The 53,339-nt window shown below is 45.9% G+C and overlaps 1 protein-coding gene across 2 annotated transcripts; it reads left to right on the forward strand.

Moving 5' to 3' along the window:
* Positions 1–8,276: 8,276 nt before the first annotated feature.
* Positions 8,277–42,840, forward strand: LOC146181841 (serine protease 33-like). Of its 2 annotated transcripts, none has more exons than XM_084575556.1 (9): positions 8,277–8,466; positions 9,943–10,124; positions 19,181–19,412; positions 31,016–31,172; positions 34,086–34,262; positions 36,012–36,144; positions 38,770–38,941; positions 39,134–39,276; positions 41,648–42,840. In XM_084575556.1, exons 1-9 carry the CDS (start codon positions 8,370–8,372, stop codon positions 41,804–41,806), a joined length of 1,452 nt encoding a protein of 483 aa, XP_084431682.1. In that variant the 5' UTR covers positions 8,277–8,369; the 3' UTR covers positions 41,807–42,840. The 2 variants fall into 2 exon arrangements, with proteins under 2 accessions (XP_084431682.1, XP_084431683.1); XM_084575557.1 differs by having other exon boundaries at positions 34,095–34,262.
* Positions 42,841–53,339: the final 10,499 nt, after the last annotated feature.

Genomic DNA, 53,339 nt, shown 5'->3' on the forward strand with positions numbered 1-53,339 from the left:
TTAGCAAAGTAATGTTAGGTACAACATTGAAAGCAGGCCCATTGAGAGCGGTATTCGCTAAAAATCGGTTTGGTTTGTGAGGTTTAACTTTCCAAAACGACTCAGGCTCTGAGAGACGCCGCCGAGAAATCGGCCATTATATTGAAAGCAATGCCGCAATGTAACAGTTTGTGGGGCGAATTGGTGCATATAATAGCCAGAATGTCGGCGCAACGTAGACAAATACGAAGAGAAAAACACAGCACAGGCGCACATTTGTTGTTGTAGTTCTCCTCTAATTTGATGGCACATACCCACACAGGGGGATCGGCCAAGAATTGGGGTGCAGAGATATTAGATTTTGAGATGTATAACTACATCGCAAAAAAATAAATAGAAATAATTGCTAGGGAATAGAGAAGGAAACGTAAATATGAAAAACCAAAATAAAAAAGAGTAAATACTAACGCACGCAGTAGGTGAATACTAAGATTTATATGCAGATTAAAAATTCAAAGCATATTAGCAAGGAAGAAGTTTTGTTTTTATTAAGAAGTTTTGAATGGCGTTAAAAACAGACCTGTGGCTGTACCCAAGCATGGTGGCACCGAACGATAATAAAATCTGGCTGCTCAAATTAAGACCCAGCTGTTGTAACGGCTTCTCTAAATACCGTTTTCTCATCATGGTAAAACGGCGGCAAAATATCAAGAAATGATCTATTGTTTCCGGTTCCCCGCAGAATGCGCAGGCGGGAGAAAGCGCCAAACCAGACCTGTGCATAGAGAAATTTAGGGGCGGAATACGACAGCGTAGCCTGGTTAGAGAGACCTCAGCCTGCCTTGATTGACATTATTTCCTATTCCAGGAATACTTGAGATGCAGGTAGTCGTCCGATGATAAAACCGATCCAGACTGCGTGCTTATTAAGGAACGCCTCCGAAATCGTGCTGCTGTTATGTACGCTGTTGCCGGGAGGATGGGCAACACAGGGCCATTCAGAGATTCTTTAGCTAGTCTGTCAGCAACCTCATTGGCTGTTACATTACTGTGGCCTGGTACGTACACTATATGTATGAGGCTAAAATGTGAGGGGAGCAATGAAAGAAAGGTGTTTAATATTGGCGAATCCATATTCGAAGAAAGCGACAAGTACTAGGAATAAGAGTCTGTAATTACAGCCACTGTTGAGTATGGTGGGTTTCGTTTGCGCAGAGCAAGCACCACCGCCAGCAACTCCACCTGGAAAATTGGGGTAAAATCCAGAAGACGGACTGAAAAAGCCCAGTCTAAAAGCGGACAGTATATTCCAACGCCGGCCTTTTCATGAAATTGAGAAGCATCAGTTGCTATCATTATGCTAACGGGAAGACTTTGTAAAGGATCTTCTAATAATCCATTTAAAATGTGAGGTGATAAGTGCTTTGCATTATTTGGGAAAATGTCATTATAGACAATTTGAACCGGAGATGCACACTACCCTGCAATACTAAACGGAACCTGAACTTCCTCTTTCACACACAGGCACAACTTCCTTGGGGTTGCTCAAAATCCGCAGTCGCAAGGAATGGCTTCCTCCTTCACTTGGGAGTAGAGGTGGAAGTTGTGCCTGGGTGTGAAAGGGGAAGTTCGGGTTCCGTTTTTTAGTACAAGTTATCCACCGGCGGCCTGATACTATAATCTCATTCGATGACACCCTCCCAGGGAATGCTAAGCATTTGCCTGCCAATGTATTAAATGCCCGTATAGAGGATTACCTAGGCAGTTTTCCGAGCCATATTGCCATTTTTACAGATGCGTCTCAGCAGGATGTGCAAGCAGCCACTGGCATATACTCCCAGGCTCTTGACTGGAGTTACATCATTTCGGGTCCCAGACTATAAGCCAATTTTCGCTGCTGAGTTTCTGGTCATTGAGTTGGCCTTAACAAATATTCCTAGTAATATCTATTATGTTATTATTCTTTCTGACAGTCTATCTGTGCTGACAGCGCTTGAAAATTCGAGGGATGCTCTGCTTTGCCATTTCCTTTATATTTTTTTTCCTCACATTACAGAAGTGTGTTTTCACTGGGCCCCTGGCAACTGCGGCATTACATTTAATGAAGGGACAGAAAGTCTGCCCTTGGTGAGCCTCTTGTTCCGCACATACTAATACCGGCTACTTAACTTTGGCACTATTTCAAAATTTCGAACGTCTCCGTTACCTGAGTCATGAGCCTCTCCTTTCTGCACCGGATTATCAACACCTGAAATGGCCTCGTGGGCGCATTTGTAGTTCAAGGCAATGTGATGTGTCTATATGACTCTCTTGCGCTGCAGATAACGGACACTAAATCTGTATTTATGTCGTTCGGGTCTATCTGTTATTGACATCTGTGAGACTTGTAGAGAAATTGAATCCATAGAACATTTTTTTTTCCTCTTCTGCCGGCGGTTCGCATCTCTCCGTAAAATTTTCTTAGGATTAAGCCTTAAGCCTTCCTCTAACCATTCCAGTTCTTCTCTCCTTCGGGGAAAGCATCACGGGATATGCCTTGAAACCATTGTGCGATGCTATTCCAATTTTTTTCCCAAATTCTAATTAAAGATCTATACTTATCTAAACGCATCAATACTTGACCATATATATTTAGTATCTACAATGTACACTGACAAATCCCCCGCCGTAGGTATATGCCATTTTGACTGAGGTCATCATCATCATCATCATCATCATTACAGTTGGTAGCGTGCGCCTTGATAGTTGTCTAGCTTATATTGTGCGTCCTCCAGGGAGAGTACTGCCATTCCAATATTATGTGATTAAGGGTCCCTCTCGCCCCATAAAGATTACATTTATGGCTCCTTGCCTCGGGGAATACGTTCGGTATAACCGGGTACGGATACGTATAAGTTTGCAGTCGCCTCCTCGTGACTGCTTATCGGTTGTTTAATTTCGGGTCTGACGGGGGTACCAGTCTACGATCCAATCTATAATGCTGTGTGATCTCCCCATATTTTATCATGCGCTCTCCCCTCCCTCGGTCATCGAGGGGTCTTGTAGCGGCTCGGCGGCAGAGATCTCGACCTAACTCTGGGGCCGCCTCGTTGCCGGAGACGGCTTCGTGCGATGGAGTCAAAATTATCTGAATTTTCATATCCAACTTTCTCTGCCCTACGATTATTTCCGCTAAGATCGAGAACTTTCCCTTGCTAAAATTTTGTGCGGTAGTTTTGCTGTCAGTGATGACAAACTTCGCTTCCGTTCCGACGCAAGCTAACGCGATCGTAATTTCCTCGGCTAATGCTATGTTCTGTCCGCGGAAAGTAGCAGGTATCAAGGATCGCCCGACCGCTGACGACCGTTGCCACCGTAAAACTGCCACCACTTCCCGCCGCCTCTACATAGACCACCTCATGTTCCGAAGTTTTGCCGAAACAAATTTCTAATGCTTCTGCTCGCTTTTTCCTCCTGTCTTTGTTATATTTCGGGTGCATGTTTTTTGGCAAAGGATGAATAATCAGATTTTGCCTGACTTCCTATCTACTTCCACTTTTAGTGTGGGACACCTATCCGGATATATTCAAACTTTGGTCAAAATCACTCTTCCTGTCCTCGCATGATGTTAATTCTCTCAATTTGAGATATCCGCAGCGCTTCCGCAAGTTCTGGCCATGTATTGTGTACCTCTATGGCCATGAGTTTTTCTATGGATGTCCACAGGGATGTCCACAGGATGTCACAGTGCTCTTTTTACGCTTTTTTTTCATTAGAGACGCAATCTTTTTTCTTCCCACTGCTTTCAAATCTAGATACGGCTTTGCGTAGCTCACGCGGCTGAAGATGTGCGCCTGCTCCAACTTGATTAGCAGATGGACGTTTTAAGGGAAGCGAAATGGTACGACACCATACACTCAGAACGCTGCACAAAGAAAGGCTGCGTCACAAGTCTGATACGATATCACGTGCCAGTACCCGAGTTGAATTTCGCGTTACAACCACGACAACGCCGCCGACGGCTTTCTGCGACACGGGGCCCTTACGCTATCACGCCAAAACGATACTAGGCGTGCTGACTGCTCAAGTTGTCAACAACGTGACGAGGTCCAGACACGCGTATACAAACCCGCATATTTTGAGTTATGTATGTGGCGCGAGGTTGTCCCCTCTATAAGCAGCATGCCGCTCCAGTAGCCTTGGCCCCCTGGCCGCGTCGACGTCCCGTGCGCAGTCCTTCCGGCCAGGAACGAGGCGGTGCATTAGACGACGTGCGTAGACGAAAACACAGAAAGGTGGCAACACTCTCTTGGAGTAGACGTGTGCCTCTTTCGCGTGTACCATGCGAGAGCTCCTTTCCGTCCTGCAAGGGGTACGAAACTTGCCACCTCCCAATAAGAGCCGAATCTCCCGGGCGCCCATTAACCGATCGTCGTAGATTGGTTTGGTTTGTGGAGTTTAATGCCCCAAGGTGGGTCAGACTATGAGAAAAGCCGTAGTGGAGGGTTACGGAAATTTCGACCACCTGAGGTTCTTTAACGCGCACTGACATCGCACAGCGCACGGTTGCCTGGCTTTTCTCCTCCATCGAAAAGCGGCCGGGATGTGTTCCCGCAACTTTGGGCAACGGCAGTTGAGCGCCCTAACCACTGCACCACAGCGGCGGGGCGGGGCGCTCAAGGTAGAGACGCGGGTACGACTTCCAAGAGTACTAAATAAACGTGTTGTACCCTTTAAGCCTGCGTATAACAACGAAAAAGCCAGATTAAAGTTAACAGAGCTTAATTTTCCGCCAAAGTCGTCTATAGTACATTTTATATTTGTAGAAAATTTGGCAGGTTTGTTGTGGAAGACTTATTGCGATCGAAGAGAGATAAAACCGCTCCTTAGATATATGCCTGCGATAAATCAATGCCAAATTTAAATTAAAAAATTTCCACCACCTGCTTACGTCGTACGATCAACAGATACTTCAGTTTGTTTTGCTCGTGTAAGGTTTCCTCTTACGACGAGTGCGATTAATCTATGGTGGCTTGCAGCGATAAAAAAGTTAATGTTGCCGCCGATAGAAAAACGGGAGAAATTAGTAAACTTCTACATGCACAAATGAAAATTGTTTACATATTTACAGTCTATACTTCAATTTGGTAATAATTCAGGCGTTATGGGATAAATCCACGAAGGACATATTGAATGACACATTGATAAAGATTAGAAACTGTACTCCTTTTTCTTATTTCTATTTTATATCTCCAAGGAGGAAGCAAGTAACAACTGCAGCACTACAGCGGCATCTAAGGATAAGCCAAAATGCACGGTGGTGGTATGCCGGAGATGTTCATTGGTTCGATGCATAGTACCGCAGAGTACCCTATATTTTTTCCATCGAATATGACATTACCCCTGCGATGGATGGATGGAATATAGGAGCGTCCCCTTTGAAGCGGGGTAGTAGCAGTTGCTATCGTGCTCGTTTTTTTTTCCGATATCTTAATTATTGTTTTAGATCAGTTAACTATACCATCATTCTATTTATCGAAATTTTGTTTCTACATTACTAACATTATGTTATTTTTCTGCTTTTAAGCCACCAATCTTTCAATCGTTTTTGCTAGCTTCCACCGCAGGTTCATTCACCCGGTCACTGGTATCTCTAACTCCCAGGGCCTCAGGAAGAGTGACTGCGCCTGCATCGACCTCCGGACGGATACCATCACATTCGAGTATAAGATGGTTAATTGTTTCTGTGGATTTACCTCATATTGCACATGTGTCATCTTCATGGTTAAATTTCTTCCGCTTCTGGTGCAAGGAGGGGAAAATGTGTCCATTGACTCTCACCCCTTAGTGACCAAAAACACTTTAGCCATAGCATGGTATCGAAAATCAACTTGAGCCATAAAATGACATCACGTTCGCTACTATGACAGATTACTGATAGCGTAGGATTTTCGGGCCCATGTTGTCTTTATAGACCAGGGAACCACCTGATCGGAATTGCCCAGCTGGTGAAAAGTATGGCGTCAGATCTTCAGACAGGTTACATCCGCTGGACGAAAAAAGGCCTTCCTTATAGATCTCTAATCAGCTCTCGCTGATCAAGCCGGGGAGGCTCTGAATCACTAGGTTTTGTACTCGCAGCGTCCAGCACGACTGTGTAATACACCCTCAAAACTGGTCGATTTTCCTTGGAATCTTCTTTGTTATATCGCAACAGGCAGCAAGCTATATCCGCTGGCCTCATTACATGTCTAGCAAAAGGGTATACCCTCTTTTTCTTGGTTTCATCAAAAATATTCAATATCTTCATGGTTATAAAGCAAGCTATTAGTAAAAACAATTGCGTTCATTCAATTCGTCATGCTGATGACTTTCAGTCTTGAATAGCCTCGTACGTAGTTCCAGGTTTATTTTTTAATTTTTTCGTTAACTACATTTCAACACCACGAGTGAAGACTGTCAGAAACGCTTATAAATCTTTTTTTGAAGGGACGTCAGTAAGGACTGATCCGTCTGCTGCACAATGACAGTTAATGTTACAAATCTTGAGGTAGTCGATGATATATGCCAGAGATTTCCAATACTACATCACTTATCCTTTTTTCTGCATTGACCGCCCTCTTTTTCTTAGCGGCGCGATTGGGCAGTCTACAGAGAAGTGAAAAAAGAAAAAAGAATATATATATATGAAAGGCAAATGAGGGGCTCTTAATAAAGCATTTACAGGAGCGAACAGTCCGGAGTGCAAGGCAAACTTTTTTTTTTTTTTAGTTTACACTGTTGACATTTACAGGAATGTTGTCTTTATGGTGATTATTGGAATAAAGAGCATTAAATACGCGCCGCCCACCATCGGCGCGTTGTTTTTCCTCCCGCTTTGTATTTAATGCTATTTATTCCAATAATCACCATAAAGACAACATTCCTGTAAATGTCAACAGTGTAAACTAAAAAAAAAAAAGTTTGCCTTGCACTCCGGACTATTCGCTCCTTTAAATGCTTTATTAAGAGCCCCTCATTTGCCTTTCACACACATATATATATATATATATATATATATATATATATATATATATATATATATATATATATATAAGCAGATCAATTAAGGGGAAATGAGGGTGCTCATTATAATACATGAAGGAAAGAAGCCAACAGTCGGCGAGGCCAAGGAAAGCGTTGGGGATGGTACTTTTATGTCTTTTTTTTATTTTTTTTTTATCTAAGCAAACATTAAAAAAAAAAGACATAAAAGTACCATCCCCAACGCTTTCCTTGGCCTCGCCGACTGTTGGCTTCTTTCCTTCACATATATATATATATATATATATATATATATATATGTTGGTTGGTTTGGTTTGTGGGGTTTAACGTCCCAAAGCAACTCAGGCTATGAGAGACGCCGTAGTGGAGGACTCCGGAAATTTCGACCACCTGGGGTTCTTTAACGTGCACTGACATCGCACAGCACACGGGCGCCTTGCTTTTCGTCTCCATCGAAAAGTGGCCGCCGAGGCCGGGATTCGATCCCGCGTCCTTGGGAACAGTAGCCGAGCGCCGTAACCACTGCGCCACCCCGGCGGATATATATATATATATATATATGTATATATATATATATATATATATATATATATATATATATATATATATATATATATATATATATATATATATATATATATATATATATATATATATATATATATATATATATATATATATATATATATATATTTCGCCTTGCCTGTAATTTTTTCCAGTAGTGTGGATCAGCGCTTGCTGCCTGCTTTGTCATATATCTGATTTCATTTTTTCGTGCACTGCCTCACTAGACTTCCCGAGAACTATTGGCCCTTTCTCACTCATTAGAACATTAGTTTCTTTCGTATTAATAATTACGATTACCATAGCTAGCTTGGCTTCTTATCATTAGTGCAGCTCTGTAATGCATACATTGTGCTACTTATTACGGCAGTGATATTAGCAAATCGGAAATCACTAAGCTGTTCTCGGCCAGTATGCGTTTCACATAAAACAACGTACATCCAGTCCCTGTCTCGCCCACACGCGTACCTCCTCCCTGCAGCGTCGTCAGCGCTGCTCCTGTATCTCGGCGTATATACGCGGAAAAGCCCGGCAACAAACGGAGAAACAGAAAAAGATGGCGTTAAACAAAAGGCCCGACGTTGCGTCGCGTCGTCGTCTTGGTGATATTGGGGATGCACCCGACCGTGACGTCACTCCTGGGCACGCCATGGCGACCCCGTGATGATAAGAGGCGCGCTCAGGTGGAGGGGGCGGTGACACGGTGCCCATCACACTGCGGAGATAGAGGACGACTCCGCTGCCGTGCGCATCGCTCCAGACGGGTAGCGAAACTCCGGCTCGGAAGCTACAAACCATACAGGATGAGTTACGAGCGGCAAGGACATTGGAAATCGCCGACGAGGTGGCTAATTACATTTCTGGCGGCTACATGCTCTGTGTGGACTACACCGGGCTCAGGTGTGTGGCGAGGACCTTTGATCTGCTATCTTTAGTCACGGTTTTTGGGGAGAGGGCGGACTGAGAGGGAGTTAGAGGGGTTTTAGATGAGAAATTTGTTGCAGCGGTATGCGCTCATGTGCTTGTTCAATGTGCACTTTGAGGAATTCATGTCTTTGCAGCAGCTTTATTACTGCGAAACCCCGATACCCAGTTCGACTGTTTGATCCTGTAGTCATTTATTATGGCTGATAGTGAGAGCATGAACCCGTGATCCGGTTCTGCTTTGAAGGAACAGAGATTCTACTAGTTCGAGTAGTACTAACTGCCCTGGTATAATCACCGAAACAGTGCCGAGTTACTTTAGCTTCTGCGGCAAGCTGGAAACCTTTCATTTACTTGAGCCACCTTTTTTTCCCCCAATAATTCCTCCCGGCTAGAGAACAAATCAGTTCTTATTTCAGTTGGCGTTGCTTTTGCTTGCCGCACTTCAAATATCGAGCAGCTAGTGTTCAAAGGTGGTATTGAAATGCCCAGATTGCAACCGCATATATTTGCCTTCGGATTGCCGCAGCGATTATTCGCCTCTGGAAAGTGGTTGATATTCCGGTATTATTATCCTTGCTGGTCGGGTAGTCGGACAAGTCCGGCGTGGAACCACAACTGAATGAAGGCTTGGCCGCTGGACACCGCAATAAATTTGCGAAATAATGAGCTCTGTGTTACAGGATATCTTGTATATTTTATGAAATTCTCTTTGCTGAGGGCGAGGCAAGCCAAAGAAAAATGGAAGCGCACTCGCCTTCGTTTTGGTACTGCTCGTCGTACCGTCGCCTCTTAAGCAAAAACTCATTAGATGTTTTCCAGGAAAGTGAAAAATCATAAAGCTAGAAAACTAAGTTATTCTCTCGTGACATTGATTCTAAGCCTTCTAGGTGACACTGTACAGTACATCTATTTTCACTCAAAATATGGTCTGTTCCTCGGGCGGCGCTTTTCTCATCAGCGTGTTACATTCCTCCTGTCTTACTACTATTACTGCCACGGTAACTAATTTGCGGGTTCTTCCCGTGGGAAAACTCCCTCTGGTTCTGTATTCCTCCGCTTTTGCAATACTCCTTTGAAGGTAATCGCCCCACGGCTGGTTACGAAGGTAACCTTCCTCTGGAATACAGCCGCCTGCACCCGCTGTAAACACACACTAGTTACGCATTATACCCTTTCGCAGGCACCCTTTCCACGGTAACGCTCTTCCACTTTCTACGATGAGCACCCTCCGGATGGTTTCAGTGGTACCCACCCCCGATTGCTTACTACTACTGCGCATACATCGTCAAACCCAAGCAACGGGCGCTTAACAACTGTCGCAGGAATACACACGTCTGAAATAGGGGGTGAAAGCGTTGCAGGCTTGGGCGTCATTTGCGGGTCTTGGAGAAGGGTGAAAAGTCCGGTATTGTTCTCATCTCCTGGCACCCCTGCGCGGCCTTTCTGCAGCACGGTTGGAGACAGTGCCTTCATTCAATGCCAGCGCTGCCTGCAACGGAGGTGTTTACATCACCACTAGGCAAGGCTACCTGCACGGGCCTTCGTACGCCAGCGCCGAGTTCAAGCTAGTGGCTGAGGGACCCGAATTCCACCGCTGCTCCTGGACCTTGGACACCAACAGCTCGGCAAAGGTGGGCGTGCAACGCCATGAACAAGAGGGCTCACTATACAGCCGTCCACAGGGTTCAGTTCAACACAAAATCGTATGCGAGACCGAGACAGAATTGATTTGAGTTCGTCGCCAGACAAACTCAGAAGCGTAGGAATATTAGAGTACAATTTCAGATAAAGTGAGTTTGACTGTTCGCGAGCGCGAAACTGCACGCAGGCTGCTCTGGGACGGGTGCTATGAAGGCCATAGTAAATATAGCGAGGCGATGTCACAGCTAGCGTGTTGAGTCTCAGTTGTGAGGACAAATACGATACATTGAAACGTATACACGGCGTGCAGCGTACGCACCCGCACGCCGTACCGATGGAGATTGGGTTCAAGGCGCCCAAAAGAAGCGTTGCTGCCAGCCAGAGAAAATGACCGACGTTGACATCTATTTGCTGTTTTCTCCCAGAAAATTAGGCGCGGAACGCATAGAGAATTACAAAGCTTCGGATGCTTACAACTACTTTGAGTCGAGTAAGCTGACGGTGATTTTTCTCGCTCATAAATAGCGCGCGCAAACCGCGTACGAAGTAGTCCGCTCGAAGCATCATTGCGTTATATTTATATATTGAACCCCGCCGTTTAATTTTTTTTTTTCACGTTTTGTAGTTCTGTTTACTAAAGGAGTAGACTGAGTTTCCTCGTGTCTATAGTCGCAGTAGTGTATGCTACAGTGATTCTTTCTACCCGTCCGCTTGAAATTTGCAAAACATGGTACTGATGCCATGCGTTTACAAAAAAAAAAAAAAAAAAATCATTATGGCACCGAAATTTCTGCTGTCGAGGGCAGGCACGTCTCTCGAATGTGTAATATTAGCCGGGTGATTAGACCTATAATAAAGAGAGATATTTCCCAGCTTGGAAACTGACAACTTATGCACTGCATAATACTCGCTGGATGTTATATAGTGGCGGGGCTCTTTTTGTTTTTTTCGCAATGCTTTCTCGCCAAACCTTCTCCAGTTCCTGTAAATGTGTAAAGCACCCAGATGACCCAGTGCCCCGACAATGGCTACATCTATTCTAAAAAAAAAAAAAGGCATCCAATAAGATGTTCAATTTTTCGCGAAGTGAGTTCCGGGCAGATTTTCAGTCAATTTCTTCGGTGACATTTTTTCCTAGGGGCCGCTTCCTGAGGGGACCTTTCTGCACGTTTTTTCCGGGGCCGCATATTCCACGGACCTTCTTTTTCGGGGCTGTATCTTCTGGGGACCTCTTTTCTGGGGTCGTTTTTACCTTCACCCGTGGTTCCGTAGTTAAGGCGGCCCAGTTCGTTCTCGGCCACTGTGGCCGCGTTAATGTAGGATAAGCCCTCCCAACTCGCATTCACAATCAACCGTTGTGAATACAAATAAAAGCACTCAGCATAAATAAAAAAAATGTAGCTCCAACCCAATTGATTAGCAGCTGCCAACGGGAAGTAGGAATCTTCATCAGGAAGTAGATTAAAATAATTTGACGTGAACGTGGCCAAGGTTATGCAACATATATATACCACAGATTGAGGAGTGCAACACTGATCTCTCGCGTAGCAGCTCACTGCGCATACATACAATTACCAACGTGAAAAAAAAAAAAAAAAAAAAAAAAACGGGCTTGAGGAACAGTTTACATAGGTAAAATATCTATGCATGCTCCAACAAAGAAACAGGCCTACGCATTACAACATATATATGACGGCCTCGTCTACATATGTTACCTGCGCACCCGCACCCGCGCCCGCACTAAAACAGTGCCAAGATCCCATTACGCATCGTAAGAAGGCCAAACTCGAGTTATTCGCGACCTTTAATCCTGTAGACCGCTCTGGCGTAAAGGTGAATAAGCTCCAGCTTAGTCGTGACGAAGTGTTTGCCGCATATTCGATGAGCAGGCATCGGTATCCAGCCTTGGCGCTTCACCGCGGCGGCCCACCACTGTTTACGGCGACCATTGTAGGACAAGAAACCTGCGCAAGCTTACTAAACTTCCTCTAGTGTGCCTTTCGGCACATGTCATAGCGACGCGATAAGTCGGCATGGTGCCCTGCATTTCCCGGCAGCAGCAAGCCATTGCGTAATCACGGTAGGCAAAGCTAGAGCAATATAGCAAAGCGACTGAAGTGTTGTTTTGCCTAACAGACGAAAGTAACTAACGACGACAGCGCCACCGCATTTTCGTGACGTAGCCGGAGTGAAGGAGGTCTATACAGGACACTGGTGAGCACATATGAGGTATTTTAGCTTGCACTAAGAGCGACTTGCTGAACCCTCCTTGCACTGTTGCCACTGTGTGTGCTGCATACGTCACACACAAGGACGTAGTGGCGGTAAAAATTTATTTATTTATTGAACCTTACAGGCCACAATGGGTATTGTGTAGGGGGAGTTAAAATGTGAAATGAGTGTCATTAATAATGCATAATGTTAAATCATAACACAAATCCAACAAATTGCGGAATATATGCATGGTTACACCGAACAGAATACATTCAGGGAACACAAACTATAAAGAACACAGGCTAGGATTGTACAATAATGAGGAGGTATTATCTTAACAATACAAGTTGAGCACGTGCTTACGGAATGGAGCAAGACAAGGTAATGAAACAATTGATTCGGTGAGGTCATTCCAGAGTGATATGGCATAAGGGGGTGGGGGTTAGTTAAAGGATTTTGTGCGTCCGAAGATGCGCGTAGTGGAGTGTGGAGTGTCAGCGGCGAATGTTTATCACATACCTGTGCAAAAAGCACGTACAGAAATGCGCCGACAAGCTAAGGATAGGAGAAGTTGCATTTTTTTTTTCATTTCAAATACGCAGGAATGGTGACTGTAATTCCTGGAGATAAACTTGGCATCTCTATTGTGTTAATTCTAACTTTATTTGCAGATAATATTGTATGGTGACAATATTGCAGACGCAAAATTCAGTTGGGGCCGCACTTACGTTATGTACGCAAGTTTACGGACATGAGTAGGTGCTTCCTTAAGATTGCGGCGTAGGTAACCAAGCGAACGGGATGCTTCCGCAAAGACGGAATTAATGTGTTCGGACCAGTAAAGGTTTGATGTTAATTGATTACCTAGGTATTTGTAGGGCGAAGTCTCAGTCACAGGTATACATTATTTATGAGCTACGAGAAGTTGGAGCTTGTTCGTTTAAGACAGAGTCATTACATTTGGTGGGGTTAAGCACCATTAGCCAACTTCCACACCCCTCAAATAAAATTGAGTTCCTGATGAGAGACAAGATGGTCTTCGGTAGATATTATTTTACGGTAAATGGTCCCGCCGTGGGGGTGCAGTGGTTGAAATGCCCGACTACTGTGCAGGAGCACCCTGGTTTGATCCCGTCCGCCGTCGGCTGCAGTTTCGATGGAGGTGAAACGGAGAGGCGTCCGTGTGCTGTGTGATGTTAGTGCACGTTAAAATCACCAGTAGGTCGAAATTACTCGGTGGCCCTCGACTACGGCACCACTTCCTCTCTCACCACGCCGGGGTGGCGCAGTGGTTACGGCGCTCGACTACTGTTCCCAAGGATGCGGGATCGAATCCCGGCCTCGGCAGCCGCTTTTCGATGGAGGCGAAAAGCAAGCTTCCCAGTCGGAAAAAACTACAGAAAATTTTCTGATGTTACGACAGAATTTCTGTGCGGTTTTTGGCGGGAAACCTGTTTTGACAACAGAACATTCTGTCGTAACATCAGAAATTCCTGTAGTTACAACAGAAAGGGGCTACAGAACTACAGACAACTGAAATGTACTACAGAAAAACTACAGAACTACAGAAAAGTACCACAGAACTACAGAAAAATCTGATGGTTACGACAGAACTACAGGATATTTTGTCGTATTTTTGACACAGTTCTGTAGTTTTTTTTTTTTTTTTGACTGGGAGGCGCCCGTGTGCTGTGCAATGTCAGTGCACGTTAAAGAATCCCAGGTGGTCGAAATTTCTGGAGTCCTTCACTACGGCGTCTCTCATAGCCTGAGTCGCTTTGGGACCTTAAACCCCACAAACCAACAAACCACTTCCTCTCTCTCTGTTTTCACTCTCACCTACCTCCCTTCCTTACGGCGCAGGTCAGGCGTCTACAGAAAAGAGTGTGACAGCTAGGTACTGCGCTTTTCATTTCTTGTCAACCAATTATTATTATGCAATCATCAGCAAACAAACGCACACATGAAGAGGTATTAGTTGGTACATCATTAATATAAATAAGAAACAACAACGGTCCGAAAATACTCCGCTGTGGAACACTTGAGGTGACATAAGCTGTTAATGAGGAGTAATTATTAACTAACGTAAACTGCTCGCGAAGGGTAAAGATATTTCGTATTCATGATAAAGTTAGAGAATAAAGATGAATGGCTGACAGTTTAGAGATAAGGCGGTAGTGGGCTACATGATCGAATGCTTTTGAAAAGCCAAGGAAGATGCAATCAATCAATTTGTTCGTTATCATTCATATTGAAATTCAGATCAGTTATTAGCTCGAGTAGCTGTGTATCATAAGAATAACATTTTCTGAAGCCGTGCTGGATAGGAAAGAAAAAGTGATTAGACACAAGATGGCGGCGGACATTAGCAGATACAACGGGCTCGAGTAATTTAAAGCATATGCATGGGAGCGAGATTGGCCTGCAGCTATCAGGAGAGCTTCTGTCACCGCTTTTAAAAAACTGGGATTACATTAGCCCTTTTCTTATTTGGAGTAAATTGACCAGTCTATAGCGATTGTTGAAATATACGATAAATATTTCTCTGGATATGGGCTTTGTATTTTTTAATATTTTTGAGTTGATGTTATTGACTCCAGAAGAGGTTATAGATCAGAAGTGATATGCCCTCAACAGTTATAGTAATCGGTTCCATAAATGTCCAGTCATATTCAGGAACAAACGGTATTCTGGAATGGTCTTCCTTCGTTAAAATAGACGAAACAATCGTTTTAATTTCATTTTCATTTCATTTCATTTTTATTTCCTTAAAGACCCCTTTTGAGGGGCATTACATAAGGGGTGGATACAAATTTTGGATGAGATGGTACAAAGTCATGTGCTATGATGATAAATAGCTGTAGGCTTTTTGTGCGAAGATTATTGGACAGGTTGTTGTTGCAATCTCTTCGGGAAGGCCATTCCAGTCCGCAGCGGCGCGTGAAAAAAATGAGTTTGCGAAGGTGACGGTTCGTGCACGTGGACGGCTGATTGGTAATCTTCATCAAGAACAGGTAAATGTATTTCGCCTGGTAATGAAATGTGATAGTGATCTTGCTGCGGTGCAATCGCCTGCCAAAATCTCTTACACGTTGACTTTAGGAATGCGGGAAGGTCATAGCAAAAATACTTATCTTTGGAATCGCATATAGCAGCACACTTTGTTTTCACACACTCTATATACTTTTTCCAATCGAACTGGTCACTAGTCAACTAGGCTTTGTTGGAAAAACATTTCTTTTTGTTCCTACTAAATATTTAAAGAATTTATTAAACCAATGAGTTGATTGGCCGTTTCTCACTCGAACTAACGTGACATATAGGTCGACCAACTCACATATCTTACCCTGGTAAGAACCCAGTTTTCATCTACTGAACTGCAACTAAATGGTGTTAGGAATGTGTGGCGAAGAAATGCATCAAAATCTGCATTCATTTGTGAATAGTCGGCCTTATTCTAGTCCTTTATCATCTTGACTTCACGAATCACGACAGGAGTGCTTATGAGGGAATCAGATCGGTAACTGCATTAGTTTGCGATCACTGAATTCATCGAAATACATTTCGCCTGCACTGTTGGGAGCACTGCTGAGAATGAGATTAAGTGTATTCGAGCCACATGTCGGACTGTTTACACTTTGAGACAGGCTGAAATTCAAAGTCATGCTTACGAAGCCACGGGATGTGGGGACAGCGGCAGATAAAGAAGCTCAATCAATGTCTAGAAAATTAAAATCATCGAAGAGGTGGATGAATAGCAGCTTCGACGTAATTGCGAAGATTGTTGACAAACCAGTGACTGTAGTGAGGGGATCGATAACAAGCACCTTTGTTTGATATCAGCACATTTATTAAAGGCGATGTACGGGCTGTCCAGACAATTTCAATAGATGAAAGTGTCTCGATAAAATTATATTTGAGTGCTTTTTTTTTTTGGCTATCAAAATGCCTCCATCTTTCTTTTCTGAACGGTAATGATAATATAGAGAATAAGTATTTCTTTCGGGTATGACTTTACTGCTGTCTATATCAGGGTGCACCCAGGTTTAAGCCAATATAATGATATCGGTACTGCTGTCATCAATGAAAGAATATATCTCGTGATGGTTTGAAAGGAAGCTGCGAATATTGGCGTAAGTTACTGATAAATCGTACTTGTAGCGGGGCTCGATTTCGGATCTAGCTAGCTGCAATCAACAACGGGGTCTTCTTTGTCGTAAATGTATGTCTTGCCACCCATGTGCATTTTATCCACTGATAACCTAAACTTCTTATCCCGAGTTTTAGCGTATTCTATTAGTTTATTAGGGCGAAAGCCTTTATTGGCTCATCGTTGTCGTCAGCAAAAGTGTCATGCTTTTGCGGCGGCTCTGATTGGTCGAGACGGGATGACGTCATGGAGGTCTCGACCAATCGCAGAGCACCACCACAGTATGCGCGAATGCGTGCCTTGTATGGCCATACGCCAATCAGTGATCAATTACTAATTAATGAATATTAATCAAACTGTGATTAATCACGAACTACTAATTAATACTTAATGACTAGTTATGAATAATTAATGGTTGGTGCCAGTAGCACAATTACTTAATTACTAATTAATACCCCGCATCTGGTAAATTCAACCACACAACAGTAAAGTAGAACAACTGCGAAGATATAAGGAGCGCTATCTCGTCGCTGCCAAGCAGAATTCACTGAATAAATGCACTCGCAGAATGTGAAAGAGTAGTCGCTTCCTTTACTCGTAGCAGCATTCAACGCTACATGCCCAACAGTCGAGTAGCAGAATGCAGCGCTTAGGCTTTCACCTTTCATCACTTTAGTCGCCAAAGTGTCCTCGAATTTTTATTATTAGTTTATTCTATTAGTGCTATTTTGTGATATCGGACGTATCATCACTGCCAAAAACACTAGCTGTATCAATACTGGGAGAAGTAATGGCGCTTTCAAGGGCAGATACCCTGTCCATTAAAGTTGAATTTAATTGTCAGTAGCTATTTGTTGTTGTTTTTTTTGACACCCCTCAACACGCCCAATATTTCCGCTAGCCCCTACCCTACTGTATTGATTACGCCAAGGACAGACATGAGGGCACTGTCATTAAGATCAGGGTTCTCTACAATGTCGCCGCAAGGAAGCAGTAGCATATCAAGTAGTGATGCGCAGGACTGCGACAGCAACTGACGTAATTTTTCGTCACACCACACAGTTCTACTGTGCACGACACCGTTACCAAACAATAGTCACTGCTTTTTATGCAAGCGCAATGGGTAACTAACATAGAAAAGCAGCATGGGTGGTGTCCAATTCTTGCAGCGGTGTCTTACCCAGTCGAGGCCGTTTACATAACGCGCTGATTGGAGATGGTGGGTGCTGACGTTGGATTCCAGTGTTGCCGGACGAAGTTTCCGTTTTAGTCCAGGCTTGACCATGGGATGCATGGCTTGTTTGAGCACAAGGTGTGCTCTTCGGAGAAGGTTGATCTGGTATGATGATCTTCTAGGAGCCGGGCATACGCTCTTAGCAGTAGCGATATCTGAAAAAGCAGAGTGGGTGAGTGCCCCGTTTCTGCAGCGGTGTCGTGGTACGAGGGGTAGTTGTTTAGGCTGCATCAATGTTTCATGCCGCTGATCCATTCGATGGGACGGCACAAATTAACCAATCTCGCAATTACGATTATAAACTGTTCTCATATCGCCAACAACAGGAACGTATTGCTAGTATGTTCTTTCCGCTGATGGCGAGGGGGGAAAAGGTGTAGATTGAAACAGTGAAAAGATACAACTTCCGCGTTTTTATTGCAAGTCGCCATGTAACAGAGCTCGGGTATGTATAAGGCCCATAATAAACAAATAATCATTATTCTTCACCTGATCTCAATGCTGGGTTACATCATTTCAATAGCGCTAGCAACTTCAGATATGTTTCTTCTTGAACTGGGCCGGAGACAATAGGCTAGTCGAGCACTGCAGCACTGAAGTAAAGGTTAATTGACCACGTGGTGTACTTTCGAGCGTGCATTTGCGACACCCCCAACCTCAAAAACCGCTGCAGTGAATAGACAAAGTACCGTGCCCCCTTGAGAACTTCCGTAGGCTCACAGGCGTCTTAAGGGCTAGCAAAAACTGTTTGAAAGTAGCCTCAGTCGCCTGTGAACTTTTTACACAACCTTACGTGTCTCCGCTCAGCACGAATATGCCTCCATTTTTCGTATTTATTTTTTTTTCTGTGGTTAATTCACTTCTTACGTATTTTCTTCTCTATTTTTTTTCGTATTTGTGTTCACGTCTTCCGTTGCTTTACACACTAAGCCATAACTGAGAGTCGATACCCATCTTATTCGTTTTTCTCCTGAAATACGCCAGACTTCGCTGTTATAATTCGGTTAAGTGGCCGCACTCTGCTCTCCTCTTGTTAATACACGCGTATGTACGTGTAAATGTATAATATCTCGACGTTGCCATAGCAATATTTATCCTTGCTATATAATATTCGAGCACCGTTGCCGCACAATATTCTTTTGATTATTCTGGCTGGAAACAGGAGCATAGGTGGAAAGTTTCTTTACAAAGTTCCACCTAAGAAAACAGAATCATGTTCCACATAAATTTATGAAATAATAAATGATATGAACCGAAGTTTCTCATAATCAACAGTTTGATGCAGAGCAGTGTCAGACATGCACCCACAGTTAACATAGCTCCGATGTAATCTGAAGGTCATGTGGTCCACATTACAGTATCCTTCATGGGTGGAATTAGTTGTAACACGAATAAAACTCGTCCCAGAAGCAAGGCGTTATTTCTTTTTTTCCCCGAAATGCTCGCAGGTGGTGCGCTTGGTGAGCCAATACTTCTCACTGGACGATAACTGCCTCGACAGTGTCCTCCGAGTGCATGACGGTGACTCTCGTGATGCTCCCCTGCTGGCAACACTGTGCGGCGCCGATCCCCCTGCTGAACTGGTCACCTCGGCTGCAGCCGTGCACCTGGAGCTCGAGTTCCGCGCTCTGCACACAGCCGAGGGGTTCATGTTCTACTTCGAACACGCCTATAGGCCGGGTAAGTACGAAGAATAATTGCTGACCGAAGTCTTTGCCTTTAACGCTGCCTCCACTAATCCGTGATGCGGCGCTGTGTATAACCGTTGTGCTTAAGTGGGCCTAAAGGCTGTATTTCATATTCTTTGCAACTCTGAGCTTTAAAACCCTCGCCGACAGAGCTTGTGGTGTTTTCTGTCGCCGTTCAAAGTAGGCTTATCATGTCGATGGGGAATATGGAAACACTTAAGCAGTCCCTCCAAAGAAAAAACCTAGCCTGAAAGCCCTGTGGCTATAAGATGTGTGCATGGGCACTTCTGCAGTGTCTCATTATATACCTTGTGCGGTATTCTATAGGAGTCCTCTGCATCAATGGAGAGGAAGAATAAGATAATCAGATGGGCTAACCATGCTAAAAGTATTGGAGTGAAGTGGGATCATCAAAAGCCGCTGACACACTTGTCGGTCTTGTGAAGGATGAAATATCCTCAGGTTTTGGAGTTGCCATTAAACCTCTCTTTCTATATTGTTCTTATAAAGTGCGCCACACGCACCAAAAACAAATTTCGGCATGCTTCCGTAATGCGGATTGACTGATTCTCGTTATAAAAATTTGCCGATGATTACGTTACTTCCTAATGCGAAATTTGAGCGCAGCTCATCAGCTCTTTCACCTTTTCGATAGAGTGAGGCAAATATTTCGAAAAAGACATAAATGTATATTTACAGACAACCTTTAGGGCGCAGCTCTTTAGCGCCAGTTTTTGGGTTTCGCGTCGCCGTCGGCGTCGCCGTTGTTCCTCGTAACCAGCTCTACTTTTTCTCTCACCTTCCTTCCTTCCTTCCTTCCTTCCTTCCTTCCTTCCTTCCTTCCTTCCTTCCTTCCTTCCTTCCTTCCCCTTCTTCCTTCCTTCCTTCCTTCCTTCCTTCCTTCCTTCCTTCCTTCCTTCCTTCCTTCCTTCCTTCCTTTCTTCTTCCTTCCTTCCTTCTTCCTTCCTTCCTTACTTCCTTTCTTTCTTCCTTCCTTCCTTCCTTCCTTCCTTCCTTCCTTCCTTCCTTCCTTTCTTTCTTTCTTCCTTCCTTCCTTCCTTCCTTCCTTCCTTCCTTCCTTCCTTCCTTCCTTCCTTCCTTCCTTCCTTCCTTCTTCCATCCTTCCTTTCTTCCTTCCTTCCTTCCTTCCTTCCTTTCTTCCTTCCTTCCTTCCTTTCTTCCTTCCTTCCTTCCTTCCTTCCTTCCTTCCTTCCTTCCTTCCTTCCTTCCTTTCTTCTTCTTTCTTTCTTTCTTATCTTTCTTTCTTTCTTTCTTTCTTTCTTTCTTTCTTTCTTTCTTTCTTTCTTTCTTTCTTTCTTTCTTTCTTTCTTCCTTTCTTTCTTTCTTTCTTTCTTTCTTTCTTTCTCTTCTTTCTTTCTTTCTTTCTTCTTCTTCCTTCCTTCCTTCCTTCCTTCCTTCCTTCCTTCCTTCCTTCCTTTCTTTCTTTCTTTCTTTCTTTCTTTCTTTCTTTCTTTCTTTCTTTCTTTCTTTCTTTCTTTCTTTCTGTCTTTCTTTCTTTCTTCCTTCCTTCACGGCTCGATTCAGGTGTCCACAGAAACAAGTGTGACAGATACTGCGCCTTTTCATTCCTGTGTGAGAGAGAGAGAGAAAAAACCTTTATTACACGTAGGAATTCAGGGCGCGCAGGACCTTGGGTCCCCGCACGACCCCACTGAAATTCAAGTGTTTATGTCCCTCAGGATCATAACACTGGCAGCAGCAGGGTCTCCCAGTCCTCCCAGGTCTTCAGTTGCTCTAGGCCCCGTGGGGGAGGGTCCGCCGGGAGGAAGTGACGTGGAGTAGCGGAGTAGACGCCACGGCAGCGGAGGAAGCTGCGATCGCCTTCGCGTGCGTTAGTACGAATGCGAAGGTGATCATCAGCAAATCGGTGGTGGTGGTGGTGGTGCACGGTGGTAGTGGTTATTTATTGTATATTCAAAAGGAAAGAAAAGATGTTTGCCAGCCCCGGTATCTGCTAACTGATATCTGAACCACCTGAACTGGGGCGGCGGAAATAAAGGGATATCGAGGAAAAGGTAGAGGAAATCAAAGAGGTGAGCGATAGGGAGGAAGAAAAGGGTAGGTAAAAATAAAAGAAATATATACACTATGATACAGTATACAGTAGTTTGCTTGAGGCCCACCCGCAAATGTCTTAGGTCACTGAGCACTCCGCACATCGGGCGGGCCTCCGCAATAGATCTGCGTCCAGGCAACTGTTCACTACGCACGCACTTGCACACTGTACAAAACACTGACGGCTGTCGTGGGCGATCGGCCGTTATTATGCGAAATAGCACACGCGGAGCGTTCAGTCACAGCGCGCACTATTTGGTGAGGTGAAATAGGCGGGTCATCAAGCCCGCCTGTTCGATATACTCACACAAGCTCACGTGTGCTCGCTCGCGGACGCTCGCACTGCCCGGCGGCCACAGAAGCACAGCTACGCTGTCCGGGATTACCTACCCCCTGCGCTCTGTCCTGGATTACCCCCTGCGCTCTGTAAGCCGCCAGCAAATCACAGAGCGCAGAGAGTAGCGCCGGACGCATCCCGCGTAGCGTAGCTGTGCTCCTGTGGCCGCCGGGCAGTGCGCGCGTCCGCGAGCAAACACACGTGAGCCTGTGTGATTATATCGAACAGGCGGGCTTGATGACCCGCCTATTACACCTCGCCAGATAGTGCGCGCTGTGACTGAACGCTCCGCGTGTGCTATTTCGCACAATAACGGCCGATCGCCCACGACAGCCGTCAGTGTAGCCGCCAACGTCCTCGCCCTAGCGCTCATTATCCGGGGGGAGGGGGGGGGGGGAAGGTGGCCTCAACCTAAATTTAAGGTCGTGACGCTCGCGACCTACCACGAGGTCACAGAGCACTAAAGTTAGGACGGCGGAAATATCCACCCCCAGATAGGTCCCTCACGTCCGCAGAGGTAGTCACCTGGCGCCGCCTGCAAGCCAATTGAACCACATGTCTCCCAGATGGAGATACGCAAACGAAATCAGGTGGACCAATTCTGGTTTGGTAGGTTTGTGGGGTTTTAACGTCCCAAAGGCTATGAGTGACGCCGTAGTGGAGGACTCTGGAAATCTGACCACCTGGGGTTCTTAACGTGCACTGAGATCGCACAGTACACGGGCGCCTTGCTTTTCGCCTCCATCGAAAAGCGGCCGCCGAGGCCGGGATTCGATCCCGCGTCCTTGGGAACAGTAGTCGAGCACCCTAACCACTTCACCACCCCGGCGGGGCTGTGGACCAATTCTACAGATTCTGTAATGACATAGGAACTCTAAGGCAGCCACTCCCCGGGCTACAATTGTATTCAAGGACGCAGAAGCATGGGAGACCGCGCTTCATAGCGAAGACCCGGCGACACAGGCCAATATCGTCCTTTAGGCAGCCGAAGCGGCAAACCGCTTCGTGTGCTAACCCCTGCCCCTTAGGGTGACATTAGGCTCCCTGGACGCCTGCGAGCGGTACCGGAATTCCGGTGTCACCACTGCCGGACAATAAAAGTTTTTCACCCCCCATCACCACCTACTATGGAGCTCTCCCCTACGCACCCCTTTCACTCCTTTCGCTTTCACTCCCATCTTCCTCCCATCCTTTAAGGCGCGGTTAAGGGGTCCACAGAACAGACGTGACAGAAATTGTACCTTTCTTTTTCGGTTAACCTATTATTATTGTTATTAGCTCGAATTAAATAATTACCCAATTAAACCACATTAATTATTATGTCACTTTCACGCCTTTTCTTGACGTTCCAGTTTATGGTACCACTCTTTTTCCGATATACAAACTAGTTCTCTTTTACAGCGCCGACAATGTCATGCACACCTTTCCTTGACGCTCTATCATAATAGTGCCAGACTTTTTGGCTGCAGAGGTGGTTTCGAGAGACAACGGCGACGCCCATGATTACGTTACTAGTTACCGTGAAACGCAGCAACGGGCGCCAAAGGTACCAGTTACTGCGAAAGGCAGGAACGGGCTCCAAAGGGATACGCTCTAAAATTCTGAGAGCACTGTGGAATCTACATTGTAGAAATGCGAAGGCAATGTTGCTGGTGCGCACGGAGTATCACTAATTGCAGCGTCATTGCCATCGCTATGATTATCCTCACGCTAGATAAGGAGAATTATTATGTGCGTTTCATGGCACTCCCATGCAACAAAGAAAGAAAGAAAGAAAAAAATTGGTCTGGCTTAGCTTATGGTTAAGCCTAGGATGCGAAGCATACTAGCCTAAAAAAATTAAACATTACCTGGCTATACCTGGTCAGCCATTTCATAGACAAGACATTACCTGACTATACCTGGTTAACCAGTTCATATACAAGAACAACTGATGTGGTACTCTGCTTCTTCCTTTATTTTTCTCAAACCAATAAATACACTATGATGATCAGTCTTCAGCACGCATTTTCCGTTTGGTAGCATTTCGCCGCTCGAACCGAGTAGAAGTACTCGAAGCTTCATCCTTCATCTCGGCATCGGTTGTCCAACGCTGCCGTCTAGCTGCATACTGTGCACGTCGCTTGGCAAGCCGTACTTATCGTTCTTCTCCCGTTTTCGTTGCTGTTTGTAACTTGCGCTTTGTGGTCTGGCGAGCCGCCCTCTCCCTGGCCGACATCTCGCTGCTCAACTGACTCCACGAGTGCCTCGCATTTTATACAATTGCGTGACGTCAGTATCTCCTAACGGTAGGAGCGGGAGTTAGGCCGCCGGCGGAGGCTGCGCGTCCGTAAGCGAGCGCATGAGTTGAGCCCCAGCTTTCACAGCTGTTTTGACGTCATATCACGTGGTGCGCCGATGTAGGTCAAGTGGTAGCTACGCGGCCGCGCGCGGCGCAGCAAGGAAGAGCTCGGTTGTGCGGCTAGTATGCTTCGCATAAAAACCCAGCGTGTCGCAGTTGATTACAGCGATCGGCTGGGGATCCAAGGGATGGAGGTTAGTGTTCCAGCGCAGACAGTACTGTCGTGGACAAAATGTGTCCTGCTTTTGCGGCGGCTCTGATTGGCCGAGGCGGGATGACGTCATAGATGTCTCAACCAATCACAGAGCCCGTACCATCACAGCATGCGCGTATGCGTGCCTTATATGGCCGTATGTAAATGACCAATTACTAATTAAGGACTGATAAGTGATTACTAATTGACGACTAATCAAGTAACTACCTACTTAAAGATCATCCAATTAATCAACAACTATATAATTGATTAATTACTAATTAGTGCCAGTTGCGTAGTCAGGCCTTCCACTACATAATTTTTTATTTATAAATTTAAGAGGTTGGTTACGAGGGACAACGCAGCGAAACGCAGGAACGAGCGCCAAAGAGCTGCGCTCTAACGCTCTGCACACCAATGTTTGCATCCGGTTGTTGTTGTGGTTGTAGGAAGAAGGAAAACAAAATGCACGGGCCTGCTACTGGCTCTGTAGCTGAGCCACCTCCGCTGCCTCGTGCGGACAGAAGAGAAAATAGAGAAGAAAAGAAAAATAAGAGGGAGAGAAAGATGCGTGCCGCAACAACAGTCGTCGTCCACCACCGAACCGGTGGCGGGTGCAATGATGGCCTACAAGATAAAAATTCTGTGGCAGGCTAGCCCCCGCCGCAAGCGGCGTTGACCTACCGTCCCAGCCCAGTAGGACCAGGAACTGCCACCCTTCACCACCTCTCTCAGCTGAGCCACCTCCGCTGTGTTGTGCGGACAGAAGAGAGAAAATAGAGAGAAAAAAAAGACGAGGGAGAGAAAGACGCGCGCCGCAACAGCCTTAGTACACCGCCAAAGCGGTGGCGGGTGCAATGATGGCCTGCAACAGATTAAAATTTGGTGGCTGGCTAGCCCGTGCCGCCCCTTCATGGATCACTGCCTTGTCGTGGCGGAGGGGCTTGCGAAACTCGATGAAGTCGTGAGCTCTGCTGTGTAGGGCCACCCAAGATAGACAGGTCACGGCAGAGAGTTCTGACAAAATGTGATTCACTGGTAATGGCAACCCACTCCAGTATTTCCTGCCAAGAAAACCCTATGGCCAGTCACAATACCATTAATGATATGGCGCCGGAAGATGAGCCCCCCAGGTTGGAAGGCGTCCCACATGTTACTGGGGATGAACAAAGGGCGATTCCTAGTAGCTCCAGGACGAATGAAGCGGCTGGGATAAAGCCAAAAGGACGCTCAGTTGTGGATGTGTCGGGAAGCGACCGGAAAGTCCGATGTTGCAAGGAGATGTATCACATAGCAACATGGAATGTAAGATCTATGACGCAAGGTAAACTGGATATCGTCAAGCGAGAAATGGACAGATTGAACATTGATATCTTGGGTATCAGCGAGCTCAAGTGGACCATTATGTCTTTTATTGTGGGCACGAATCCAAGAGAAGGAATGGGGTCGCTCTCATAGTAAACAGAAGAATGGGCAAAGCAGTACTAGGGTACAACCCCAAAAACGACCGAATGATTTCACTTCGGATCCAAGGTCACCCTTTCAACATAACAGTTATCCAAGTCTATGCACCGACCACTACTGCTGAAGAAGCTGACGTTGAGAGATTTTATGCGGACCTACAATGCCTTTTAGACCGCACCCCATCATCAGACGTCGTTTTTCTCATAGGAGATTGGAATGCTAAGGTAGGGAGTGAAGAAATATCCGGAATTACAGGCAAGTTCGGTCTTGGTGAGCCAAATGAAGCTGGGCAGAGGCTAGTAGAGTTTTGTCAAGAAAACAACCTGACCATAGCGAATACTCATTTTCAACAGCACAAGAGGCGCCTGTACACATGGACTTCACCGGACGGTCTGTACAGGAATCAGATCGATTATATTATTTGCCGGCAGAGATGGAGAAGCGCTATACAAGCAGTAAAAACAAGGCCTGGGGCCGAATGTGGCACCGATCATCAACTTCTTGTTGCCAAGATTAAGCTTCGATTGAGGAAAACGCAGAAAACTAGAAGGCCTTTCAGGTATAATCTGGATCAAGTTCCATTAGAATATGCTGTGGAAGTGAGGAATCGATTTCAAGAATTAGATCTAGAAGACAAAGAGCCCGAAGAGATGTGGTCTGATGTTCGTGATATAATACAAGAAGTTGCTACTAAGGTAGTTCCAAAGCAAAAGAAATGCAAGAAAGCAAACTGGTTACCTGAAGAGGCTTTGCAAATAGCTGAGGAAAGGAGGATGGCAAAAGTTATGGGGGAAAGAGAAAGATACAAGGTTCTCAATGCGGATTTTCAGAAAATAGCAAGGAGAGATGAGAATGCCTTCATGAACATACAGTGCCAAGCAGTTGAGGACAACAGCCAATTAAAGAACACAAGAGCTCTGTATAAGACAATCAAAGGTATCAAAGGAAGCTTCTGTGCTAAGATGGGCATGATAAAGGACAAACGAGGCAAGGACCTCACTGAAGCCGCAGAGATAAAGAAGAGGTGGCAGGAATACACAGAAGAACTGTACAAGAAGGACCCGAATGGGCAAACCCAACATGAGACGGTTGTGATAACTGATCTCGAGCCGGGCATCCTGAAGAGTGAAGTTGAATGGGCCTTAGCCAGCCTTGCTAAGAACAAAGCTAGCGGAATTGATAGCATTCCAGCTGAGTTGCTTCAAAACCTCAACCATGACGCTGTTAACATTCTGCATACATTATGTCAGAAGATTTGGACAACCCTTCAGTGGCCACAGGATTGGAGAAGGTCAGTTTACATCCCCATTCCAAAGAAAGGCAGTGCCAAGGATTGTTCCAACTACCGCACGATCGCGCTTATTTCGCATGCTAGCAAGGTGATGTTGAAAATCCTCCAAGGTAGGCTGTAGCAGTATGTGGATCGGGAGCTTCCGGACGTGCAAGCTGGGTTTCGCAAGGGCAGAGGAACTAGAGACCAAGTTGCCAACCTTCGCTGGATCATGGAAAAAGCAAGAGAGTTCCAGAAACCCATCTACTTCTGCTTTATTGATTATGCGAAAGCGTTTGACTGCGTAGATCACAGCAGATTGTGGCAAGCTCTCCAAGAGATGGGAGTTCCAATTCACCTCATCTGTCTCCTCAGGAACCTGTATGAAGGGCAAGAGGCCACAGTCAGAACTGGGCATGGTCTTATTGATTGGTTTCCGATTGAGAAAGGAGTGAGGCAAGGCTGCATACTGTCGCCCTGCCTATTTAACCTATATGCAGAGTGCATCATGAGGAAGGCCGGTCTGGACGAGTCTTCAGCTGGAGTGAAGATTGCTGGAAAGCGTATCAACAACCTTAGATATGCGGATGATACCACTTTAATTGCAGAAAGGGAAGCGGAACTCAAGAGACTTCTGATGCGCGTACAAGAAGAGAGTGAGAAGTTTGGGCTTAAACTGAACATTAAAAAGACAAAGATCATGGCGTCTTGCCCTATCAAGTCCTGGAGCATCAAGGGACAAGAAGTGGAAGCTGTGACAGATTTTCTCTTCTTGGGCTCCAAGATTACCTCGGAAGGAGACTGCAGCCATGAAATTAGGAGACGTCTGCTTCTGGGAAAGAGAGCAATGGTTAGCCTTGACCGCCTAGTAAAGAGCAGAGAAATTAGTCTGCCAACCAAGATCCGTATAACTCGTGCTATGGTCTTTCCAGTTGTGATGTATGGATGCGAGAGTTGGACTGTGAAAAAGGCTGACCGCCGAAGAATTGATGCGTTTGAATTGTGGTGCTGGCGAAGACTCTTGAGAGTTCCTTGGACTGCCAGAAGATCAAATCAGTCAATATTGTCGACCATAAACCCTGACTGCTCATTGGAGGGTCAAATTCTAAAGTTAAAGCTCAGCTACTTTGGTCATCTGATGAGAAGAGAGGAGTCGCTGGAGAAAGATTTGATGTTGGGAAAGGTTGAGGGTTGCCGGAGAAGGGGTAGGCAGCGAACGCGATGGTTAGATGGCATCCTCGAGGCACTGCAGATGAAGTTATGTGATGTTAGGAAGATTGTGAGAGACCGGAAAGCGTGGCGTGACATGGTCAATAGGGTCACGAAGAGTCGGACACGACTGAACGACTGAACTGAACTGAACTGAGCCCGTGCCGCAAGCGGCGTCGACCCACCGTCTCAGCCCCTTAGGGCCAGGAACAGCCACCCTTAACCACCTCCTACCTACCTGTGCGATATCAGTGCACGTTAAAGATCCCCAGGGGGTCGATTACTCAGAAGCATTCCACTACCGGCACCCTTTTCTCTCTTTTCGCTTTCGTTCCCACCTTCCTCCCTTCCCTTACTGCGCGGGTCGGGTGTCCACAGATCAAGTGCGACAGATACTGCGTCTTTCCTTCCCTGGGAACCATGCTATTATTATTATTATTATTATTATTATTATTATTATTATTATTATTATTATTATTATTATTATTATTATTATTTCCCGTGACTATAGAGGGTGTCGTGCCTCCGGTCGCTGACGAAACATGCGCGGCTGCTCTACGAAGGCGGACGGCAAAGTCGCTCGTTAGAAACAAGGAAGTATCAGCTTTGTTCGTCGCCTAAACGTTCCGCATATACCGGTGCCAAGAAGGGTAAAATGGCACTAAACGCACGGCACAGTCCTGGCGAAGAATTGTCAGTCCTTGGGCACATCAAATGCGGCTGGCTACACCTTCGCTGTTGGTCGGTCAGAGTTTGACAGATTAACGGACCCTCCCTTAGTCTTGAATGCTCCGGTAGAACGAATACTTCGTAGAAAGGTAATTAATCCCTGCGCCAGATTAATTTAGCACAACTCGCGTAGTGCTATGAAACTTGGTCGAGAAGCTTGTCGACAAGTTTCGCTTTACAATGTGTTGACCCCCCCCCCCCCCCCTCTCCCTGTATACGGCATCAGAAATGCGAGGTGGGCAGTAATTGGCGTAATCTTGCAGCCATTTTTTGCGTGTCCGATACTATAGGCATGTAGCGTATACAGCTCTTACCGCCGGAAAGCCGCCACCGCCATCGTAGACGGCGATCGCAAAAAATAGGATGGACTCGCAAGCTCTGCCACTAAGTGTATGATGGGACACCCGCCGTAAGACGTTTGGCTACTGTCCGGAGTACCCGGGTAAGCAGCCGCGGAGGAAGCATTTCGAGTCAGGCTTAACGCAAGGGCTTCCGAGTGTTGTGCGTTGACTGTGCACGTTAAACATTGCCAGATGGCCAAAATTTAAAGGCAAAAGTCTTATATGGCTCACGTGAAGAATAATTCACAATGACTTGCACTTTCTGAGTACTAGTTAATGTCTGGTTAGTTAAACACCCTATAGCTAGTAAGTGATGGTTAGTGATAGTTACGATTACCTCCAACTGCATGGGTTCCTATGGCATCTCTTAACTATTTTATTATTAGTCGTAAATTTTCAATGAAGTTTTCTTGAAAATGCCTTAAGTTATATTTCGATATCGTCCGATGGGTATTTATTAAGTATCGATTCTATGGTGATTGGCATTTGCCCATATAAAGCATGCACCCGAAACGCGGACACATTTGCTAACGACAGTGTGAGGCATTAAAGGCTTTCGCCTAAAAAAGTCGCGTCCGTAGCAGCTTCCGCAGAATGTGGCGCCAGAAGTCCTGTTCCCAGAAGGTCACGTGACGTCGTACGAAGGTGTATGTCGTCTTATCAGTCATATATCATGTCAGTAGTGTAATAAATATTCAGTCAATGACGGCATACCAGGTCGTGTAATAATCAATATATAGTCAAGTGATGTCCTATCGGGTGTTCGTTTTTAACTGTTTACAGGTCGTTGTTTTAAACCCTGCGAAAGATACGTCTGTGGGTATGTGCAGGTGGATTGTACAGCAAGGTGAACATTTTGTAGCATGTGATAGAGCTCTGCGATAACGCGCATAATTAACTATAATTAGCTACTAAACTTTTCACCCCTGATTGTAGGGACCAATATTATACTGTGAAAAGGAAAGCTGTCAACATAAAAGCTGAAGGCAGCTTTTAAATTTCCTTTATCGGCAATGCAGTTCGCAATATCCAACGTCATAAATAAGCATTTCTGTTTACGTCCTAAAGCGGGCCGCCCGCGGTACATAATTTTTAAAATGGCGTTGTTTTGGCTATTTTACTCCGTATAAGCAGTGATCGGTACTTCCGCGACAATATCAGTTCCAGCTACGCCGTTTCAGAAATAGGCAGTGCTAAAAATGCGTATTTTTCACATTATATGTTTCAACCTGAGTTGCCGATAAAGAAAATTTAAAAACTGGGCTCAGCTTCTATGTTGTCTTCATATTTCAACCAATGTTCGCTTAGAGTAACCAATTGGATTCCAAGAGGAGAAAACGTAGGAGGGGGCGGCAGAAAGTTAGGCTGGGTGGATGAGGTTAAGAAGTTCGCAGGGGTAATGTGGATGCAGCTAGCTCATGACCGGGTTAATTGAAAGGAATATGAAAGAATCCTTCGCCCTGCAGCGGGTATTATCCGGCTGATGATGATGATGTTACATGTTCAGGTTCCCATCCCCTTTTTTAAGCTCCCATCTCTATCTTACTGTCGTCCATACCTGTTGTGCAAAGTGTGCTGCCGGGTTCGTAATCTGCGATGTTCATGAATTAGTTTATGCGTATTTCATTTTTCCAGTGGAGTGTGCAGAAGACCTGGTGAGCTGCCGAAACGGTTATCGCTGCGCCAATGCCGGTCAGCTGTGCGACGGTAGAGACGACTGCGGAGACGGCACCGACGAGGAAGAATGTCCCGCCTCTGCCAACGACACCGTCAGTGTGTTCCCGCCGGCTGTGTACGTATAAACTGAGAGCTGTGTATACGTGTATCGATAAGTCTGCTTCCGGCTATTTCATACATCGTTTTATGAAAGATAAGAAGGTATCACGATGACAGAATCGAACGAAGGCAACCAAGTGAGAACTGTTTTCCCTACTATGGGCAGCTCTTCGGCGTTTGTTGGCGTCATCACCAGCAAATGACATTTTATAGGAACAACGAAGACCCTTCCCGTTGCCGCGTTTCGGCGATACGAGCAGCTATAGCGCAATTCATCTCCTGAAGTGCAGGACTATGCCTGACTCTGACTGACGCACTTTGTGTAGGTGTTCACGCATCGGACTAAATCTTTTTCTATTGTGCTGGCGCTTGAAGCTTATAACGTCATCACATTTATTCCGTTCTTTTTTGTACTTGCTCAATACAACGCGCAAACATTTGTGTATGCGTAACTAATTCTATTGCTTAGGCGAGGTGAAAAATGCGTCTCAAAAACATTCACGGTACAAAAATTTCTGCTTTATTCATAACAAATAGAGTAAATTAGGTCATGCTGCATATATGCGGAATGGTCTTGAATGCAATATCGAGAGTACTTTGCCATACTGATGGACAAAGGCTTATTTTTCGGGGGGCTGCAATCGGTCGGTAACAGAGGACAAACAGTGAATTCTCTGTTCCGAGTGTGCTTGGGGCTCTTGAAAAACAGTACCTCACGGTGTTTTATTCATTTTCCTTTCTCTAATTTCTGAGTATTCCGAGCTTTGATACCGCCTTGTTCTCGAATATTACTTTCTCTCATGCCGCCTAATGCGTAACCTGATCATTTGGTTGTTGTCTCGCTTGTTAAGTTATGTCCATCAAACTCGTGTGCCACGATTAATTGCTGTTTATGTACACAGCCATCATAAGGCAGCTCTAATACATAATTACACGGCCGTCAGATTTGTCGCGGTGGAACATGTAATTAAGCTGTAAGGCCCAAACGAATATAGCGCCACCATCGTTCCTATCTTTTGACTTGTTTCCTTCTTATAAAAACCTGGGCGAACCTCCAAGAAAAATGTCAGTAAATGTCAGGTGGAAGGGTCCACATGCCAGGGAATGGCTTATACGGCGGAAGAAGGACGACAGCACGGGAATCCCAGAATACAGGATTCTCAAGGTTCTTTTCGCCCATTCACCGAGCCTTGGTAAGGGTGTTGAAGGCACTTCGCGATTTGTAATATAGCCGTTGTTTCATTGTGACCATAGTTGTATCTTTGGCCGCAGGTGTAACATACCAACGAGTGTGTGCAGACATAGGGAAATTATAGCCAATGGTTTAGCCCACCACCGGTGGGGACTGGGGGGTATTTTACACTGAGATGGTGAGTTGTGAGAGAAAGCCATGCAAAACGGGTGCTGTCAGTGGAACTGTCTCGCTTTGGTTTCGGCATCTCCCGAATAAGCATTCTCCAAGAACTCGTCTTCCAGTATTGTTAAGACCAGGCGTGCCGTGGAATGAACGGTTGGCGAAGCAGACTTGTTTGTAGTTAGCGTCATCGACAACAGGAATAGACGTTTTCATAATTTTGAGCTTCTTTTCTTAGGACCTTGTCAACTTTCACTCACGCAGTTTATAACTGATGCCAAGCTTCTCATTTAGAGGGTAATTAAAGATTTAATTTGTATTGTTTCATCACTGGCCCCGTTAAAACAGGCTAGCAGAAACGCTTTCTTTGCGAATACCAGCTATTGGTGGCTTCTTTGCAGTACGTACAAGCATGCTGTGTAGACGAACTGCCCGAATTCCGGCAAAGATGCACGATGCACCCGGGTCAAAACATTTTGGCCCCGACCGAAGCCAATGAACCCTTTGCAGGGACTCCACACTCAGACCCCGATTCCCATTGCAGAAGTTCTGCACACATTTCGGGCAATGCTGGATAGGGCTGGTTGCGAGCGGTAATATCAGTTTGTGGTATTTAATGACCAAGTAAATCGGTGATTAAGTGCGCACAGTTGGAAAACGATCTACTTGATGCAAAATTGACAGCAAGGTTCGCTTGGGGTTCGTTACGTACCTTATTAACAAAGCTTTTACTTCTTAAAAAGGAGATTTCAAATACATGTGCTTTTATTGAAGTTTCCAAGGGCAAAAGTAGATCTTTCGGTATATCTATAATTTCAGTATAAGCAACTTCTCTATTTTATGTTCCACTTGAAATGTCACAATCAGTGGACTAACCTTATTCATGAATTTTTCTAGTATTTTTCATTTGCGCGAGTATTGCAAGGAATTCACACCACCATTGATACACGTTTCAGGCGCAAGGTAATTCGAATGGAGGAGGGACCTTATGCCAAGTAAAAATGACAGGGACAACAAGATATTTTTTCATGAGCATTGCACGAAAGAACATGTTATACCAGAACTTTTCCGCAGTCGAGAAAAACGTTTGTTCTAAAACTTCCTAATATATATGGTCCGTTTTCACATCATATGATAGCCCCTTCAGTTGTAAGTTTTCATTCTTAGACCATTATTAGCACTAAGTTAAGGGGACTGTTAGTTACTGCTCCTGCTTGCCTCTTCACAATCATCCGATACATCTACATCAACCTCTTCCGTATTGGTGTATTTACTGCTTAGTCAAGAATCCCGTATGGTGCGCTGGCAGGGGGCGTTTGAAGCTTATCCAGGGCCCTCCATCCGGCGTCACTTTCTCCGCAGGACTCCCTATATTATCCTTTCTTTTACGCCGCAGTTAAGGTACCCGCCAAGAATGACACAGTTACAATGTCTTTCCTTTCCTCATAATGATTTATACCTTTGGTATGTATGACGGTGTTGCGGGTAATGACTTGGTGATATGCATGGCTTCTTACGCGTCACCGTTGCTGGTGTGTAATAACGTGCCTGTCGACGCCCTTGTATTCGGGCAAGCTGCGGCAGTGCCCCGACAGACACGGACAGGATCGTGGGAGGCACCGAAGCCTCGCTCGACCGGTGGCCATGGATCGCCCAACTGCGCATGCCTAGAGAGGAGCCCAACGGATACAAGTGCACCGCCACTTTGATCGGACCCAGGTGGCTCGTCACTGCGGCACACTGCTTCAGAGAGTGAGCGAAACATTATTTTCTTTTGATTATTATTTTGTTCTCCTCTTTCATGCCTATTAACGTATGCTTCGCCTTTGTGCAAATGTGCAGTGAGACAAAGTAGAACTTACGGGGGCAAAGGAGCCGCTGGAAAGTGGCTCCATCGTGCGTCATTCTAGAACCACTGCGGGGACATTATTTGCCACATCGGTCTAGAGGCCATGACGTGTGACTGCGGAACCCGAGGTCTCGAGTTGGAATACAATCGTGCAGGCTGCACTTTTACGAAAAGAAAATGATGCAAAGACGCCTGCGATGTCAGTGGACGTTGTGAGTGACGAACCCAAAGTAGCGAAGTATAGCCAAAAACTTCCACGGTGGCGTCTCTTTTGATTGCTGCCTTCTTTCATCCCTCCGGCATTCTTCCTCTCGCGGCGTACATAGTGCACCCCGTATCCATCTAGAATTATCCTAGTACTGCGCCTTTTATTTGCTTGTGAAACATTTAAGTTTGCAAGCTTCTCTGCAGTACAAGCAAGCGCTGCGGCAAAGTAAAGCTAGCGGCGCCTTGGAACGTTTGGTAAGTGGCTCCACCAAGCGTGTTTTTCGAGAAGCACCGTGCGGACGTTCATTAGTGTGTAGGACATGGTAATGCTAGATCAGATTTTTCGCGCTTTCTTCAAAACAACATGATCTTGGATTGTCAGAAAGTTTTGATCAGACAAAGCTGTGAACGTCGGTATATCGATAAGCTTTGCATCGGTGAAAGATTTTGCCAAGCACCCACTCAAGTGTTTGCGCTAGTGCGTGGAAAAAACATTAAGTAATGCTGAAAGCACGAAGAAGTTTGCAGCGAGTTCGAAATCATTATTGAATAATGATAAAATAATAAAAATAAAAAAGGCTAGTTCGTCTTTGCGATTGCTAATCTAATAACAAGCCTTCTTTCTGGCTACCAATATGGCAGTAACTAGTAGTTGCTATAATGATTGACCCTCCAAACTGGCGTGCCTGAGAGCCAAGCCTAGCTTTACACGTAAAAGCTCAGCAGTAAATATCAGCCGAAGATTTTTTCGCAAGTATTTATGGTAAAAAAAAAATATCTGTACGAAATTAACATATTTTGGGACACCATAGCTTCTTGTACGTGCGACATTTCTTGCTGGGCCAGGCACGCGTTCTACATGCTCCTTGCATACGACGGAAGGTCTAGCAAAGTAATTCAGTTGTCGAGGTGATCGTCACCATTAAACTTAATATCATCATCGGGTTATATCAACGACAAGGAAGCGACTTCTCACACTGATCTGCAATTATCCCAGCTCTGCGCCAACCGCGAAAGCCCCTATCTTAGCAAGATTATGATTTCATGTACCCACTCCTCAAAAAAATAAAAAAGAAAATCCTGCTTTTGGCAGCCTTTGTTTCCTTGGATGTACTCCTATACCCTAAGAGACCACTTATTATTTGCTCTGCATATTACATAGCCTGCCCGCATGTGTATTTCGGTCCGTATTATCGCATAGGTGGAGTTAACTCTATTTTATTCTTTAATATACTGTGCTTTTTTTCTACTCCGTTACTCGTATAATTTTTCCTTTGAAATGTTCATCGCGCTGTCATTAATGTGACAACTTTCCACACACACAGACAAGAAAACGTTGGGAAGGCGAATTGAGTCACAGTGCCGAATGCAAATTTTGGGTGTCTTGCTTCTGGCACCATGGTGCGAATGGAAATTATCCTCACTATCTGTGATTCTTCGCGCAGCTCGCTGAAACCAGACAGGTGGGTGGTGAACCTGAGGAGGCATGGCATCATCCTGCAGGAAGACGAGACGGTGGTTCGCTACGTACACCGCATCATCATTCACCCGGGGTATAACGGCTTCAAGCCATGGAACGTAAGCTTCCAGAATGGGCACATCATCCTGCAACATCAATTAAATTTCTTATTTCTTGCGTCTTTTCTTCATTTAAATGAAAGTGTATGCATGTCATAGACTAACCATTACTTATACACTTTTTCGATAAATTTTGCACCCGCACCTGTTTATAGGTACATTCTATATGAAAACAGAACCTGTACGAGCCGTCCATTGTAAAAGCGTTGATTTAATCATTCGCAAAAGTGAACGGATCTATCGTAATGAAGCTGGCCGAATGCAGTCTTGGTTGAGGGGTCTGGCGCCGCATTGCAATCACTTTACTTCTTTGTCAGTTACAAACAGACATAGACGCTGCCAAATAGTGAAATTGGGATAAAGGTTGCTATAAAATGCTGCAGGGCAAAGCTCCGAAAGAATTGCACTGAACAAGAACTAGAGGAAGAGACGATAGGTTTGCTGTTATCTCCTCTATCGTAGAATTACTATATAGGCTTTGCCAGAGTTCCGCGTTCCTTTTCTTTCGCCGCCAAGCAACAATGCCGCGCCGTGAAGCCAACCTTATAGAAAACCCGGCTGCATTGCATCATTCATCGTGAGTACGGCCTGCCGCGCTGTGTGTAAGCTGTGGATTCGATGACTTATTTCGATTAGGATAGCCAAAGTAATTATTTCTCGACTGATTTCCAGTTTGGCTGATTGGCTCCTGCAAAGAAGACGTACGGCTTCGCTGCATAACTTGGTTGCTTATGCGGTACCTTCGCGCAACTTTGGCAACGCCTACTCTATCGTATTGTATCTACACGTCGTAAAGTGTCACCAGACGGTACCACAAGTGCGCAGATCTGGAACATGAATTTAAAAGAAATTATATATAGATAATTAGTGATGGGGTTGTCACACATATACACTACTTTGTACATTTATGCTAATGAATAGAAGTGTGGCGCTTGTAATCCAAATATGTAATTGAAGAACAACTAGTTTGTATGTTCCTTGTTCGGACATAATGAGGCCCTATGGGGCTATTACAAAAGTATTATGCATGATAAGTATGGAGCTTAACATCAGCGCTGGAGCACAAAACGTGCTATATAAAACCACGAAAAAGAATGGAAATGAAATGAACATCCAAGCGAAATCTGGAAAACGCTAGAAGCTGTGTTATGTAGCATCTAAAGATAAGTTAAGAGGCAGAGAACGAGTAGGACAAGATGGGGTTAACTTCACGTTGCTGTTAAGCGCTTACAGAGAGAAAGACTTCCTGTATACTCCCCGTCTGTATTGATAGCAATAGCAGCTCGCTTTCTTCCCACTCGTTTACGAGAAGGCTTGCGCCTAAGCCAATAGACTAGACGGACGTGGACTACCTGACCACAAATGGCACGTTTCCAATATAGGATGCCTAGTGAACACATCTATCTTATCTACTTATGACGTTACAAATGCTCGAAATCAAAATCTGGACAATATCCGGCCGTGATATAAAGGTCAGTAGATTACTGGGCCGCGTAAGAAATTCATAGCTAGCTATTGTCGGTGCCCCGCTATCCTTCTTTCCCTACTAAGACTCTGTTTTCAGCAACTCTGGGCACTCAATTAATCAGTCATTTCATACTGATATCTTCAAATACTCATTCTTTTTAAGGGCAACACGAGAATGGAACAATCTACACACGCGCATTACTAACAGCACGTCCTTAGCTGAGTTTAGTTTCCTTATATTGCAGACGAATTATACTCATTGCAGTAACAATTGTACTCCTTATTTTTATGCTTCCTTGTTCTCTTGTTATTTTTACTTGCCTGTTTGTGCCTGATTAAAGTTGTGAATTCATTATAGTCGATTTTCTCCGTTTTTAGTATTTTAGACCTATTTTGTGCCTTAACTGTTAATTAGAACTAACACTGATCCCCTCGCTGACATTGCGACTGAATTTTTTCTTGTCATAAGCTTTTTGTTAAACCTGTTAAACCTGGAAAGCGCATAAAAACAACGGACAATAGAAAGAGACAGACACACGAGCGCTTACTTCCAACTCGTGTGTCTGTCTCTTTCTATTGTCCGTTGTTTTTATGCGCTTTCCAGGTTTAACATGTCTAACCAACTCGCCCAAACGCTGCCATTATTGAAGCTTTTTGTACTATATCATCCATAATCATGTAACTAATATATGTGATACACCCTATTTTCTTCGATTGTTCTAAGCTGCATGTAACACTCTACACCATGTATTATTATGTATGCTTTTATGCTTTAATGTGCATATGTTCACAGCCCTTCCTGTTACAATTCCTGACGGGATTCACAGTATCAAATTAAAAAAAAAAATGGTTTTGGTAGTGGGACAGTCAGCTAACCTTCAAGTTTTCCGTGAGTCGGAGCACTGAAATTTGATACGGTGTTCCTAAGGCTGTTTCGTAAATGTCTATCCTGTGGTGTGTTCGTGAGCACAGCGAAGGTCTAAAAAAGATGATGGCAGAATCCCAGATCTATGACGCCATTAGACAGTCACTTGCTGTGTGTGGCGACGTCATTGCTTTTTTCTGTCGAGACAAGCAAGTTAGTACGACGACGCGGTGAATAAACAGGTATGGTACATCATGCAGTTGTATACGCGCCTTTGTCAATCTTCGCTACAGCACACGACGCCGTGGTTGTGGCGAAAGGAGCATGACATCGCCCTGGTGGAGCTGAACGCCCCTGTGCCTGAGTCGGAGTCCGTGCAGTCCGTGTGCTTGCCAGCCCACGCTGACTACTGGCCGCCCAAGGGGACGTTGTGCCGCGTTGCAGGATGGGGCGTCACCTTGGACAGTAAGTGGAGCAGATGCGAAGGAATACTCGAAAGCTGATTTTCGAAGTCATAGGGTTGGCATGGAGGCCGGATGTTGGCCATCGTTCGCGATGTCTGCATGCATTAACGCTTAGAGAGTTCCGGCCGGTGTGCACGCGTTTTGTTGCCGGTGGTTTCAGACTTGGAACATCGTCTCATAACACGGTTTGCAGGGACCCAGAGCCGCCATTTTCTGCGAGAAGTGGTGCTGCCCATCGTGGACCGTAAGCAGTGCCAGACTTGGTTCACGGACCGTGAGATTGGACAGACTCAACTCTGTGCCGGCTACGAGCGTGGTGCCAGGGACGCGTGCTCGGTACGGAATTCACCAGTAAAACTGCAATTTTTGGCAGGTTCCTTCTACAGCGTCGTCATATAGGTAGGCCAAAATATAGGCAGGAGGAACAGGAAGGTTGTGACGTTAGGCTTAAGCTATCCGGGTATGCTTAGGTCTCCTTTGCTACTTCACGGGAAAACATCTACTATTGCGCGGCAAATCGAACTTTTCAATGCTTCTACTCAGTGCAGTTTTCTGGCGTCGGTGAGCATAGTGAGATTTTACTATGAGGCATTTCGCTAGCACAGACGAAAAAAAAAAAAATGTAAGGGGATAGTCGATAAAAGAAGGAATAGCCATTCCCTTGGCAAGCTCTCTTTGTACAAAAACTAATGTATCTGATACTTCGCTTTTATGAAGTGAAATTTTCCTTCGAAAGTATAGTAAATGAACCTTGTATGTCCATTTAACGGTGCTCAACAGTTTTATCCGCCGATTTACTGTGGAAAATTGCTATTAATCTGTTCTGTAGCATCGTCGCTACACATAGCAGCGACGGTACTGGGCGACCCCTGGAGCCAGACGAAGAATATCTGGCTCTAGGGGTCGCCCAGTTCCTTTTTGGTACAGCATGGTTAAGCTTCTGTTGGCACAGTGCATTTTATTTGCCCGATGGTATACAGGTCCAGCTGGTTTCGCAGCAGAAAGCGGCGGTATGCTCAAAACAATTTCCTTTACCTACAATCTTTATAAGAGATCTATCTCTGGCATGTGTATTTTCCACAAGACAATCATATCTTGCAGTGAAGCCTGCGCGCTCGTAAGCAGTGTTCGACGAAGGCAACCAACACATGTATTCCCGACGAAATTGCAGTCGCGTACCCTCTCTCAGTGAGGCGCGTAACGGCTTCAATTTCCAGAAAGCGTAGGCGAATATTATGAATAGGCCTCTCTCTCACCTTTGTGACCTTATTCCTCCAGGATTCGTTTCTAGCCTTTGAAGCCCATGCGGCCTGCGGAGGACGCTGGCACGCGTTTTCACGGATGACTAATGGTTTGTGTATGTACTTTACTCGGCCACATTGGGCGCTCGGAGAGCCCGTTAAAAGTTCCCGCAACGCGCACAGAGGGGACGCTGAAGAGTGGCTACCTTTATAATACAGTGGAAGGTACGCCCGCTGGCGTGCAGCGGATATAACGAAGCAACGGACATAGCGAAGTAATCGTGAGGGCTCCTTAGACTTCGACTTATATAACGAGGTTCGGCTGTCGATCCGCGACGTAAACTTGCTGACATATTACACCGCTGACTGAGAAGACATAATTACGATTCTGCTCTAGCCGTTTTGCTATCGCGATGGAAGCCAAGGCGAGTGTATAGAGAGGACAAAAAAAAAAAAGAATACAGAAAAAGGGCATTCAACCTAAGCAGCGTAAACTCAAGTTATTACCACGCCCTCCGTCACTTTGTCGTCATAACCGTTCGAAATCGAATAGAAACCTCTTCTTCAGCCCTTCGGCGCTATCGATAAAATAAGATCCAGAGGGTCGTTTTCTGATGTTCGCATTTTTTGGTAATGGCCCTGTATTCAGGTATGGCTACTGCGCATTTAACGCGTCTGTATACTACATTCTAGGTTATAGGAAGTGTCTTCACACACCTCCTTTCCGAGCATATAATAGTACCTTATTCTGTTCTGTATTTGACGCAGCTTTATGCGGGATCATGACGATCGCTGACTACTTAACTTTGGTAAACTAGTGATATAAGCGTTAATAGCTTGACGGGATTTCTGCATTAATTTTGCTGTTGGTTGTATCTCAGTACCAAGCGCGCAGCAGGAGCTCACGGGTCAGTGCGCAAAGTCAGGTTGAATTCCATGTGCGGTTAAGAGCTGCCATGTATTCAGGGGATTTTTGGGCAGCTTAAGAAGCGGTATAGTATACCATACATAGGCTATTGCCTATATTTCATACTTACGTCCACAGGCTACCGTTTTACATGAGGTGATCAAGTATTTAATCATTTAGTATACAGGAGGATGTTTTAAAACCAGCGCCGGAGCTGCAGTGCCCTTAAGATTGCAACAGAGAATCTTATGACTTAAGAACTTCACAAAACACACGCATTGCAGAGCTGTTCATAAACAATAATAGTCTGCAAATGGTCCGCAAGAAATAGCTTCAGAGCAGATTTGTAAGAAAATAGTTCTTTTTTCCTTAGCACGTTAGGGCACTTGTAGCTTTGGGAAGGCGGCTGCATCCACCTGTTCGCTCATAATTCATTACTCGCTGTTATGAAATCTTATACTTCGGTTGCATGGTAGGGTTTACTATGCACTTACTTTTGCTGCACCAGTGTTTACCAGTCACCTTGAGCTTGCACATCATTCCTTGTCCTTCATTTCAGGGTGACAGTGGTGGCCCCCTGGTGACGAGGAACGGAAGCCAGTGGATGCTGGTAGGCATCGTTTCCACCGGAGTAGGCTGCGCCAAGCCACGCCAGCCCGGCATCTACACGGCCGTGGCACCCTACCTGACCTGGATCAGCGAAGAGGCTGCACTATGACCGCGCCGATAACAAGGCTAACTTAAGCAAGCGCTGTGCTGTAAAGTTTCCGCGAATAATCTTTATGCTGGAGAAGTCTTGTACCTCGCCATAGGAAGGGGCCCCAATCTAGGCTTGTGCAGCCTGAAACGACCGAGTTACTAATCGTATTCCAGTGGCAGCGCTCCAACACACGATGGACTCAGCTAGCGAGTTTGCCGTATAGCGGCCACTTCTGCGCCCTGCATGCTCGGAGATGCGCGGTTGTCACATAACGGTGGACATCAATGGCGGAGTGTCGTCGAACTAGTTAGCCCCTGAATTATTTCTGAGTTCTTTATCTGTTTGTTCTACATTTCCGAAAATCCTGGCCCTGTATAGAACCGCCTTCTTCTGTCGATTGAAACTCGGTCGTTTTAGCCTAAGTCAATCAAACAGCGTGTGCTTCGGCTCCAGTGAATCGTTCTGTGATATGTTTCCTAAGCAGTAAGTTTGTGACGTTAAGCGGGCGTTTTTGTTTCGTTCATAACTGCTTTCTAATCTAATCTCCCGTAGTGTTCTGTAACTGAGTTGTATAATGAATATTTCAAAACAGATAAAGAAAAAAACCGGTTTTCCGGGTTATTACTTTTGAAGATTCGGTCGCATCGTACTGTTTGTATACGTCATATTTTTGCTTCCTGAATTCTGGTAGTTTAAATACGCACGCCAACACTTTAGAGTACGTACTATACTCGCGTATTGCAGTTTCATAGCTGGCCGCATCCATTAACGCTTCTGTGGTTATAGTTCGCTTTAGTACGTGTCCGTCAAAAATCACCTTTGCATTCTCACAATGTCCGTAAAATTTTATATAAAAATGTGGATTCAAATCTGAAGCGCGAACCAAATATGACATCATAAAGTACATTATTGTGACGGGTGTCGTCATTATTTAATGGCAGCATATTTGCGCACGTGGCGCGGAAGGAAAAGGGGGTACGTATACGCCTAATTAGGGATACTGCTGGTGGAAAAACTAAATTTGGATTAAAAGTTTGGTATCTGGGAACTAATGAGCTGTCATTTTCGTTTTTGTTTTGTATGTGTGTTCGTACAGGAGAATAATTGCATTTTATAAACACTATAGTGACTCGTGAGTATTGGTGCGTCCGACAAAAAGGTCACTTAATGTAAACAGATCGTCCTTCCAAGCATCTACGAATGTTTCTGCCCGTGGAAAGTCGCCACGCTGCCATGATGTCAGTGGTTCGTCCGCGAAATTGTCGGACCCATAGCATCGCTGTTATATATATGGCAGCGAACTGAATTAGCTCGGAGCTGAAAGTGTTTTTAGGAATCTAAACAGAGCACGAACAAGCTAATGTGTACAGCTCTGGCCACATCATTATATAGTACCAATGAGCTAACCAAGGTTGAAAATTCGCGGCTGTTTGGACTAGAAATTTCTTTTTCCTTTTTAACGAACACGATACGATCTGCGCAGTTCAACGAACACTGATAGGTCACGTGACGGTTTCTTTTTTTTTTTTTTTTTTCAGTTCGCAGCAGTCTTATACCTTTTTGTCACATACCCACTATCCTGATCTGATACCACCTTTACGATTATGACCTCGCCGCGGTGCTCAGTCGCCATAAGACGTTCGCCTGGTGAGCTAAAGGTCGAGGGATCGAATACTGGCCGCAGCGGCCCTGTATTTCGATGGAGGTAAAAGAAATCAGCAGGTATCTGTGCTGTGCGATGCCAATGCACCCGAATGAACACCGGTTGTTAGAAATCAATGCTGAGCTCCCCACTACGACGTTTCTCATACGTGCAGCTACGGAATGTTGGTCACTGCACTGTTTGCAAAAGCCCAGTTTCTTGCTTGTTTTCTTTTGCTGCCAGGGCTTTTGCAATGCTACTACTACTACTACCGCAGCTGGTACAGCTACGTAAGGCGGCCAACGGCGAGATGGACACCCGCTCATGCCTAAAAATGTTGCTTGTGCTGTCATCGTTCTGAGAGAGAGAGAGAGAGAGAGAGAGAGAGAGAGAGAGAGAGAGAGAGAGAGAGAGACCTGCTTGTTTTCGCTCTCTGTCCGGTAATGACGAGCATCAAATTGCTCTCTGTGTAAATTGATATCTTGGCCGCGCAGTCATCGCGGCCAGCGCTAGACTTCCCCCTATACGCACGCGACAAACCTGCGGCCGCGCACGCGCCAACGGCAACGGACGGACACACGTCGGTCGCACACCCACTCTCCGCAACCCTCGCTCCATTCTCTGGAATAAATAAAAGGAAAACACACCCACTGGGCGCTGTCGGTGGTCGCGTGGCGGCCGCCGCACGCGTCGCCACTCCCGCCAAGCGTTTAACGCCCTTCGCCAACGGCGGCACGGGCACGCGCTCGGACCGAGCTCAGCGTCCGCCGCCGAGCGGCAGGACGGTCGACACGCGACCGGCCGCCGACACTCGCGTGGCGTGGCGGCGGCCGGTTGTCTAGGTGGTGTTGCCGCTTGGCGGCACTGCGAACGCCAAATGTCACGGACTGTATGCGCTTGGCTGCATGTCTCGCTGCCTAGAAAAGGCTGTCCCGCTTCGGGCCTCATGTCATCTCTTGTTCTCATTCTTTTTCTTTCTTTCACCGCTACGAATGACGGAGATAGGAGTCAACGACGAAACGACTCGTTACCTGCAGTACTGTGCATTAAGAACCGCTGTTGGCTGTGAAGGAGTTAAAAGCCACTGTGGTCCTGTCAGGAGAGCTGCCGGGGCTCACGTACTTAGAAGATTAACATGAAAGTTTAACGTCCACTTACCGACAGCACTTCCCTTTCTTACTCACAAATGTGGAAATATGTATCTATGTTGAAAATAAAAAGTGGGAATAGGGCAGACGTAGATTTCACCAGCTCCTCTCCAATGTCCCGTTTGGGCTGTAACCAACAGTTATCTATTACATTCCTCCACTAAACCCTATCCTAGTTGCCACGTTTTTTGGAGCACTACGTCCAGCTTACATGCCCATGTCCAGCTTAGATACATGCCAAGTTCAGATCCCAGTCTGACTTCGGTGATAACGTATTGATCACAAATGAAGACATGCGTAATTGTTAGCAGAATTCTGTGAATGGAAACAGGATTTCTCAAAGAAAGAGGTATAAGTATACCCGGAAAATGTCTTTTTTAATCAACAGTGAGATATCTGTGCTGCCTTGCTGCTGAGAACCGAACTAGAGAACACAGGACGAACTGGGTAGGTTTGTCGAAAAGAAAGCAATTCAATTAAGCATTTAGAATTTAAGCAATTAGGGAATTAAGAAAACAATTCAAGAAAGCAGAGTCAATTACACGCTTTTGACATACGAGCTGTTGCTCCGCGCTTGCAACAGCTCTTATTGAATATCCCCTTGCATGGTTTGTCGAAACAGAGGCCTGTCCTTAAATGCATTTTAAGAAGCAGTGCTCATGTACGACAATATGTTGCATCTTCACTTTTTTTCTCAAACACCTGCACTCGGGGTAGTCTCGCGCAATTAGCAGAGAATGTTGTTGTAGTATGATAGTCGTCGGTAAATTAAATACATCATAAAGATCAGGAAAGAAAATGTTTTTGTAACTTATGCGGTTGACTGCGTTTCTGTTTGTCCAGCCTATGCATCGCGAGGTTGTCGTGAAAGCTCCCTGTACATTTATTTATATAGCTCCAAAACAGTGCACTGCAGCCTCGATTTTCCATCGGCTATAGATAGGTCATATTAATTCAACAAGAGATGAAAACATGCAAATCTTAAGAAAGGGCCACGATTGAACTCTTTCTAAATAGCAAACGTTATTGTCAAAGCAAACGTCTCACTCATTCATGCGCCCGCCGACGTGCAAAAAAAAAAAAAAAAAAAAAAGAAGGTCCTCGGCAGTCTTTGTTAGTGCTTTCCTTTATCTCGCTCCAAGGGGCGTATGCAATAAAATTGAACGGAAGAGCATTGTTATAGTTGAAGCTCATAGTTTCATGTGCACCCGCGGCAATGAAAGCTAGCATAAGTGCTATCCAGGCCAGAAGAAACTCACGTCCTGGCTCCGCGCCTGGTTTTCTACCGCTCTTACCAAGGCCAATGCTGCACTGAAGTTAAAGAACAATCCGCCTTCTGATTTGCGCGGCTCGGGCCTTCCTATGTACGTCCGTCATTCCGCGAAGGACAAGGAGCACAAGCAAAGGGAATAACAGATCAAGGAAGGAAGCAGCAACCATCTTCTTTCCACACAGAAATACCCTCCTCCTATAGCTATTCTCTCCCTCCAACTCAGAGAGGAGGGGGAGGATAAGCAGTGTCTCATCCTCTTTCCCCTTCTTCAAGACGCACACACACATAAGCGCTCACTCCACTCCAGAGCACACGCGATGCGCGGTCAACCTTTTCATTATCGCTGACGCGGTGTCAGCGATCGGAACAGCGCCGGCCAGGGCACCACCGCCGCGCAGCGACCGGCGGCCGCACCTGTTGCGGGCCCCGGAGGGGAGCGCCCCATCGTCACTGCTCCAGCCGCTCCACTCCTCCTCTTCGTCCCGTACTGTGGCACTACCGGTTTGGGTCTCTAGCCGTTCCTGCTGCAGCGGCGGTGGCAGTGGTGCGCCACTTGTTTGCTGTCCCGCCTTTCTACTTTTATATACTTTATTCGTTTCGACGCCAGTCGGCCGTCTCGACGTGGCGCACCTAAAGCCCCTGGGGTGCATCCAGATGAGTGGGCACAGTGCCACAGAAGGAGTGTTCGCGGAGCTTCTTTTGTGCTGTCTTGACCATCACTTCTGGGATGATGTCCCACATTTTTTTTTTACCTATAGAATTGACCTCAACACTGCGAACGAGAAAGACAGGATGAAAACAGAAAAAGGAGACACTAAAAGACATATCACCCTTCCTCTGGATAGAGAAGTAACAGTGATAACTGTAGTGTCATACGTACCCTCCAACTCGACCATAACCATCTCACTCCGAGTGTGTCCGCACTCGCAGCTCCGCATGAACGGAACTAGAGCTAACTATATGGCATGACCATAAAGGCTGTAATCGCGAGTCCTCATTGGACCTCTGACCATGCAGTATGTGTGGCTTCTTCGTCGAGAGGCTTACGCTGTAATATTTGGTTATGGCTTGTCGCGCCAGTGATTACAGCCCGACGAGTTGCCAAGTACAAATATAAGCGTCGCTGTTAAATTGAAATCAATGCGCGGTCCCCTAAAAATTTTCTGTAGATGCCATGAAACGAACCAATTTTGCCTCGTCAGAAGCGGTGGTCAAGCCTACGATCATTATATGCATACGCCCCCGTATATGCTTCTTCGGATGAAATTAGTTACATTCACTGTTTCACAATCGAACGGCCACCACGCGTACAATTGAAGACCTGAGATGCATGTGCGCTTGACGATGGAAAATATTCAATGCAACCTGCCATACCCTTCCACCCCAGAAGATTGCATTTTCCACCCCATTGCGAGATCTCGCATGATTTATGGCTTCCATGGCCAAAAATCACTGCGAGCAATATAAACATTCATTTATCTTCGCCGATTCTCGTCATCCCGTCGCTGTGTCGGTACTGGCGCCCACGCGCCATTCAATCGGGTACCTCTTGCGCCACCTCTTCCCGCACCAGGTCTCCTTCTCCTGAGAGCGCTGGGAAATTCCACCGGCTCACTCCTATCATCTCTATAGGGTAATATTTGTTGACCGGCATCATCCACATTTTGAGCCTCCAGTAGTCCACCTTATCGTCATAACTACAACCTTCGCCATGAAATACAACCTCGCGAATCCGCCTGCTCACTTTAACGACATGGAGGTGATTAGGCGAAAAAATAATCTTCTTCACGTCCAACATGTTCGCAGAATGTCTATGACCAGTCTATGCAGTTCTTTAATACACAACAAAATGCAGAAGCAAATGAGCAAATGATTGTTTGACCTAAAGTAATGTATAAATTAGAGAACTTCACCGATGAGGCAAGCGCCTTCGTCAAGCATTGTAGCCCTTCGCTCTCGCTTCTGCAATGAAACAAAGGAGGCAAGGATGGCAGCAGTGCGTACCATGTCTGCTGGGAATTCAATCTTCGTCCCGGTGGAGCTGTGCAAATCCAGCTCAAAAAAAGTGCGCGGTGTCTCAATTCCACGGGAGCAGAGATGTGACAAAGATGCAAGATATATGCAGTCATCACGTGTGGCAATGTTCGTCTCTGAGTCCTGAACCCGCTTTGTTGTTCATTTTGAGTACCACTGCTGGCTTCTGCGATTGATGTATCTTGTTTCGGTACACGGATCTCGAAGTTATACATGCTACTAATGGCTATGGTTTAAGGACTATTGCTTTTGGGACATTATTTCGACCTCACTTTTGCTTTTGGCCATGTCATCGATTTTCTTAGGGTTATATTTTTATTGGCGTGCTAATTATTCATCTCTTAGAATTTTGTGCATGATGTCGTGTTCCTCAAACGCTGTATTTTGTCTAGTAGAGGATAGATTTGGAGGAACAAGGAATGATATAGCTAACTATGTTGATTTTCTGAACTCACTCTCACTGAGTTGTACAGTCGTGAGCAAAAGTGGTAGACAATGCTCAGCCGGTAACATAGCTTATGAAAACTGCATTTCGGCTTCATCTAGCAACAACTATCTGGTATCTAGACAATCGGGGTGGTGCCCCATTTTATGCATATAGATGTGTACCTGCCGCTTTCCCTGTCGGTGTCGCTAGATGGGATTTCGATGCCGTTTTCCCGAGCACCGTCACCGGCTAAGTTTTGTTGACCACTTTTTCTCACGATTGTACGTTACAGTTTCACGTTTTATAACCTTCTGCTGAGCGTGGGCATGATAACTATTGCTTTATTTGATTTGGTTGAATTACAGCCATGTAAATATTAGTTTATGGTACAGTTGAACTCAGAGCCATGAAGGACCATTCCCTGCAGCATCAATAGGCGTACACCAAATTTTACCCTATTGAAACGTGGAACAAGATTAAGTGATCGTTATTTAAATCCGTCGAGCATTTGCTGGTGTACGTATTGGATAGAGGATTATGTTTCGACAGTGTTTGTATTTATTCTGTACGTGAATTCGAAAACATGTCCTTTGATAAAATTTCATCGATTGAATGCTCCTGCTTTATGACCAGTTGTACACTTGTTCAGCGAGAGAGCAGTGTTAAGATGTACCAATATACTTCGTATTTGCCAATGCGAATAGAGGCGAAAAGGTCACCAGGTATACCGGCACCATCGTCAAACCCGCTTTGCTGCACCCCCAGTCATCTTATGAAGTTGTAAGTTTAGTCACTTGTACATGCCTACACTTCATTGCCGTCGTTCTTGTCCTTATTTCGTGTCGCTACATATTGTCCGTTGGCTATTTCAAGTCGACCCACAGGTCAAACTGCAGCCCTATGCGCCTCACGAACAATTACATTGCAATGTATACACAAAGGTAACTGCGACATGACATAGAGGTGAAAGTTGCAATTGTTGAAAAGAACACAAGCTTGGGTCTCATCTCAAATTCTTGACGTTACTTGCCTAATTAAGGAAAGTGGTTTAGAGGGCACGAACGGTTTAGAAGAGGGCACGAACGGAAGGAGACTGCAATTAGAGGACACCTAACGAGCAATGAGTATCTGTGTTACGACCGTGCATCATCCGCACTTGCGCGCTCTATTGTTCGCCTGTGGGCATGGATAAGTGCTGTGGATATGTGGTGTTGGTACAATGGTCTAAGTGAGCCTGTTTCCAGGAATCCTGTTTTGTAAGCCTGTTTTGCTTTGTGGGCACCCTGCAAATGCCAAATTGACCCTGTCAAGAGAACGTCTAGAAAAACACAAAGAAATGTCCCCCTGCGGGAAATAGCCGGAAGTGCTTTCGTTCAATTGTTCACCCTTCCCGTCGAGAAGCGCTATGGTCAAGCAAGGAATGCCTATTGTCCAAAGGAGACGACAGAGTGACACGTCCGCTGACATACAGGACAAGAAAGGAGCAAGGTGATTATGGCCATTAGAGGATTTCCTGGGAATGCAGGAAAGATTTGCGATTGTTGGAAAGGGACAATGCTGGGAGCCGTATGCGGCGCGCACGTGCACTTGGGTTTCTGAGAAGTAAATCCACTTGCCGGAACCAGCCTATCGATTCTTGGCTGAAGAATAGAAATGTACCTCCTCGCCGTTCCCAAGCTTTTCCCGCCAACAAGTGACCAGGCCCAACGAAACAATGCCGGGCCAGTCAGTGCTTCAGACCATCAGTGCAGTGATGTATTCGATTGGATGCCGATATCTGAGGGGCGTGCCCTGGATTTGGTTGGTCAGCATCTTCAGAGAGGGGCTGGACATAGGGGGTTTTAAGGACGCTGCAGAGCACGAAATGTCGCTCTGAGCCCTGGGTAAACGGCTCATCCAGACGCTTCTCGCTATGAACTCTTTACGCTTGCCATTTTGTTAATATACCCTTCTTTTTCATGTAAATATTCATGTAAATAAGTTGTCTCAAAGTGCCATTAAACCTGCTTGTATATATTTTACCAACTTCGAAGATTCAATCCTTCATCAACCCCGAGTCTCTGCACGCTACCAAGTGAAGGCCGGGTCGACTTAGTCCCAGCGTCACGACAATCTGTTAGTTAATTATCCCAAGAGGCAAGAACTAACGACCCCAAAAACTATTATCCAAGGTCGCAGCGTTGGTGCCGAAATCAGTTAAATGATTTGCGAACGTTCAAGCTCAGGCGTGTGGCCAGCTCCCCTTCTCATCGGCCCTAATGAATGCTTCTCATGGCGCCTCCTCTAAGCCAAGGACAGTATACCCGCTTGCTGCTGGGCCGGCGGGTCGGCGCGCGTAAGCCGCTCGTCGTTATAGCTAAGGGCGAGCAGTCGGCCACCAAGAGAGCGGGGATGTCAGAGGGGAAAACGAGAGAAATACAAAGCCGTAAAAAAAGAAAAAGAATTAACCGCTCCTGCTGCCGTGCCCAGCGTCTACGTAAGACGTGTGCGCCAGGAGGGACGTGAGGAACTGCGCACTCTTCCTTCCGCGGACTTCTCGAAGCCCTCGCGGCGACGGCCGCCAAAGCGCCGAGCAACCCACCGGATGCGCACCTGTGTATACTACGTTCGCCTATCAGTTTTGCTGCCTTCTTGTCCAGGAGGAAGAGGAGGAGGACGAAGAAGCCGCAACGGCGGTTGCTGCTGGCGCAAGTGGAGAGACCTCGTGCGTGCCGGCATCTTTCATTCATGCGGCGGCGGGCCTCCATTGAGACCCCTCGCCGAAGCCTCCACGTCGGAGGAGAAGAACCAAGCGGAGGAGACGTGGAAAGGCAAAGGCAACAGTTTGCGGCGGCGGCCAGCAGGTTCGACGACTCTCGACCTCTGGCCCCTCTCGTCGCGTGGGACGTAGTCTTCCAAGTCCCCCCCCTCCTTTTTCCTTCTACCTGAAGCTGCCAGCCATCTTTCTTGCTTGCAGCGTATTCCCCCCATCGCTCCTTCTGCGGCCGTGCGCGATGCCGTACCTTGCTCGCCGCTACTTGCTCACGTGCCGGGAGACACGACCGGAAGCGGCAAGACCACCGTCACCTCCCCCTCCCTCCCTTTCCACCCCTGCCCGACCGCTCTCTCGCAAAACTTCTTGCCCCCTCGTTCAATCCACCTTACCGATCCCTGCCGCGGAATGAGCGCGCTCTCGGCAGTCTGTGGCGTTCGAACTGCTTGCCTCGTCGCCGCTCCCAAGTCTCGTACGCACTCGCGGTCTCCTTTTACTGAGTGCCTGATCGGCTGCGCCCTCTGAGATTTCCCCTCTGTATGCGTGGCTGCCGGCGAGGAAGAGCGCTGGCGCTTTACCCCGTTCTTCTTCTTCGCCTTGGCGGCGAATTGTGCCTGCAGGAAAGGGATGCCATTTAGTTGAGCACCAGCGATTAGTTAGCGTGTCTGCTTCGCTCGTCTGGTGGTGTGGCAGTCCCATTTATTTTCATGCTCGCTTTCTTTTCCCTTTTTTTCTTCTTCTCGGGCCGTTCCGCAAGTGTCTATTAATGTCGAAGGGCGCCCCGGGCGTAATGCCTAAGGGTGCGTCCAACGAAACCTCCGTGCGTGGCGAACGAGAGCACCATTCTATACCTGGTTTCCTCCGGACCGCACACTCCTGCAGCCACGGGTGCACCCTTTCGGGTTCAGACGTGAACTGCATTAAATTTGGATAAGAAAATCTGCACCATCATAACACGACAGAAACGCTGCGCTAACCAAAGTGGGCTCGCTTATATTTTTTCACCAGGGCCATCTTAAATAGATCAGTTCAGTTCAGGCGTTCAGTCGTGTCCGACTCTTCGTGACCCTATGGACCATGTCACGCCACGCTTTCCGGTCTCTCACTATATTCTTAACATCACATAGCTTCATCTGCAATGCCTCGAGAATGCCACCTAACCATCGCGTTCGCTGCCTACCCCTTCTCCGGCGACCCTCAACCTTTCCCAACATCAAATCTTTCTCCAGCGACTCCTCTCTTCTCATCAGATGACCAAAGCAGCTGAGCTTTAACTTTAGAATTTGACCCTCTAATGAGCAGTCAGGGTTTACGGTCGACAATATCGACTGATTTGATCTTCTGGCAGTCCAAGGAACTCTCAAGAGCCTTCGGCAGCACCACAATTCAAACGCGTCAATTCTTCGGCGGTCAGCCTTTTTCACAGTCCAACTCTCGCATCCATACATCACAACTGGAAAGACCATAGCACGGTTATACGGATCTTGGTTGGCAGACTAATGTCTCTGCTCTTTACTAGGCGGTCAAGGCTAACCATTGCTCTCTTTCCCAGAAGCAGGCGTCTCCTAATTTCATGGCTGCAGTCTCCTTCCGAGGTAATCTTGGCGCCCAAGAACAGAAAATCTGTCACAGCTTCCACTTCTTGTCCCTTGATGCTCCAGGACTCAATTCATAGGAGAAGACGCCATGATCTTTGTCTTTTCAATGTTCCGTTTAAGCCCAAACTTCTCACTCTCATTTTGTACGCGCATCAGAAGTCTCTTGAGATCCAATTCACTTTCTGCCATTAAAGTGGTATCATCCGCATATCTAAGGTTGTTGATGCGTTTTCCAGCGATCTTCACTCCAGCTGAAGACTCGTCCAGACCGGCCTTCCTCATGATGCACTCTGCATATAGGTTAAATAGGCAGGGCGACAGTATGCAGCCTTGCCTCACCCCTTTCTCAATCGGAAACCAATCAGTAAGACCATGCCCAGTTCTGACTGTGGCCTCTTGCCCTTCATAAAGGTTCCTGAGGAGACAGATGAGGTGAATTGGAACTCCCATCTCTTGGAGAGCTTGAGCTTAAATATATAGCATCACTCAAATTGGTGATTATGTTGATAGAAGAAATTTAAACTTGCTGAAGAAACGCTCTAGGTGACGATGTTCTGGTTTTCGAGAAGTCAGAATAAAATATTAAAGTAAAATTCTTTTAAAGCTATTTCGAAATATTGTCCTTTGACCCCGCTGAGTTTAAAGGACAGAGATCACACAGAGGAACATTAGTAGCA

This window comes from Amblyomma maculatum, chromosome 8 (genome assembly GCF_055883805.1).
Source record: "Amblyomma maculatum isolate TAMU_Amacu chromosome 8, ASM5588380v1, whole genome shotgun sequence".
NCBI classification, from domain to species: Eukaryota; Metazoa; Arthropoda; class Arachnida; order Ixodida; family Ixodidae; genus Amblyomma; species Amblyomma maculatum.

Excerpts from the sequence above, each read along its gene's own strand:
- LOC146181841 (XM_084575556.1), top strand. The coding sequence starts at position 8,370 with ATGAGTTACGAGCGGCAAGGACATTGGAAATCGCCGACGAGGTGGCTA. Across the intron at positions 36,145-38,769 it reads ACGGCTTCAAGCCATGGAAC|CACACGACGCCGTGGTTGTG; the intron begins GTAAGCTTCCAG and ends TCTTCGCTACAG. Across the intron at positions 38,942-39,133 it reads ATGGGGCGTCACCTTGGACA|GGACCCAGAGCCGCCATTTT; the intron begins GTAAGTGGAGCA and ends CACGGTTTGCAG.